General features: G+C 36.4%; 5 protein-coding genes across 5 annotated transcripts; 3 read left to right on the top strand and 2 right to left on the bottom strand.

Annotated features, from left to right (window-relative positions):
- Nucleotides 1-14,685: 14,685 nt before the first annotated feature.
- On the top strand, nucleotides 14,686-16,251 carry LOC111776384 (polygalacturonase). Its single transcript, XM_023655819.2, has 4 exons — nucleotides 14,686-15,142; nucleotides 15,234-15,523; nucleotides 15,648-15,876; nucleotides 15,961-16,251. The coding sequence occupies exons 1-4, from the start codon at nucleotides 14,699-14,701 to the stop codon at nucleotides 16,159-16,161; spliced, it is 1,164 nt and encodes a 387-aa protein (XP_023511587.2). The 5' UTR covers nucleotides 14,686-14,698; the 3' UTR covers nucleotides 16,162-16,251.
- Nucleotides 16,252-20,027: 3,776 nt separating this feature from the next.
- Nucleotides 20,028-26,078, top strand: LOC111811428 (uncharacterized). Its single transcript, XM_023698269.2, has 3 exons — nucleotides 20,028-20,340; nucleotides 20,663-20,727; nucleotides 24,985-26,078. The coding sequence occupies exon 3, from the start codon at nucleotides 24,998-25,000 to the stop codon at nucleotides 26,063-26,065; it is 1,068 nt and encodes a 355-aa protein (XP_023554037.2). The 5' UTR covers nucleotides 20,028-20,340; nucleotides 20,663-20,727; nucleotides 24,985-24,997; the 3' UTR covers nucleotides 26,066-26,078.
- Nucleotides 26,079-27,477: 1,399 nt separating this feature from the next.
- On the top strand, nucleotides 27,478-35,513 carry PYM (partner of Y14-MAGO). The gene is made up of 5 exons (XM_023698271.2): nucleotides 27,478-27,609; nucleotides 27,652-27,836; nucleotides 28,968-29,084; nucleotides 33,239-33,469; nucleotides 35,057-35,513. Exons 1-5 carry the CDS (start codon nucleotides 27,597-27,599, stop codon nucleotides 35,201-35,203), a joined length of 693 nt encoding a protein of 230 aa, XP_023554039.2. The 5' UTR covers nucleotides 27,478-27,596; the 3' UTR covers nucleotides 35,204-35,513.
- A 10,344-nt stretch (nucleotides 35,514-45,857) lies between these two features.
- On the bottom strand, nucleotides 45,858-47,506 carry LOC111776385 (polygalacturonase-like). Its single transcript, XM_023655820.2, has 4 exons — nucleotides 47,050-47,506; nucleotides 46,669-46,958; nucleotides 46,316-46,544; nucleotides 45,858-46,231 (listed from the first exon to the last, which is right to left on the bottom strand). The coding sequence occupies exons 1-4, from the start codon at nucleotides 47,491-47,493 to the stop codon at nucleotides 46,031-46,033; spliced, it is 1,164 nt and encodes a 387-aa protein (XP_023511588.2). The 5' UTR covers nucleotides 47,494-47,506; the 3' UTR covers nucleotides 45,858-46,030.
- A 4,259-nt stretch (nucleotides 47,507-51,765) lies between these two features.
- LOC111776283 (basic form of pathogenesis-related protein 1-like) lies at nucleotides 51,766-52,334 on the bottom strand. Its single transcript, XM_023655697.2, has one exon. It carries the CDS (start codon nucleotides 52,332-52,334, stop codon nucleotides 51,834-51,836), a length of 501 nt encoding a protein of 166 aa, XP_023511465.2. The 3' UTR covers nucleotides 51,766-51,833.
- Between the last annotated feature and the right edge of the window lie 2,280 nt (nucleotides 52,335-54,614).

Here is a 54,614-nt window from a genome sequence, read left to right on the forward strand (position 1 = left end):
TTTTACACCCTTTCTTGGTTTACCACCTATTCTTATCCAATGACCACCAAATTTCATATATAACCTTAACATGCTATAATATACTCAGCATTAAAATTTTATAAGCAGCAGAGTTCATTTAGTGGGTTATTTTAACATTACTTAAATCTCGAGCAATTTTGTCGGTTCAGGACCTTAACTAAAGAGTTTTTGAGTTTTTCTTTCATATATTTTTAATTAATACTGGTTTAGGGTTTATTTAACAATCCAAGCGATTACTACGAGTATTTCTTAAAAAAGGTCCAAGGTGGCTACTTACCACATCATTGATGTTCGGGACTTCCATTCTTGAGCTTACGGTATTCGAATTACTTCAAATTTCCTTCCACATACTCCTTATTGTCTAGTTTCTGGAACCATAATTTTTTTTTTTTAAGAACCGATCTAAAAGGGAGATAAAATTGAAAAAAATCGAGGGAAGGTAAAATTTGGGGTTGACTTGGTCGGTTCAATTGAACTGGCCATGTCATCGTCTTCTTCCTCTGGACAGAAAAAAGACACACGTTTTCGTCGTGCCGCCGTCTGAAACTCGAGCTCCACAACTCCAATCACGCCATTTCTTCCCTTGATTTCTTCAGGATACTTAAAGATGGTGTTACAAGGAAGAGCTAAGGATCAATTTCATACCTTCTCGTGGATCATAGCCTAAGATATTCGCCTCTAAAATTCGTCCAAAATCTGTTTTCTCGCCGGAGCTAAAACATAGGATTTCTTATGGGATAGCCAATTCTAGGGTTTTCAAGGCCCGATTTCTTCATGGAACCTCTTTCATATCCTTACCTCAAGCTAAAGAAATTGGTTTCAGTCTGCAACTCACCCGAATTACAAGATTTTCGTTTTCATGGGTAGCTTGTTCTACGACGTTTTATCTCTCGATTCCTTCATCAAAGTTACTTAAATTCTTCCTCTGAAGCTAAAGAAATCCTTAATTTGAAGGAAAAGGGACCGTAGATAGGAATACAACACTTACCCCCAATTTGAGCACGAAACTAAGTTTTTTCAATTGAGCACGTTCCTGAGGTTATTTCTTTTCGAGATCTTCTACGGAAAACATTCCTTGGAGGTGCAGAAACTAATTGGGATCGTTCTTGCTCGGCAAATTATCATGTATCCTCAGATTGGATTCTCAAGTTTTCCTTGAAACTCTTCAAAGGAGGATTGAATTGGGGTAATGGTTTTTGGGCACTTTCAGCACTCTACTCCTTCGTAGAACTTGTGGGTAATCTTGTTTATAAATTGTAGGAACAAGTTAGAAGAGAAATGATAGACAATTGCACTCAAATTTAGAAGAAACCAGAGAGTAGGAGACCCAAAATCTAAACGCTTATTACCTTCGATTAGGAGCTCGACCTTGCTCGATTCTTGTTCCATATTGTTGCCCCAACTTCAGACTTTATAAGAGGAGCTTAAATCGAAATTGAGAGCTCCAGAATCATCGTGATTTGAAGATTGAACTTCCTAGATAATTCGTTGAAAGTGTCAGCTTCGATTGGAGCCTTATCGACCATGATTTTGAATACTAGCCGTTGGATGTGATGATCTGTGCATGTTCTAGATCATATCCAATTGTGGAGGAGATCCAACAGCTGAGATTTGAGTTTTGAGAGATTTTTTTGCAGATGGTCACGAGATACTCTAATCCTGATCAGAGTGGCATTTCTGTAAGTATCCATTCTTCTAGGGGGTAATTTGCCACTTTCCAAATATTTTATTATTTTTTCTTGAAATATCCATAATTCTTTTAAAAATCCTTCATCCCTTAGTGGTTATTTTTTCTTCTTAATAATCTTGAAATTCCTTTAGACAAGGAATTAAAAATTATGAAAGTTCCTTAAAATTTTGAAAAATGATTTTTTCGTCCTTTTAGCTTACTTTTTCATTTCCAATCCTTTTCCAACTACCTTTAACTCCTTAAAATTTCTTGTTATGATATTGGAATTACTTACTTAAGACCCTTTTCCTTGCTTAATCTTTTAATTTCTTTCCTTGGGTTCTTTGGGTCGTACATGGGTGACTTGTTCTCATTGGAGCTAATTCCCTTCATTTTATGGGTGTTACATATAGGGTAGAGTTAGGGATTGATTTCCTACCTTCTCGTGGATTGTAGATTTTTCTTCAATGACCACTATGTGTTACGCTAGGGATTGATATCATACATGTGTGGTGTGTTAGATGATGCACCATCCTCCTTGGTCGTATCATGCACTCGTCTAGGCCCTCGCCTTACCTGATGGGTACCACTTCAGGGTTGCCGCTTCTCTTGTCGCAATGTGAGGGTCACAACCTACTCTCTTAATAGTTAGGTTGTGATATTCTCCCCCACTTAAACTAGTCATCGTCCTCAGTGGCATACTTCGGGGCACAAACACTCCATGGATTGTGCCACTCTTCCCCACTTAATCTTGGTATCGTTCTTGATGACGATCCAACTTTGGACTGGCTGTTGACAAACCTACTGGAAATACGTGATTTAGACTAAATATGAAAACTGCACACTAATTATAAGCGATCCAACTGACGGACCTTCCCTCTGTCTCTGAGAATCGCAAACATAAGCACGAAAAAACAACTGCACTATGGTTGTGGGCTATCCCTTTTTTGGGCCTCTCTCGCCCTTCTGCAGACTCGACTTAGGACTCACTAGATAAATTACGATAAACTAACTAGTCTTGGCATATTCTCACCTAGACTAGGGAGAGCGCACCCCAACTTTGGCCATTTTGGCCACCCTCGTCATATTCTCTGAATCACACACAATAGTGCACCCTTTGGGGTGAGGCTCGCAAGCCAACCACAGTATTTTCTCATCTTGGCACTAACCTTTATAGTAGCAATGTTTGAAAGCTTGTAACACAACCTCGTGTTGGAGCTACACTTCAGCCAACTATTAACTAGTCACCATCATGTGGCAACGTTGCCTTGACAATCCTCTAGTATTGCTTGCAACTTCACTTCTAGTTGATGCTCACTTCTCGAGCGGATACTTATCTTAACAACTCTTGTTAAACCACCACCTTTGGTACAAGACTGTGGCTCAACGAAGATGTGTGATCGCACCTTGGGGCACATTCACGGAGTGAGCAACCCGTTCGATCGAGCTCTCGTCCATTCAAATTTGGATGCCTTTCTATAGTAAGGTCATCCCCCCCATAAGGACTTGCATTGTGCTCAACTTGGCACTTGGCCACTGCATGTCTCAACTGACCCCCGACTTCTTTTCTTACAACCATTGGCATTATTCCTCTCACGCGAATGGTTCTTTGGAAGACACCCGACCTAGTGTGTCTTCTGTCTCATCTATTGCCAACATCGAAACCCCAAGCCCGTGGAAAATGAGTTTGGTTCTTGCTTTAATGGGTAGATCTCCCCACAATAAGGTGTCGACATGACACTAATGAATTTCGAATAGTCTTGACTTTAACCCACAACTGATTCTAATTTTGACCCGCAACTGTCCTACCTGCTCTGGCACTCTCACACACTTGCAAGGTCTTTAATCAACTCTTGGGTCCATTTCTCTGACTATCTTGTCCGACTAGACACACAAAGTGTGGCTTTGATACCAACTTTCACAGTCGTACTTTATCAACTGTGTGACGTTGTGATCTTGACACACTCATGACCAGCCTTAAGGAGAACTCAATCCCCATCTACATTTTCGCCTGACTTTGTGGCTTTATTGGACCTCAGCGAGGTTTGTCTTCGACATTCAAACATTGCTTGTGTAGAATCTAAGCTTGCTCGACTACACATCTCGCCTGCATGTGCATGTTCCATCGTCTTTGACACAACCGACTTGCCTCTACACTAGTCCAAATCATTAAGTTCGATCGGGCCTCTACTCAGGGTTAAGGTCTCTTAAAGCAACATTGCATCTCATCTATGTTGGAAATGACCTACGATCAAAATATGTTGAAACAAATAACTGAAGTGGAATAACAACTTGAGAGGAGAGAGCTTTTTTAATAGAGGAAACTGAAGCACTTATGCTTATTAATTCTTTTTATTGTTATGAAACTAGCATACATCTCATGAGTATTTATAGTGGAGAAAACACAACTAGTCTCGTAAACTTTCTCCTCCTCAAGTTAAGCAACTACTAACAATTCTTCCTAATTAAATACTAACAATTTCCCTAAACCTATTCAAACCAATTACTATTTTTTACCAAGTCAAGCTTATTGATTCACATTCTCCCCGGTAAGCTTGACTTTACTTGAGATTCTTCACTTCAAACAACTCCTGCATGTCTGTAAAGCTTAGCCCTTGCTAGGGCCTTGGTGAGAACATTTGAATGTTGCTATGTAGTATTAACGTTGTTGGGTCCCTGATCAAGTATGCATTCTTCACAAGAAGTTTTAATTCCACAACATGCATCTCTCTCAAGTGCATGGATTTCTTCATCGTGTAGGGCAATCCTTTGTCTTTCAACCTTCTTTTTAGACATGTCTCTGTTGGATTTCGATAATCGCCAGGGAAATCCTTTATTTTCGGTGAGAGGAAATTGTCGACAGGAGGTTGTTGGAAGAAAAATAAAATGCGTAAAATAACAGAGAGAAGGTCTGAAAGTTTGACTGCTCTTCAAAATCAGGTTATGAAATCTTCTGAACACATTTCCTAATTAAATATAACCTATCCTAAAAATGGGTGGAGAGTGGCCAACTGAATCTGTGCCACTTCCTATAAAATTGCCGTCTAAGAATTCGCTAATCCATTCGACGTGTTTGTCAAATGGTCAAACGGAGAATTAAATGTAAACGTGTGAATCTAAATAAGGAAAAACAAAGGTTTTATCTAACGGTCTCTAGCCTTCTTTGGTTGAGAGGATAAGTTTGATGACCCATTTTTCTTACACCCTAGTGGCCTTCCTCTAGGCCTATGTGGTTGAGATGACAAGTATGATGAAAATGCGATCTCGTAGGTTTCTCTTCATTGATTGTAGTAGCCTCTAGTTTCTTCTAAGCTATGTTTGTCGGTTTTTTTTTCTCTTGACCCATTAGTTTCTTCTTCACTTTATTGTTGTCAACATCAATGGATACTTTTGAAAGATGTTGATGGTCTTTCAATAGTATCTTATACCGGCGGTTTCACGACCGTTTTACCTTCATCAATAGGGCTCCATTTCTGTCATATGCCTTGAGGAATGGACTGATTATCTCTGTTTTGTGCGCCGAAAGCAGAACAAATGTACTCACAACACCAATGAGCAAAATTACACAAAGAGACACCAAGATATTTACGTGGTTCGGAGAGAAGAAGTTCCCCTACATCCACGGGTAGCAACCAATCACTAATAACCAAAGTGTTACAAGTGAATACCTCACTATCACACTACAAAGACTCTCACCAATATGTCACTTAATCTCTAGTGCTATTTTATTAATTCTAAGCATGGCATTATATAGCCTTTACAATCATGGTTGAACCTAAAAATCTCAGCAGAAAGAAACTTAAAGTCCCAAAGAATACGACTAATCAGTCCTAAAGAATACGACCTTATGACAATTTACAACAATCTCCACTTTGTCATAAGATCTCCAAGTTGATAACTGATTTGGTTGCTACCACGTCAACACACTACTCCTTTCTTCCAACGTTGATGAAATTCAAACAATCCCAGAACTTTTCACGAGCGATCACCTTTGTCAACATATCAGCAGGATTATCAGCCGTTCCAATTTTTGATAAACGAATGTCCCCTTCACTAATAATTTCTCAAATAAAGTGAAAACGAACATCAATATGTTTAGTACGAGCATGATGGACTTGATTTTTTTACAAACAAATAGCACTCTGACTATCACAAAACACATCTATATGTTCGTGCAAAATACCCAAGTCATTGATCAAACCATGCATCCAAATAGCTTCTTTAAAAGCTTCCGTTACTGCCATATACTCTGCTTCGGTGGTAGACAATACAACAGTAGACTGCAATGTTGAACGCCAACAAACAGGTCCACCAGCCATAGTAAATAAATAACCCGTAGTAGATCGTCGCTTATCCAAGTCACCAGCATAATCATAATCCACATAACCAACTACAAGGTTGTCAAGATTAAACATTTCTTGTTTTTGAAACTTGATACCAACATCAATAGTACCAAGAATGTACCTAAGAATCCATTTGATAGCCTGTCAATGCTCTTTACCAGGATTATGCATATAACGACCCACCATGCTTACTGCGTGTGAAAGATCAGGTTGAATACATACCATAGCATACATCAAAGCACCAACAACATTTTTGTAGTTGTTGGGAACTCCATCAATCAAAGGGAAAGCATATGCTATCGTATCATCAAACCTTGCAGGTTTTCAAATTTTCCTTCGTGGTCTATTCCTGGCGATGGACTCAAGTTCCTCCACTCCTTCATTTACAAGGCTTTGCTCCTCCTGTTCTAAGACATTAGAGTTATTATCTACCTGATTAATAGGTTCTTTAGTAGGAGCAACCATATCAGGAGAGAACACCACCTTCTCCACCTGCTTCAATACCTCGTCATTATTTTCAATCTTACTTGTTTCTGGACACCATAACATATAGCCATTTACGCCCTTGCTAAAGCCCATAAACTTGAATTTTTTGCTCTAGAATCCAGCTTTGAGTCTATCACATGATAATAAGCAGGACACCAAACGCATGCAATTTATCATAATCACTAATAGGAGTACCCGACCATACTTCAAGCGGAGTTTTCCCACCATTTCCAGAAACAGGTAAACGATTCACCAAGTGAACTGCATAACTGAGAGCCTCAGCCCAAAATTCCTTACTCAATCCTGCTTGAGACAATATGCATCGAACCTTCTCTATTAATGTCTGGTTCATTCTCTCAGCAACTCCATTTTCTTGTGGCATACCAGGAACAGTGAAGTGTTGAACGATCCCTTCATCTCGGCATACTTTAAGGAATGGATCATAAGTATATTCTCCACCGTTGTCTGATCTCAGCTTTTTGATTTTCCTGTCCGTCTGATTCTCTACCATTTTCTTCCACTCTAGGAAGATTGGAGAATCTAGTTTTTGTGCCTCATGGGATACATCCAAACTCTCCTGTAGTAGTCATCAATAAAGGTAACCACCTCTTTCCTCCCAATGAGACATTCTTCGTGGGACCCCATACATCAGTGTGAACATAATCCAAAATGCCCTTTGTTTGGTGGATAGCGGTACCAAACTTCACAGTTTTTTTATTTACCAAATATACAATGTTCACAGAAATCAATTTTACCAGTTGTGGCAACAGGACTCCTTGGTTCACCAATGTCTGAAGCGCCTTCTCACTAGCATGCCCAAGTCTCATGTGCCATAATTTCGATATGTCTTGTTCTTTCGAACTTGCCACAGCAGCATGCCTAATTATTGTGGTTCCGTTGAGGTAATATATGCTACCTCTTCTAGTTTCTTTAATTGCCACCAAAGCTCCACGAGCTACTTTCAACTTCCCTCCTTCCAAAATGTTGTGATAACCACTCGCATCCAAAACGAAATTTTCTTCAAGTCAGGGACATACCTCACATCATTGAGTTTTCGTATAACCCCATCAAACATCTTGATTTGTACTGAGCCGATTCTCATCATCTTGCAAGTACTATCATTGCCCATATAGACAACTCTACCATTGAACTCTTTGAAGTCTAAAAACATCTCTCTGTTGAGACACATATGGTAGGAGCACCCAGAATCAAGAATTCATTCACTGGTTTGGCTGACTGATAAAGAGATCGTCAAGGCATTATCTGTATCAGTGTCGTCATCTCTAACCACATTGGACTTCGACTCCTTCTCTTTTAAGATCGGGCAATCTTTCTTCCAGTGGCCTTTCTGTCGACAATATGCACACTCATTTTTATCAAGTTTTCTCCAATTATCAGATCTACCTCTCAACTTTGATCGGGAATTTCCATGTTCGCTCTTTTTCCAAGTACAAGTCCTTTCACAAGCAGTGAGAACATTTGTGCTAGAGTCTTGTTATGCCTCCTTTTCCTTCTTTCGCACCTCATAATTCATTAAGGCATTTGAAACATCTTCAAAAACAAGATCAGTGAGTCCATGTAGTAGGGTGGTTACTAAAAACTCGTAGGATTCCGGCAAAGAATTCAACAGCAACAACGCCTTGTCTTCGTCATTAATTGTAACATCTATATTGAGCAAATCAGTGATGATTTTGTTAAAATCATCTAAATGCTCAGCCATTGAGATACCTTTCTTGTAGTCAAAACAGAAAGTTTCTCCTTCAAATAGAGTTTATTTTCCACACCCTCTTCATATATTTCGCCTCAAGCTTGTCCCATAGTTCTTTCGCCATGGTAACCTTCATAAATGAATATTTCTGATCCTTGTCAAGACAGGATCGAATAATTCCACAAGCTTGTCGATTTAATTTCGTCCATTCGGCGTTCGGCGTCTGTCATGTCTTTGTTGGAAAATAAACTTATATGTTTTTTTTTAATTCACTCGACACGATTTAATGACGAGGGCATAATTATCTCAGGTAGGGAGAGTAAATAGGAGAGAAATTAGGGAAAGTAAATGGGTGAAAAAAATAGTAGGTAGTTAAAGCCAAATTTGGGCGAAATGCTATAGTAAGGCCTCGTGTAATCAATGTAATAGTGCAAGAAATAACAACAAGAGAGAGAAGAAAAACATTTACTGTCTGAGTTAGTGTGTAATAACATCTTGAGAACTTTTTTGTCTCCTTGTCTCTCTCTCCCCTTGTGACACCTCCTTTCATTTTTTAAAGTTTTGTGGGAGTTATCTAAACGAGTTAGATTCAGAGCGAGCGTTTAATTTCGAGGTTGGTATCGGAGCAACTTTAGTTTACTTCATCAAATTGGTATGAGAGCGATTTCAATTATGACAGTCTTCAGGCATCTCCTCTAGGAGAGAAGTATCAAGATCTTGCATGACTCAACAAATCGCTAACTTCGCCTCGCCAAACACCAAAATTATTGGTTCCATCAAATTTCTTTACTTCGAGATTCGAACTCAACAATCTCGATCCACGCCGTGATTTAATTCCAGATGATTCTGCCATTTGCAATAATTAATCTGGATGTAACTAAAAAACACAATTCTTGAATTACACAAAGAGACACCAAGCATGATTGTGAGCACATCTAGTGGTCGATGAGGCCAAAATTTTCACAATACCCAAATACCACAATCAGGCTCTGATACCACTTGTTGTGCGCCGAAAGCGGAACAAATATACTCACAACACCAATGAACGAAATTACACAAAGAGACACCAAGATATTTACGTGGTTTTGAGAGAAGTAGCAACCAATCACTAATAAACAAAGTGTTACACGTGAATACCTCACTATCACACTACAAAGACTCTCACCAATATGTCAATCAATCTCCAGTGCTATTTTATTAATTCTAAGCATGACATTATATAGCCTTTACAATCCTGGTTAACCTAAAAGTCTCAGCAGAAAGAAACTTAAAGTCCCAAAGAATGACATTATATAGCCTTTACAATCCTGGCTAACCTAAAAGTCTCAGCAGAAAGAAACTTAAAGTCCCAAAGAATAGGACTAATCAGTCTTGAAGAATAGAACCTTTGACAATTTACAACAATCTCCACTCTGCTACCTTCTTTTGTCATTTGACTAAGGCTAATAATATTGATTTTCAAACTCGGGATATAATACACCTTGGTCAATAGACATTGATCGTTGTTCTTACACTGGAACAAGATAGATCCTTTACCTTAGATTGGTACAATTGATTCGTCGCAAAGGTTGACGTTTCCAGTGAACTTTTCATAAAGGTCCTTAAACTTTTCTCGATCTCCAGTCATGTGGTTACTCGCTCCGTTGTCTAGGTACCACATGCTTGTCTCCACTTGGTCTTCTCCATCTATGAAGGGGTTCATCGTAACCTTCTCTTCATTGAGCATCATAACCTTCTCTTCATTGAGCATCATAACCTTCTCTTCATTGAGCATCATAACCTTCTCTTCATTGAGCATCATAACCTTCTCTTCATTGAGCATCATAACCTTCTCTTCATTGAGCATCATAACCTTCTCTTCATTGAGCATCATAACCTTCTCTTCATTGAGCATCATAACCTTCTCTTCATTGAGCATCATAACCTTCTCTTCATTGAGCATCATAACCTTCTCTTCATTGAGCATCATAACCTTCTCTTCATTGAGCATCATAACCTTCTCTTCATTGAGCATCATAACCTTCTCTTCATTGAGCATCATAACCTTCTCTTCATTGAGCATCATAACCTTCTTTTCATTGAGCATCAACATGTTGGGCATTTTCTCGGCCAACATTAATTTGGGCTCTTCATCATCCGAGAATATGAGGTTTGCCTCCTCATCGCCCTCCTTGTGGCACTCTGCCGCATAATTCCCATATTTTCTACAAGATACCTTCTTTTCATTGAGCATCAACATGTTGGGCATTTTCTCAGCCAACATTAATTTGGGCTCTTCATCATCCGAGAATATGAGGTTTGCCTCCTCATCGCCCTCCTTGTGGCACTCTGCCGCATAATTCCCATATTTTCTACAAGATTAACACTTGATCATACTCTTGTCCTCCCAAGGGTTGACACGTCTGCGGCCACATCTACGACCTCTTTTTTCTTTGTTATGGCTGTCACATCCGCTCATACCTGAAAAAGAAGAGTCATTTGCATCTTTCTTTTGCGTCCATGCGACCCACTCCTCATGTGTGAGTAAGAGGTATTTCTCCTCCTCTTTATCTTCGTAGCCACGAAGTCTTTCCTTATGGACCTTAAGACAAACCCTCAACCGACATGTTTTTGAGGTCGCTGAACTGCTCGATGGAGGTGACAATCTGCATGAATCTTGGGGTAATAGCTTGGAGGAACTTCTTGACGATGCAAATCTCCTCCACAATGTCGCCTAGTGAACAGATGCTACTGAAGATCGTCGTCAACTTCATGGCAAAGTCTTCTATTGACTCACCATCCTTCATGCGGATAGCCTCAAATTCACTCTTCAAGGTTTGCACCTTTGCTTCCTTGACACGTTCCACACCAACATGCATTGTTTGCAGCGTCTCACACGCTGCCTTTGCCGAGTCCTTCTCTGTTAACATGAGAAGGACGTCCTTTGGGACTGCTTGGTAGATGGTAGCAAGAGTCATCCTATCCTTACACTCCTCAACGTCACCATGCTCGACGACGTCCCACACGCCTTCTACCTATAAGTTAACACGCATCTTTATCGATCATGTTGTGTAGTTACTCTTCATGAGTAACGGGTACTTTGTGTTACACTCTCCTCCCTTCCACTCCTTATCGTTGTCACATCTCATCAAAAATTTTTAATGGTGACGACATTTGTTTTGGCATCATAGCTCTGATATCAAATGTTGGAAATGACCCATAATTGAAATATGTCAAAACAAATAAAAGTGGGAGAACAACCTGAGGGGAGAGAAATTTTTGAATAGAGGAAACTTAACCACTTATGCTTGTTAATTCTCTTTGTTGTTGTAGGAGTATTTATAGCTGAGAAAGCATAACTAGTCCCCTAACATTTATTCCTAATTAAAGGCTAACAATTTCCCTAAACCTATTCAAGCAAATAGCTATTTTTACCAAGTCAAGCTTAATCTTGTCATCTTGATTCTCAATTGACATGGCCCATATGTCTCAACCATCACAACTCACTCGTTCATGCCATCAAGAATGAGCCCATGCATCGCTCATCTCATCGAGACATCCTAAATATTCATCCATCCGATTTCTATTGAGGTATTAGCCCTCTTGTGCTCATGCCATATCATTTACGGATATCGTATTGAATAGCGAGTGTATAGTTCAACCACCGACACTTGGGTTGAGGCGCAATACTGGCATACCCATGTCACCCAGTAATGTCCTTGAAAACCCCATTTCAAAGGAATTCACCCTAACTGTGACACACGCATGTACCACAGGGAAGCTCGCTTAGAACATAAGGCCTAGGGGTGGTGGAGAGCTGACACCATGCCTCCCCCTATAGTACATTTTGACGCATTTCCAATACTTCTGTAGTAGAAGTGATTTTGGCAAACGGGCGTATGGTTTCGTGGAGCATTCGTCTGGTGTCCGATTGGCACAATTTGACGAGCATTCTTATTTCATATGGACAGATTTAACTCCAAAACTGCATGGCCAAATTCCTTCTAGAACATCGACTTTTGAGGTTAAGGTTTGGTGCCTTACCTGGCCCTTCAACAAGCCAATCTTTGCCACTATTTCCCACTCGTTCCCTCTATCTTGCTTATGCCTCAACTTCTCTTCAATGCTACTCTGTGTGGTGTGTTAGAAGATGCATCATCCTCTTAGGTTGCATTATGGCACTTGTCTAGGCCCTCGTATGGTCGATGGGAGCCACTTGAGGGTCGCCGCTATTCTTGTCGCAATGTGAGGGTCAGAACCTACTTTCTTCATAGTTAAGTTGTGACATTCTCCTGCACTTAAACTGATCATCGTCCTCGATGACTTACTTGGAGGCACAACCACTGTTAGGTTGTGACATAGGGCATCCTACTTGGAAGAGGAATCAAGAGCCTCGTAATGCACTACATAACGAGAGGTCATGGTCGCTTAGAGTGTAATAGCATAGTACCTAGAAATCTTAAGTATCATAACTTTAGGACATGAGAATAGGTAGGGTATGGCCTTGCATGGTCCTAGGTTAGTGCCACTGTTCATTAATAGTCCTAATTATATTTGAATCTTATCACATATTACCAAGTAAATGTAAGTATTTTCTCAATTATAATCATGTCATAAGTACTTTGAGTACAATATAAGGAAGTCTTATCGATAGCTTTTGGCCTCCATATCATCCTTCGCAGACCCATCTTTTGTCATATTCTGTACATACGATCTCACGCTCTCCAACACAATCGATTTCCCTTAACCAACATAGTCTCTATCATTTTCTTCCCAAACCGTCTTTCATCATTCACAGAAACCATAACCTCAAGATCCTCATCAGTGTTCTCATTAAAAATATACAGAATCTCGACAAGTCCATCGATCTTCTACAAAGATTTACCTTCAGAATTCGGGCGCCACACTGGCCTCTTCGCCAACCAAGTCGTCGTCGCCCTCCTTGCCAAAATTGGCTCCTTCTCCCACTGTGGCGACTCTTTCAGTTTTAACACCATCTTCGTCCATTGCTCTGGGGTCGTGGCTCCCTCTCCATCTATTAGAACTTCACCACGTGCTATGGTGTCGGTAACTTCTCCACTAACTGTGCCTACTGTTCCATCACCGGCCTCCACTCCTAGCAATGGTGGTGTTGTGAACAAGATCGTTTTCTATGGATCTATCATTGTAGCTTATCACTCACTCAAGATGGTCTCTTTATTAGTCAGTTAAAATATGCTCAAGATATTCTTACTCGTGCTCATTTGCTCGATAGCAAATCAGTCCACAAGGCAAAAATCTCACTCCATCTTCGCCCCTTTCTTTCTTGCTTCATCTAAAATACAATCCAGAGTCCGCACTCTCAGTTACTACCCTCTTCTTCCTCTATTGCTCTGAATGCCACCACGTCCACCCTTCATTCTTCATAACTACCATCGAACCCTCTCTCTTTGCCTCTTGCCCTTTCTCATAATAGAGTCATCGCCCTAATTTTGAAGCCTCTACCTTGAGTCTTTATCCCACAACCCATGGTTGTTTCTCAACACCTAACTGCTGATGGTTCTCCTTTCTCCGATTCAACTCTCTATCGACCTCTCTCTATATTTTTCAAATATTAACTTTGTAAGTTTTATCTTTACTTAAAAAAAAAAAAAAAAGAGAAATATAAAGTATTAAACATATTCAATAGTAATCTCTCAAACGGGATCAAATCGGTATTAACCCACCAAGCATGGACATGCAACATGTGATACCTAAAAAAAAATTGTGACAAACATCAACTCGTTCAATAATCGAAGTCGAGTTGAGCCTGTTATAGTGCCTCGTGATCATGATATTAAATGTTTTTATTTTAATTTTTTTGGAGAAGCTAATAAAACGAGTTTTAGAAAAGAAGAGAATATTTGTGTGAATTTAGTAAGGAAAGGGCGATGAAAGTGGAGGATGGAAATAGGTAAAAGCATTGAAATTGTGAAGTTGGGGGGAGAAGGTGTTGGCTATGAACCCGCCGTTTTCTTCTCCGTTTTCTTCTCCGTTTTCTTCTCCGTTATCTCCTCCGCTTCTTCTCTCCAAACTCTTTTCCCCTATTTTCCTCCATTTACCTTTTTATCCAACAATTATACCTAACCAATCCAATTTTTTCTTTTTTTTATTTTATTATTATTTCATTTTTCAAACATTATTTATTTATTCATTTAAAATATATATTTTTTTTAATTTTTTCTTTAAATAAATCTTCAAGAAATTATCATATCTATATTTTCGTAACAGTGTGATCTCAACATTTTGGTTGACTTCAAAAAATTTAATCCTTTTATCTTATGTCAATTATTAATTTATTAATATTTATGATGTCAATTTAATTTGTCGACTATTTAAAATGAGTGTGAATGAAAAGATGTTCCATGTTCGCCATGAAAAATAACGTTCATTTTTTGACCTAATTTCCAAACTTTCTTCTCCCTATATAAACCCCTCAAATTCATCCAAGTTGTAGAATACAACGCAATCACAATGGACCCTCGAACAACCTCGTTTCTTCTCTCACTACTACTCATCATCTTCTTCTTCAATTCACCCTTTGCTGCTTCCGAGACATTCAACGTGGTCAATTTCGGAGCCAAACCCGACGCCAAAACAGACTCGTCCAAGGCCTTCCAAGCAGCATGGGCGCGTGCTTGTACCTCTTCTACGTCCGCATCCATTTACGTCCCAAATGGAAGATTCTACCTCCGCCATGCAACTTTCAATGGGCCATGCAGAAACGACGCCATCGACATACACATCGATGGCACTCTCGTGGCTCCGTCCGACTTCCATGTTAATGCCAACTCTCCAAATTGGATCATTTTTCACCTTGTTAATGGAGTTTCCATCTTTGGTGGTACTCTTGATGGTCAAGGAGCTGGCTTGTGGGCTTGCAAACGTACTGCCAAAACCTGCCCTCGTGGAGCCACGGTATACTCATTCTTTAGAGCTGTAATTAAATTCCTTTATTTTTTTTAAAAAGGTTAATAAGTATCATATACTTTGTTTTGTGTATGTGCAGTCGTTGGAATTTACCAATTCCAAAAACATTATGATAAGTGGATTAACCTCATTAAATAGCCACATGTTTCACATAGTAGTCAATGAATGCCACGATGTGAAAATGGAAGGACTAAAGGTCTCCGCTTCTGGTAATAGTCCCAACACGGATGGTATTCACGTAGGGCTATCATCTCATGTCACCATTCTCAATTCAGATATCAGCACCGGCGACGATTGCATCTCAATAGGCCCCGGCACCTCCAACTTGTGGATTGAGAATGTTGCTTGTGGCCCCGGCCATGGAATTAGGTACTTGTTAAGTTTTTTTTTTACTTGAAAAACAAAACCAATTGACAAGGAGAAAAGTAGCCTATGTATCTAAAACAGATTGCGAGATCTCTTTTAACACTCACTATTTTATTGGTTGATGCAGCATTGGGAGTTTAGGAAAGGCGTTGAAGGAGGATGGAGTTCAAAACGTGACAGTAAAATCTTGTAGATTTATGAACACTCAAAATGGAGTGAGAATAAAAAGTTGGGGAAGGCCAAGCAGCGGGTTTGCAAGAAACATTCGTTTTCAACATCTCAAGATGACTAATGTCAAGAATCCCATCATAATCGATCAAAATTACTGTCCTCACAATAAAGATTGTCCGGGCCAGGTACATTTCAATATTTGTATGCATTAAAAGAAAAACATTATGTTTAAACATAAAATTTCATTTTTCGTTCTTCTAATTGAACAGGCTTCCGGAATTAAAGTTAGTGATGTGACATATCAAGACATTCGTGGGACAACAGCCACTAAATTTGCCATGACATTCGATTGTAGTCCAAAGTTTCCATGCGTAGGAATAAGGTTGGAAGATGTAAAGCTGAGTTACAAGAATGGAGCAGCCAAAGCTTTGTGTAGTCACGTTAGAGGAACCGTTACTGGTTGTGAGTGACAACAGAGAAATTTGGTAGAACTCTTGAGATAAGAGAACATTATTTTTCTACATCTTTCACCAAATTTCAACGCATGTATTTATAGGTAATTTGGGACATTCCCGACTACCATTTATGATTCAAAAACCATGCACCTAATTAAACACAATTCATGTATGTACTCAATACACGTACCTTAGAATGCATGTAATAAATTGTTATCAAGTAATGAACCTTCATGTACATGTATCTATTCCTACATGTACTTACATATGTATCTATACAAGTAATTCTTCAACACCCTCCCTTAAACTGAGTTTTGATGAAATCAACTTAGGACTTTACTTTGTCTTCTTGAACCACATATTGAATTATGTACGTCCCCATATTTCGTCTAAGTTTCTTGAACAATGGTTGTTTCAAAGGCTTTGTGAATAGGTCTGCGATTTGTTTATGACGTCGGCAAAAATTGAGCTCAATAGTATCTATTGTGATAATATGTCAAGTATAAAGTTGTCTAAAAACCTATCTTCTTGAACCACATCTTGGATTCGCAAATCGCATATTTTTCTAAGCTTCTCAAATAATGGTTGTTTCAAGGGCTTTGTGAATAGGTATGCGATTTGTTCATCATTTCGGTAAAAATTGGAATTAATAGTACCTTTTGTACACAAATCAAGCAAGAAATGAAACCGAATATCGATGTGCTTACTCTTTCCATGCAACACAAGTTTTTTACCCAACTTAAAGTATCTTTCTTAACCATATTGCTTGACATGATCATGCTACTGAGGCCACAAATTCTGCTTATGTTGATGAGAGTGTCACAATAGGGTACTTCTCTGAAGACCAACAAATAGCTCTTGAATTCATCGTAAAAATACTTCATGAAGTGCTTTTACGATAATTTATATCACTTGCATAGTCGCTATTTGTATAGCCAACCATCTTCCGATCACTTTTTTTTTTTTTTTGATTAATAAGAATACTCCCAAATAAAAAGTTCCTCTCACATATTGAAGTATCCTTCTTGCTGCATTGAGATGTTTCTCCGTTGGATGCAACTTATCATAATAACAACATACATGATGTCTAGTCTTGTTGAGGTTAAGTACATCAAACTTCCCACAATTTACTTAAGTATTTATTATCAACTTCTCGCCCTTCAATATAACTTCCTACAATTTGCTTGATGAGATGACCATCATGCTTGACATGATGCACGACTGTTGTTGTACCTTCGAACGTCCAGCTACAAACAACTAACCTGACCATACAGGCCTAGAGGGTGTGCAAGCCCCCTTGTGGGCCCATGTTTGTACGTGGGTCGTGTGTAGAGAAGTACTACACATCCAATTAGTTCGGAGTGGAGACCACCTAAGAGACTATTATTTTAAATGATAGGTTCTTATTCATGATTGCATAGTTTGCATTTTCTGACCCCAATAGTGGGGTCACTTTGGTTCTTATTCATGATTGCATGAGTTTGCATTTCCTGACCCCAATAGTGGGGTCGAGTATTTTTTATATTTCAGGTAAAGGTAAGACACCTACATATGGTTGACATCGACATTGTTGGGATTTATACCCTAAAGCCTCCTAACTGATTATTTAGTTTTTAATAATAACTTTCATTATTTTATTTATAATTTAATTGTTATCCATGGTATGAAAATCAAAGGTTATTAATGTAACCTTGAATAGTATGTGGTTGTCATACAAGAAGATCTTGTTCAAGTAATAACCTAAAGAGTCTATAGTATATGTATAAGTTTGGGTGCCTTATTCGGGTAACACTATTGATACAGCCCACTTTGTAATCGTTACAAATGATTTGATTCAAAACGTTCACGTGGAGACATGTAAGTGGCGGTATCCTATACAATGAGTTTGTATAAGACTGGACCAAGACATATTTAATCACTCTTTATAGATCCGTTAATTGAGAAGATTAGTATTTCACATGATGATCATATGCGACTCGATCTTAATCCCGAGTGAGTTATAAACTCCTGCTTGTGAGGGCTTGCCCTTTAATTTACATGGGTGAGAATGACTCTGTTAGCCGATTCAATATGCCTACCGAGGGGACTTCAAATAGGGAGTTGGGAACAAATATCAGGAGATGAAATTCACTCCTTTCTATATAAGGAAGGTAGATGAGTTGTTTTCTTCGGTACTGATTTCGGGACTTGAACAATGGGGCCCCACCCTCTCATTGGCTCGAGAGGGACTTGGGTTATAATTGGATCATAAACAAATTGTTCATTAAAAAATCAGTGGTACTTAGGGTGAAAGATGTAATTACAGAGGTAAAATGGACTTTTGACCTCGCTGTAATTATGAACAACTCGTGAAAGATCAACTTACTTGCAATGGACATAACTTGTCTTGCAGTGCATAAGAGTGCAACTCTACTTTCACAACTTACTTGCAATGGTTATATTAATGGACATAACTTGTCCTGCAGTGCATAAGAGTGCAACTCTAGGTTGGTAGTGGAATGACCTATAATTAATGAATGTAAATTGATTAATTAAAGAGTTTAATTAATTAATTTTATATAATTGAAATTTATATACGTTCATATGGGCCCTTACAGCAAGCTCATATAACCCTCCAATGTTTAATTTATTTGAAAGAAAATTTGAAGGGCATATTTATGAGAAAATAAATTTAATTTGAAAAGTTAAATTAATATTTAATATATTTAATATATTAAATAAATAAAGAGAATATATTTAATTTAGTAGTTCAAATTAATATTTAATATATTAAATAAGTTAAATATAAATTGAAAAAAAAATATTAATTTAAAGGGTTCAAATTAATATTTAATATATTATATATATTTTAAAAAATATATTTATTACATTTAATATAATTAAATATTAAATCAATTAATGTATTATGATATATTAAATTTTAATATACGTGAAATTAGATTCAAATGAGTTAAATATATATTAAGTTATTTGATCATATTTAAATAAATTAATTAATATTATATTAATTTATCTTATCATATTTAAATATGGTTTATATAAGATATTAAATATGCAAATATATTATTTGGTAAAGATTCTCGGAGAATTCTTATAAATAGGACTCTCAGTTGAACAAAAAATATATGAATCTCTCCTACTTCCTCTGAAATTACATCTTCAGAGAATTCTCGAAACTTTCCTTCTCCAATCTCTTTGGAATTTTCTTTGAAGATGTTTGCCGGGTTCATACAAGGTAGAGTTCTTGTTTTTGAATTTATTGCTTTGTTTTAATTCTTAATAAAAATCAAAACGGTTACCAATGCTACATGGATAAATGGTTCATTCCCTTTAGAAATCGCATCAAAGACCATGGTGTAGGGCATTGTTATTTTAATATTTTCCTTGATTTTTATTTTAATTTACTTTGAAATCTTTTCGTAAGCGCACAAGACCATAACATTGTTTTAAACTAATGTTTATATAATGCATGTAGTAACGACTCTAAATAAGTAAATAAGTTCATAATCGAACCACTTTTCCAACTCATATTTATTAATTAGGAAGGACACACTCATGTGCTCTCAACCATATTTAAATCTAATAAATACTCTTATTATATCATAAAATTATATTATCTAATTATTGAGAAAATGGATAAAGTATTGGGTATTGATATGTTGAGTGAGAATAAAATTTGGGCTTTATGGTTGCGTGTCACCTTAACAGCCGTCCAAGCAACCTCACCTCGTCCCTCAGATCAAATCTCCGATCCCATCCCTTCCGCCGTTGGATGAGAATCTGAGGGTTCACATGGGCGTGGAAAAGAGCCCACGTGATAGCTCTATGCCCACTCGCTACATGGCGAGTGGTATCACGCGCTTCACTTTTTCTTCTCCCATGATGTACGAACGTTGTAGAGAGGAGGAGAAAGTGGTGGCGTGGAAATGACTCTAACGATTCGCTTTCTTCTCTCTCTTGTTTGGTAATGGAATGAGGAGAGAGAGAGAGAGAGAGAGAGAGAGAGCTTGTTTCTTCCCTTGCTTCTCCGTTCTGCTCGTAACTCCTTCGATTTCTTCGCCTCCGTCTTCCATGTCCTCCTCCTAAACCCTAACTCTCTCCTCACTCCCCCATTGCTGCCCTCTCTCTTTTTCTTTCAATCCTGCTCTACCGTGTTCTCAGCGTCTGCTGTTCTGGTTTTCCTTTTCTCTCTCGGTAATTTTCCTTATCGGTTCAAATGCTGCATGTTTCATGTTTGTTCTAATTCTTCTTCTTCTTATTATTTTTTTTTGTTTTCTAGCTCTAGAGGGTTTTGTCTGCTTTATAATCTATGTTTCTTTTAATTTATTGTTTGTTTGTTTGATTCACATGGTTAAAGTCAAGGCCATGTGCGAGTTCAGTTGTTTAATCAATTTCGCATCCTTTTGATTCTTGCGGATTGCTTCGTTAACCATGTTCTTGTTCTTAGCTATCTGCTATTTTTACGAATCCTTAAATGATATTCTGTTTTTTTTTTTGTGTGTTAATGCTATTGCAGGCGAAGTTCGATCTCTCCCTTCTGACTTCTCGTTGATCTAGATTTCCTTGAACTTTTTGAAGCTGGTGAGTGTTGTGCTTCTGATTTTGATGTTTTTCTTTCGCAGTTGATGATCTCGTAGAATTTTTTGCTTCGTACTGCAGGCATGCCATTTCTTGTATGTTTTGACATTTAAACAGCGATTTATTTGTTTCCAGGAGTTTTTTAAGATGCTACTGTCTATCCTTGATTATCGGGTTCTTTACTTTCTTTGTGCAAAAGAAGTTAGTTAGTTTCCGTTGTTGAATGCTGGGTAGTGGATATTTGATCTGAATTCCATTCCCAATTGTCATTAATAATTGTTGATTTTGAAGAAATTTCTTGGCTAATTAGATTCATATCTTTGACCTTGCTTGTGAAACTGTTATCCAAAGCCATTTTGTGTTTTTGTTTTCATCTAAAAAACGTGTGTTAAATTATTGTGTACATTGAAATTAATTTTCAAAATTCGTGATTTGGAAAGAAAGAGTAACTTCATTTGTTCTGAAAAGAATAAATCACATGTGAGAGTAAAGTAAAGGAAAATAAGAAAAAGAGAATTTTATAGTACAGCTGTCCATTTACTAAATTTTTGTTCTAATGCACGTAAAGTTATTTTGAAAATAGTTCTTAAACAAACCTTCAATTTTTTTTTTTTTTTGGTTAATTATAAATTTAGTCTCTAATACTTGATTTTCTATTTAATGCCTTAACTTTTAGATTTTCAATTATGTTCCTATTTATTGAAATGTGGTTATATGAATAATATTGTGACATGCTTATTGGACAAATGGAAGGGACTAATCAACATGACAAAATAAGGTGGGATCGTTTGTAAAATGCATCCAATATGTCTCATAAAAAAGAGAGTATGTTTGCATGTAATACATACGTTAATGATTCTACCAGTGTTAGGTTTTTTGTTACCCGTGTTATTCTTTCATTCAATGTATCTATCAATGGTTCTCTAATATGATTTAAGACAAATCTTTGCCAGTTATTGAAAATTGCTTTATAGCAAAACAAAATCCTAGAATGCAATTTTTAAGCGGTTAATTGTATTACTTCATGTAGGTTTGGAAGCATGATTGTTTTTTTTCAAAAAAAATAAAAATAATAAAATAAGAAACAATATAAATTGATGTATGAAATTTTCAGAAGGGATGGATAGTCCATGATGATTACAAAGACATTTCCTGTCATACAAAGGATGAATCAAGTTTAGAAGCATCCCTTTTGTTTTATGGAGTTTATCAACCTTAAGAACAATTGGAAACATTTTTGGAGCTTCTTTGATTACGCTGATTGTAACTTCGCTCTTATTGGTTGTATGGAGGTCGCAATTAAAGTGAATGATAGCTATTGTAGCTTTATTCCCTTTGAGGTTAAATGGATGGAGAATGATTTCTTCTTTATTGTCCTCGTAAGTTACTAGAAGAGATCCTTAAGCAGGTGCGCGAGGAGGAATCGGGGGAAGTTTTGCCCTTCTCTAAGAATTTGGCTAGGGCCCTAAAAAATGGAAGTTGTGCTTCAGGTCAATTCCCTTCAAAAGGGAATTCTTCTGAAGTCAGTGTTGTGGCAAAGGAAAAAAATTCAAAATCAAAAGAACTTGTTAGCTTATTAAGATCTTGGGAAAATGAAGTGCTGGAAGTCCCCATGGACAACAATAGTGAAGTTTTCCTTTGGGCTTTGGTATTGAAGGGTTTTATTTATTTATTTTTTATTTTCAATTGCCCATTAAGTCTTATTTGACAGGACTGGAGACCTTTTCTTTGATGGCTTCCTTTTTGTGTGCTTGTTTTTTGGATGCCGGTGTCTTCTTTCTTTCTTTCTTTTTTTTTTTCTTAAGGAAAGATGTTTATTCATAGAAAAAGGGAAAAAAAAAAAAAGGTGAAGAGACAAAGCAGATTAGGAGTAAGCAGAGCCATGATGTTTCCCCATGAAGCTTCTATCTTGGAATTTTTTAGGCCTTGGAGCTCCCAATAATAGAGTTCTGGTCAAGGATACGATTAGCAAAATGAACCCTGATGTGGTTGCCCTCCTAGAAATAAAGTTCAATTCTTTGAATAGAAGATTAATCAAGTCTAGCTGATGCTCAAGAAAAGTTGACTCATAATCAACGTGTTATATTATGTTGGAGGTGTTCATCCATTTCTTAGGATAGGGATAGTTATTTGGCAAACCACTTCTTGACTTCTTTGTGGAACATTCTCCTTTAAAAGAATAGGAGAGTTCTTTAAAGAAGTTAGAGGGTGGAAGGGCTCTAGAGGCTCATCTTCACAAAAGAATTTCCTTGCCTATCTATGGAACCACCAATTAAGAGCCTCAAGCATCCAGTCGACGACTGATCTAGGCAAAAAGCTGGACATTCCAACTTTATTCCATAGTGAGCTCCAACCCTGGAAGCATATGGGTAATGGAGAAAGGACTTTCTTCATCCCTTAAACAGAGACAGCAAACTGAACGGGATAATTCCAATTGCTGAACATTTTTTTAATTCTTTTCGGGTGTATTGATGCTTCTCTATGTGGCACTCCAATGGAAACCTTAACTTTATGACCGCATCAATTTTTCCAGCCACTACAAGTGAGAATAGTACTAGTAAATGAAAGGACAGTTTAACAGCTGTGAACAAAATAAGGCAAAATAATTATCACTTTTTAACAACACTGTCGATAATGCAATGAGGAGGTTCCAAATCCATGATATGCCTGGTAGGTCGCTTAATATTCCCTAATGATAACACAAGAGTGGAAGCTTGGTAAAGGAAAAATAGTAAGAGGGTATCTTACAGAGGATTAAATTGATAGTAAGAGTTAATTTACCTCTGGAGATTAAGGTCTTCTATTTCTGTTTTCTGGAACCTTCATTATTGGAAGGAGAATTTCATCGAATCTCCTCCCAGTGGCATTCCTACATACTTTATAGGTCACTCCCCCATTTTATTTAGCATCTGTAAAGAACTGCTTCGGTATAACAGGGTCTCAATCTGTATTAATACTACACATAAGTGTCTTCTTGATGGTGACTTTTGACCCCAAAGCAGTTCCAAACAATTTAAGGATCTTAAAGACACCACTCATCTTTTTTTTTTTTTTTCCTCGTCTTCACTTAAGATTAGGATATCATCCACAAACATAAGATGATGAATAGAGATTCATATCCCATTAATAATGGCACCAGATCAGAATTATTTGCTCCGAGTGGTATCCAACTTAGGACGTTGGTCAATAGGAGAAAAGGAAGGAGGGGGAAGGGGCCAGACCGCCTCTCAAGCCCCTTTAAGCTGGGAATTTACTTCTTGGTCTTCCATTAAAGAAAAAAAAGAAAAAAAAAAAAAAGAGAGGTTTTCTACTAACAATATTGACTCTTAGCTTGTTCATAGTATTATAAAATATGCTACTTTGTATTGTTTTTTTTTTTTTTTAAAGTTAATTTTTTTTTTTTCATTGAAATAATTAAAAGAGATGCTCTCAAAAGTACAAGAAAACCCTAGTGGGTAGAGAGAGAGAAAAAAAAAAGGCATAAAAGCATAAAAGCAATACAAAAGAAATTATAAGGGAAATATAAAAGTGTGCCAAGTAATATATACATCTTAAATAGAATAATTTGCAAAGAGTTCGGAAAGAGGACACCATGTTGAGGCTTTGAGGTGAGTTGAACCAAATCGGTCAATCCATGGAAGAGACGTGTAAAATTTGTTGATTCCTTTTGAACCAAATTTCAGATAGGAGACCTTTCACTGCATTAGACCATAGCACCTGAGATTTTTGTGCTAAAGGAGGATCAACCAACAAGTGAAGAACGTTCTCCAATGTACATAAAAGATCTAAAATAATTTCCACTAACATTGACTTGAGTAAGGGAAATTGAAAATTTTGTTGTCAAACATCTCTTTCTGATATACAAAACTAATAGATTGACAGGGAGATGCAGTGCCGAGGAAGCCTACTTTGTAGAACCTCATAACATTTAAAAATGTTGGTCTCTCGATGGTTGGTTGTTGGATTATATTGTATGACCTCCTTCGAGAGGTAGGAAGATTTTATCAATACATGCGGGAATTAGTTTATGCTTTTTGTGAACTTGAATTGAATCCCTTACGAAATATTATTATTATTTGTTCATCTAATTAAGTGGATGAGGTGCATTATTTGAATGAAGACTTAGTCGTTTGTTGTAGGAGCATAAATAATTTGCAGTGTGAGGTTCATTATTTATGTCTTACAAGCCACTTAGTCTTGCTGATAAAATGGCATGCTGATTTCATATTACTTACAATTGTTTGGTTATATGCTCTACAGGTTGAAACTTGAAATGGCCAAAGGGAGCAAGGGACGACGCAGGTTGGCTTCTCGTCAATTCAGGTCAAACCCATATCCACTCCCTTCTAAGAGGGGTTTCCCAGAGGATTTGTGCCCAAAGGATTGTGTCAGCGCTCTGGATAAGAAGTACTGGGAAGATGCAACATGCTCCATATGCATGGAGTACCCACACAATGCTGTTCTTTTACTTTGTTCATCTCATGATAAGGGTTGCCGTCCCTATATGTGTGGTACGAGCCTACGTTATTCGAACTGCCTTGATCAGTACAAAAAGGCTTACACCAAAGTAATTTCATCCAACAATGCACGACCAGTAAGCGCCTCAATTGATAACCCAGCTGGTGTACAGGACCCAAGTTTGCTAGGTGAAAAACATGAAGTGACCGAGCTTGCATGCCCCCTCTGTCGTGTACAGGTGAAAGGATGGACTGTGGTTGAGCCTGCCCGAGAATATCTGAATACTAAAAAGAGGACCTGCATGCAGGATAGCTGCACGTTTGTTGGAAATTACAAGGAACTAAGGAAACACGTGAGATCAGAGCACCCATCTGCAAGGCCTTGGGAGGTGGATCCTGTACTCGAACAAAAATGGAGAAGACTGGAGCGGGAACGCGAGAGGAACGATGTGATGAGCACAATCAGGTCGACAACACCTGGAGCTGTGGTGTATGGGGATTATGTGATAGAAAGAAATAGTATTGGATTTGAATCTGAAGAAGAGGAAGAAGGGGGGTTGAATGCAAATGCTGCAGAGAGGGATGATGGGGGCTTCGGAGTGGGTTTTGATAGCAATTTGGTGAATATGTTTCTTCTGTTACATGCTTTTGGTCCATCAAGTGGCGACGACCTCAACAGACGGCTTAGACATCCGGAGAGGATTTTCTCTCCCAGATCAAATGAAGGAGCTACTACTACTACAGGTATTATTCCCAACACCACTCCGCTTAGTAGCTTTGACTCCATTAACGAAGGCAGTGATAATGGAGGAAGTGATGAGAACAACAATGGGGGGACAATACAGTTGGGGGGGCGTTCGGGTAGGAGACGTAGGCATAGATGATCAAATTGGGGGGGGGGGGGGGGGGGGGGGGGCGGGGCACGGAAACAGGAAGGAGGAAGGAGGAGGGAGGAGGGAGGAGGGGGTAGGAATAGGAATAGGCATAGGAATAGGATTAGGAAGCATTTCTCAGGTACATACATAGCTTAAGAAAAAGGAGGAGAAAGTAGAAGAAATTTGAAATAAAGGAACGCAAGTTGTTGTGGTGGAGTTGTTTTGGTTGCCCCCATTGGAAAGGGGAGATGGAAAAGTGGGCAGGTTAGACTGTCCTCCATGTATAATTTATATTGTGAATTGTATAATTCTCGGATTGCCTTTATCCTCCTCCTCATCTCTCTTCATCATTAACCTCATTTGGTGGTTGAAATTTACTTGTAATCATATCTCAAAATTAATGTATCTTCTAGACATTGGTTCTTTACAAAGTCATTATTAGACAAACGAAATGACACACCAATTTGTTTAGACATGGTTTATGTTACATTTTTCTTAGCTTCCAAACATTGTCTTGCATTGCTTTTTTCTCTTGAATTTAAAGCTCAGATTGACTCATTTTTCTCACCATTGTAACCTCAGCACTCTAATATTTGGAAACAGATGTCACAGTTGATCCTATTAAGAGTTGTTGGGTTGAAGGTGTTTGTTTAAGATGTCTGGAAATAAGATGTTTATAAACATGATGTCTCTGAATATGATACTTGTGACTAATATTTTTGTTTGATTATGCGGTTAATTCCAATAATTTTATTACGTTAGTTAATTTAGATAATTAATGGGTGGTTAGTTAATTTATTTTATTAATAAAATTATTAAAATAAATTTAACCCACTAACATTCTATTTAATTTTTTATTCATTTTAAGTTTTTGAGTCGATTTTAGTCTTCAACTAAATTAATTTAATAAAACTATATAATTTTTTTTCTCATGATTAGTATAATAATTAAATGGAAGAATTAATTATAAATATTATGTTTAAAAAATTAAATACAATTAATTTATCTCACTTCTAACCTAGAATACATAAATTAAATACAATTAATTATACCTATTTTTTTTTTTTTTTTAGTTTTTTCTCATACTCCCGTTATAAATTATTTGAAAATAATTGATAATAAAAAAAAAAAAATTATCAAGAAAAAAATGAAATAAAAAATAAATGACGAAAAAGAGTTATAAATAGCAATAATATTAAACAAATAATTCAAATATTAAATATTAGCTTCACAATTAAAATTTTATAGAACTCAAATATTAAGGTAGAATTAGATTAGATTTTAATTTAAATTTCAAGAACAAAAATATATATCCTACAAATCAATTTTAATTTTTTAAAAATTCAACCAACTTTGAGTGATACAAGTATGTTTATATGAACATCAATGGTAATTTGAAAAAATAAAGAACGAGGAAAACAAAAAGAATTGGGTGGGACACGACTTGGTCCGGTTTCGAATAATTGACATCGAAAGGCAGAAGAAATTTGTTTGAATCCGAAGCTGAGTTCTGGCATCGTAATTAATTGCCTTTTACACGATGGAGAGCAGTGGTGGTGGTGGTGGTGGAGGAGGAGGAGGAGGAGGAGGAGGAGGTGGAGGAGGTGGAGGAGAAGATCAGCTGAAGCAAATGGCGGAGCTGAGCAAAACCCTAAAAGAAGGAGAAAGGATTCTGGCGCCAACAAGGCGTCCCGATGGTACTCTTCGAAAACCCCTTCGGATTAGGGCTGGCTATGTTCCGCAGGATGAAGTCGCCATTTACCAATCCAAAGGGGCTCTGGTATGTATGCCTCATCGCTATTATCCTTTTTCCATCCTTCTCTTTTTTCCCATTCTCCATTTCTATTGAGTTTTAGTTTGCTTGCTCTGTTCTTCGTTTGCCTCGCTCCTCAAACTCTTGCTAGGGAAATGAAATCATCCTTTGAGCAGCTGCCAGTTAGTGATGTGGCTGCTATCTAAATCACTGTATTATGGACGAAGCTCAGTGAAATACGCGATCATTTCATTTGATGAAGAACACAATATGAACATAGAATATGTATTGTAAAAACAATGAGATAATCGAAATTAAAGGCCCTTTTCGAGGATTTGAACCTATGATTGGATTAGAGGGAGTAGAGATTGACCGGCTTAACTGTTGAGCTTTGTATATACACGTGCCTTTTTCAAGTAATTGATGGAGGATATAAGCATTTATGTAATAAATTTCTTATATCTTTGATGGAAAGGAAATATAAAGACTGTACATGCCTCTTGTTGATTCAATATTGCTCACATCTACAATCATGTTTCTTGAGCTGCCTCTTGTTTATCAGGACCCTCGATAGGATCATCCAGGACTCACTTAAATCCTTGCATCATCCACAGTTCGACACACAATCAGTGTGTTGAAGTGAGGTGAGGCACCCTCATTGGGCTTAGTGCCTAGGTTGCTCCATAAATCATTAATTTTCTTTACTTAAAATTAGTGTCGGGTTTCTGCTCTTTTGTGGGGTCTTTGAGGGAGAGGAACAACAGGATTTTTAGAGGATTTGAGAGGGTCTCTAACGTCGTAACGTCCCTCATTAGGTTCAATATTTGATTCTTTTTGTAATTACTTGTTATGTCTCATTCTTCTTGATTCAGCCCCTTTCTCTAGTTGGACTACCTTTTGTGGGCTTATTTTTTTGGATGCTCTTGTTTTCTTTCATTTTTACTCGATGGAAGTTAGTTTTCTCATTAAAGGAACAAAAGAGTACATTCCAGACAAATGAAATGAAAGAAGTTTTTACAAGTTCTGGAAAATTGTATGACTTAGAGTGTAAGGCAATGACTGTTTTCTATTTTATTTCTGCTATAAGTTTAATTCCCATATTAGTGTACCCTAGAAGTCATGTTCGTGGCATTCATGGGGATTGTTTTGTCTCTGCAGTGGAAAAAGGAGATGGCATCCCATGATGAACCTCCTGGTTATGATCCTCCATCAGTTGTAAAGTCAAAGACCAAGTCAGCTAAGCGTAATGAGAGAAAGAAGGAGAAGCGGCTGCAGGTTTGTTTACCTACCCCTTTGGGAATGGATTCTGATGACTGTTTAAATATTGTGAGAATTTATTTGAAGAGGTTTTGTGTGAGTTCATTTTCGGTTTTTTTCCCTGGGTAATATACCATGATCAACTGATATGCTGCCTGTTATTGAAACAAATTTATTTGTGATTCCCAAATGCTGAGGAAAATAACTCAAATTTATGATGCCAATTTTATGCTTATTTTAATTGTACAGAGAGCAGAAAAGATTTTTCATCTCACTTTCTTTTCTTTTCCCCCATCCCATGAAGTATGAGTCCGGTAGATGATGTTTTCAACTTTATGCTAAGATTTAGCATGTAAGCCCAAGCCATAGGTCTTTTTGCAAATAGCTTACACTAGTCTGTACTAACATTAATTGAATATCAGGTTTCTTTTTGCCTATAGCCCAGGCCATAGTCTTTTTTCCGACTCTTAGAATATCAATGAAAAGAAAAGAGCACATATTATGTAATGGTGTGTGCATTCGTTTATAACATATTGGGTAGCAACCTGTGTTTGTGACATACAACATGCATGAGGTTTCATAATCATGATACATGATCATGATTATAAATTGGGAAGGTCTTTTGTAAACATCATGGATTATACATCCCTCTTGTAAATTTCACTCATCAATGAAATTGTCTCTTATAAAAAAAAAAAAAAAAAAAAAAAATCATGATACATGGTCATGATGCACATGATACTTCAGTACATTTCATGACATAATTTCCTTATGAGACATGCATACATGTACATGACATATCATTCATACTTATTATACATGGTTCCTCAAATGTCTCATAATGCATAACGTGATCATAGTATCTTAACATCAATGAATCATAGACTATAATTACATGCATCACAAACCGTTCATAAGCATATTATATCACCAGTAGTAACACGTAAATAAGCCATAAGTTACGTGTTAATCATACATAGCATACAATTCGTCCAACCTAACTCAAAGGCTTTCAATTTTTATGCTCACTTACATGTTGACCTAAGCCAAAAATCACTGAATTTCCTGAGTCAATGTTAGTTTGATCCTGTTTGTCAAGGTCTAGTTCTGAAGCTGAGGTTTGGGTTTGAAGTTGAGGTTTGTTAAGAGGTTCGATTTCAAAACTAACTCCAAACTTGCTTTCTCTCTTTTCTTTCTTTCTTTCTTTCTTTCTTCTTTTTTCTTCATTTCTTTCTTCTTCTTATTCTCCAAATTGGTGTTGGCTAGAGATAAAAAAAAAGGATGGTCTGCAGATGGAGAAATAAGGAGAGAGATGAGTTGGGATGATGGAAATGGTAGGTTTGGGAGGTTATTTATAGGAGAAAAGAGAAGAGAAAGTGGACGAAATGGAGGGAAGTGGAGGAAAAAGGGAAAGTAGAGAAAATGGGGGGAAGTGAAGGAAATAGTGGAATACAAAAGGGGAAGAGAAAGTGAGGTGTGTGCATTTATATATTTACTATAACAGTATACACATCTAAAAAAAAAAGTTCGTCCTTGAAAGTGCCTTAAATGAGGAATAACTCGAGGTATTTTCCATCATTTTGTCCTTTTGTTTCTATGTTGCCTATGTTGGTGGTTTTGCTGAAGTACCTTGAGAATATTATCTCTCTAGTGCGCAGGTCTTTACGTATCAGGCTAAAATAGTGTCATATCAATAGTTGTTTGATAACTATGGTTATAAGCAATTTCCATAAGTTGTAACTTGGAATTCAAACCGTTTATAATCTGAGGGGAATTCAAACCGTTTATAATCTGAGGCCTTACTACTAGCAAGAGTAAATTTATGAGTGAAGCCACCCACTACTCAAATGACAGTGTAACCTTTCACTATCTTAGGTAAACCTAAAAGGAATTCTATGACACAACCTCCCATTCTCAACCAAGACTGCTTAAGGATTGTAATAAACCAACAAGCCATTGTCACATAACTTTCACTCGTTGATATCAAGTACTTACTAACCTACTGCAATATTTGTTCTTCCATTTTGTAATATGCCTCTGACCCTCGGAATGTTGAACCTCTCGGTACCATTTGGATTCACTAAATAGTGGTTTGGACATATCCTTTAACAACTCTTACTTGAGGAATAACCCTCTGGGTGCACAGTTCCCTTTAGGGTGAAACATCAACTACCCATTAGCAAGAATGAAAATCCATTTGACCTGCCACTCTTAAGAACTTGGCCAATCCAGAATTTACAAATTGTGCATAAATAACTAAGTGCAAGTTTCCTTTGCGAATATAAGGTAGAACACTACCTTTTCATGTTTCCTTAGTATTCTAGCTAGTTATTTCCCCATAGCATCATTAAAATTTACTAACCTTCTTATATCCTCTAGCATATCTTAATACTAGGGCCGAGGTTAATCAATTCTTTAACTTTAGAAAGCTCTACTCGCAGTTTTCATTTTCCTTTTAAATCATCTCGCCAAATCTATGAAACCTATGAATTTCTGTCACCATACGTGTCTAGGCCAACTACAAACTGTTTTTACTTTAACAAAGTTCATATGCTACATTCCTTAATATTTGATGTTTGAGAGAAATGACTTTGTCTAACCAAGAATCATACTTGGAAGGTTTGGTATTAAACATATGTAAGGCCCTTAAAACTAGTTTAAGGGCTCATCTTGTTGTTCTTTTTGTCTTTGATTAGCTCCTATTGATATGAACACTACTAAAAAACAAGTCTAGAAACCTCCTTGAAGATCTGGTTCATGAGAATTACATAAGTTATGAAGCATTAATGAGTCCAAGTAGTAACTCATAACTATCATGCTCAAACTTGAAAGAAATCTTTGAAATATTGTCCTCCTTGACTCTTATACTTGAGAAAAACATTTGTTACAAAAAAAGAACACTTGTTCTTCCTCACTATTTTAATAGTTTTTTTATAATCAATATGCCACTGCATGGGACAATTCTTGCATCCTAATGAATAAAACTAATGTGTTCTTTGGAAAACACCCAGGTCAGGGAAGCCCAAACCTAATCTTATGTGTCCGTAACTTGAGCTGCCTCAACTCTGCTAAACTATTCTATCTAGAGTCTTAAGAATTGGAAGCGGGTTCATGACTTAGGCTCTTTATTGAAATCAACCTCTCGTGTTGATACTAATGTTGGAAAATCTCAAATACTTCATTCAACCTTAATTCCAACGTTCCCACTTTCTTCAAGATAGACTTGCTTTATTTTTTCAACTAGATCAATCATTTAATTAATTCCATGTTACTTTGACTTCCAAGTCACATCCACTAAATCTTGCTAAAGCGTTCAATCATTGACTTTTTGTCCATACAAGCTCAAAACTTCATTTGAATAATTTTTCTTATAATCCTAGCGAATAATCATCCCAAACAAGAGGGCTATTTCCTCCAATTTCTTTGCAACACTTGCGAGGAGAGTTAACAATACTTTCCTTCACAACTAGTACTTCGTAAATATGGCAAGTAGTTTTACATGAAGTCTCGAAATACTTGAAAAATCATTTTTGGATGGGGAAGTGGAGGAAATGGTGGAGTATGAAAGGGAAAAGAAGAGGTGGGGGGTGCATATCTATAATTTATTTTTTACTATGACATATCTGTTTCTTATATATTTTCAATCATGGTTGTGAATATATTCACCCAATATCATTTGGGGGGCTAAGGTCACTTTTATCAAAATCTGCATGCTTTACCTTCAGAGTAGTTCATGTAGCTCGTGTAGCCTCAGTGACTAAAAGAGAGTTTTCTTCAAGAAATCTATCTCAAATCTTTATTATGAATCAAGGTGGTAATGAAACAAAGTATTAAAAGGCTAAAAAGATACTAAAAGGAATTAACCAAGCATATATCTAATTAACCATTAACCAAGCGTATATCTAATTAACCATTAACCAAGCGTTAATCCTACTACATGAATAATTAATTAGAAGTATTATATCTTTGGATTGAACCATATGCAACTAAACCTTGTTATTTTCAGAAAGACATCTTATAACTAGAAAATTTCGTGGGTTGAGTTTATATTTTTTATATTCTTTTCTATTGTACCAGTTTAGGACTTGACCATGCTTTAGAGTTTACCGATAACCATTTATTTAATTTCTAACGAACAACCATGTCTTTTCTTCACTGTCCTTTTTCTGCAGGCAGCTGATGAAAAGGATAAAGTTTTGGAACAAGTGGTTATTGGAGAGATCACTGAAGCAAAGGAATCATACGTAGATAATGGGTTGGAACCTGTCCAGTCATTAAGTTCCCAGATGAATGAACTTTCTGTTTCTACAAATCCGAAAATTGAAAACCCTTCTGAGCCAATTGATAATCTACAGTTTCCTTCCAATGACATCGATAAGAGAATTAGAGCAATTAAAAAAAAGGTGAAGACACATTTCCGTTGGTAGAATATTACAAATCATCTTTGCTTCAAAGTCTCATGAAAATTTGTCAATTCATTCCATGCATATATATGTTGACTTGAATTATATTAATTTTTTTTAATATCTTGATTTCCTTATAAAGTGTGGTGTTAGGTTTAATAGTATGCATCTAAAGAATAGTTTTCATCACACTGCTAATTCTAGAACTAAAGGCATCTTGTTAGTATGGTTATCTAAACTTTGAACTACATTTTCCCCATGGGTACTCCTTGCTGGTCTTGCATATTGTCTGGAGTAGATGTACATGATCATAGTAAAGTTATGATATTAACTTTGAACAACATTTTTCCCATGGATACTCCTTGCTGGTCTTGCATATTGCCGGAGTAGATGTACATGATCTAGTTAATTAAGTTTTGATGTTAAAAAATTTGAGTTATATCAGATTTATGGTTTAAGTCCTAACTAGTTGTTTGTAAACTACATTAGCTAAGAATCTCATGTGCAGTCATCCACAATTGCCTTGATTTTGATTTCTTCACCTTGCTTAGGAAGGCCAAAATCTCGTTGGTTAGGTCTTTTGCTTGGTTTGTTATTTTGGGGAGGATAAACATTAGACTTTATCTAAAGATCTTCTACAGTTTCGATAAGAAGATGTGAATCACGTGCTTTGGAGCTATCACTTTGACATGAAACTTTGGAATAAATTTTTGGATATATTTATCGTCAGTTTGGCTGTCTTGAGGATGCATGCATATGGTGTAGGAGGAGCTCATTAGTTGTTCTTTTTGCAATAGGGTTGGTATCTTTGACAGACGGTTTTCTTCATTAGGTCTTCCTTACCTCATAACTGAAGCCGACAAAAACTATCTTTGACACATCTTGATTTAGTCCAAACGCCCTTCTACTCCCTTGTACTCTAGATTCTCGCACCATCTCTCATCTCTATCTAGCTATATTAGCTCCTAGCATTACAGAGAGAACAGTACAGTAAATATATAACAGCCTAACTAATTACAGCCCGACTATGGACGCGTTTGGATTGAGGATAACTTTTCAGATGGTTCTTGTAGATGATTCTGGTGGTGGTTTGTTGTTTCTGGAGATGCTGAAATTAAGCTTTTGCTAAGCCGTTAAATGAAAAACTCTGATTCCTTTAAAAGAAAAGTGCTTCCTCTAAAAGCACGTTGTGTTTAGATTTACACATGTACTTTTGTTTATGTAATCAAATGCCATGAAGAATCTGCAAAGTTCTTTTAAACCTTAAGGACACTCCCAGTCCCAGCGTAGGTAAGCATCTAGTGGAAGGATTCAAAAGCCTATAATGTCTGTCTTGTTCACTTCTTCATAAACTATGTTATCTGGGAGTGGGGAGTGAGTGGGGAGTATTCTTACTTTATGCAAGTATAAGTTCAAGCAATTCATCTGTTCTTGCGAAATTAGTACTCATCTTGTAATGAATTATTGGTTGCACTTGACAGCTGAAGATTTGAGTTTCTTTTTCTTAAGATCTCTAAGTTTTGTTTAGTTTGTCTATGTGATACAACTCTTTGATCATTTTCTTTGCTCTCTTGTTTTGGTTTGCAGATTCGAATTGCAGAAGCTCAATTGCAGAAAACACCACTGCAAGATATGAAGCCAGAGCAGATGAACAAGTTATCGAAACTCGAAAATTGGCACTCCGAACTAATGCTTCTAGAAGAACAAAGGCCAAAACTAAATTCGTTTTCGTGAATTCGTGCAATCAGAATTATTGTTCACTTCATTTATGCTTTATGATGAAGAGACCCAGAATTACTGAACCAAAAGCGTTTCGATTTGCACTTCTGAAAATCTAATCACCTGTAAAACTCCACCTTCTTTTAATGTGTTGTGTAATTGCTTTCCATTCAACTAGTTTTAGGAAGGGCTTGAACTGTAGATAGTTTTGAAGATATTGATTTTCTTTCGCCTCAACATGATTTTTTGTGTGATCTCAAATCAAAATGACTAACGAACACCTCAGCTTCTCAAAGATTATATATATGAATTTTATTTTGAACCATTTTTACTAAGAGATGGTCTTGTACTTGAGGCTACGGCTATGTGTTTTCACTTGAGTTTTTGGAGTCTTTTTTTAGGAAGTGACCCTATGTGCCAACTACTAAGTCTACTTGTGTTGTCTTGTGTATTGCTTCAATCGGGTTTATGAAGTAGAGGTCTTGTTTGGAGACTCCTAACCATTCACACACAATATGACCATGAACATGAAACAACCTCGATAGACTATTCTATTTGACCAGATTGACTAAAGTTAGACGGAATCTTTTGAACCTATTGCATGGTGTCAAGGTCATACTTTTTCAACCGTGTGATGTTGTGATCTTGACACACTCATGACCAGCTTTAAGGGAAATTCATGTCCCATATTCACTTTTTTGTTGGGCTTTGTGGTTTTGTTGAACCTCAGGTGAGGTTTGTCTTTGCCAACCGAACATCATTTGTGTAGAATCTAAGTTTGTTTGCCCACACATGCTGCCTGCGCGTGCATGTTTAATCATCTGCGACACACCGACTTGCCTTTACACTAGGCCAAGTCATTCGACTCGATTTTGCCCCTACTCGGGGCTAAAGTCTTTCATTGCAATGTTGCATCCAACATTATTTTGGTTCCCAATCAACATGACCCATATGTTTTGATGTCATCTCGAGCCATAGGATGTCGTTGGCCCTCGCAACTCACTCGGTCATGCCATCAAGAACGAGTCCACGTGTTGTTCATAATCTTGGGACATTCCAAACATTCATCCATCTGGGTTCAATCGAGGCATTGACCCTCCCGTGCCCATACCATGTCATTTATGGATAGCATATCAGATAGTGGGTGCAAAATATAACCTCCGACACTCGGGCTAGGGATCAATACCGGCACACCCGTGCAGCCAGGTACTGTCTTTGAAAGATAAATTTCAAAGGGAGTCGCTCGAGACACTCGTCTCGGAACGCTTTTCCTTATTGTGACACATGCAGTTGCCACATGGTAGCTTGCTTAGGCCGCAGGACTCAGTTGTGGTGGAGAGCTGACACCATGCCTCCCCCTATAGTAAATTTTGAGGCATTTCTAAACTAGCGGGTCTAGACATGATTTTGGTGAACGGACATACGGTGTCGTTGAGCGTCCATTTAGTGTCTGATTGACATCAAATTTGGTGAGCTTTCATATTTCATATGGACAGACTTGACTCCAGAACTGAATGCACAAATTTCCTTCGAAATCCCAACTTTCGAGGTTAAGGCCCGAGGCTTACTTGTCCCTTCAACAAGCTTATCGGTGACGTTCATGTCTACTCATTGTCTGTATCTTGCTTATGTCTCGTTTTATCCTCAATGCACGCATTATATGTTGTGTTGGATGATGCATCTGTTGGGATTTATGTCATAAAGCCTAGTAATTAATTATTTAATTTTAATAATAATTTTTATTATTTTATTTACCATTTAATATTATCAATGCTATGAAAATACAAGGTTATTAATGTAATCTTGAAGATGATGTGGTTGACATACAAGGTAATCGTGTTCGAGTAATAACCTAAAGGGTTTATATTATATGGATAAAGTTGGGTGCTTATCATAGTAACACTATTGATACGTCTCACTTTGTAATCGTTACAAATGATTTGATCTAAATCGTTCATGTGGAGACATGTGAGTGGGGTATCGTATATAATGAGTTTATATAAGACTTGACCAAATAATATTTAATCTCTCTTTATAAATCCGTTAATTGATAAGATTAATATTTCACATGATTACATATGCGACTCCATCTTAATTCTGAGTGAGTTATGAACTCCTGCGTGAGAGGGCTTATCCTTTAATTTGCATGGGTGAAAATAACTCTGGAAGCTGATTCAATATGCTTACCATTTTGAGGACTTGACCAAATAGGGAGTTGGAAACATAATATCATGAGATGAAATTCAATATTTCTTTTCATATAAGAAAAGTAGATAAGTTGTTCTCTTGAGAAGTGATTTCAAGGTTTGAACAATGGGGCTCCACCCTCTCATTGGCCCGAGAGAGACTTAGTTTATGATTGTATTATAAACAAATTGTTCATTAGAAAATTAGTAGTACTCAAGGTGAAAGTTGTAATTACAGGGGTAAGACGAACTTTTGACCCACCTGTAATTATGAACGACTTGTGAAGGATCAACTTGCTTATAATGATTACATCAATGGACATAACTTGTCGTATAGTGCATAAGACCTATAGTTAATGAATGAAAATTGATTAATTAATGAGTTTAATTATTTAATTTTGTATTGTTAGAGTTTATACTTGTTAACTAATAGTAACCCTAAAAGATTCCATTTCCATTTAATTGAAAGAAAAAATTGAAGTATTTAATATGTTAGAAATATTAAATGTAAAGGAGTAAATAGATTTACTGAAATGTTTAAATTAATATTTAATATATTAGATATATTAAAAAAATAAATAAAATATATTTAATTTGAAGGTTTGAAATTAATATTTAATATATTAGATATGTTAAATATAAATAGAAAATATATATATTAATTCGAAGGTTCAAATTAATATTTAATATATTAGATATATCAAAAGAGAAAAATATATTTATTATATTTGATACATTAAAACTTTAATATATAAATACATAAAATAAAAATATATTTAAATTTTGAATGAAATTCAAATTAGTTAAATATATTATGATATTTTATAACATTTAAATACGATAAAAATAAGATATTATATCATAATATATTTAAATATATTATTTGACAAAAATTCTTCAAAAGTCACTGTAAATAAGACCGTAGGTTAAGGTAAGAGGACACTAATCTCTCACACTTTCTCTATGGAATAAAACTCTCCGTCTTTGAAATTCTCTTAAAACTCTCGTTATTCAATATTTTTGAGATTTTCTTTTAAGAGGCTTCCACAAACCTTGATCTTGTGTTCGAGTCATAGTAAGGAAGATCTTGCAAAATGTGGAATAACTTCTATGTTGGAATACTTGAAAGAGTCTTGCAAAATGGTTCCCAATGCTTCCATTATATGGATAAAGAGTTCATTCCCTTTAGCACCATCTCCCTCAGTTGCATCAGGAAATTTTGTTTATTATTGGCTCTCGCGTGGTCAGATGAGCACCTCTTGAGGGAAAGGAAAATCTAGCGGGATGTGGAAGAACTTCTACGTTGGAATACTTCTATTAGTCCTGCAAGCTAAGTTTTTTAAAAATTCGACTTCTTACTCTCATATTTATTGTTTATTTTAATTCTTAATAAAGTTAAAATGGTTCCTAATGCTCCTGTTATATGAGTAAAGAGTTCTTTCCCTTCAGCACCATCTTCCTCGGTCGCATCAGGGCATTCTTTTATATTGGCCCTCGCGTGGCTGTATAGGTGCCTCTCCAGGGTAAGGAAGATCTTGTGAAATGTGGAAGAACTTCTACCTTATAATACTTCAAAGAGTCTTGCAAGCAAAGGTTTTTACAAAGGTAGACTTTTTACTCTCATATTTATTGTTTTCTTTTAATTCATAATAAAATCAAAACGGTTCCTAATACTTTTGTTATATGGATAAAGAGTTCATTCCCTTCAGCACCGTCTTCCTCAATCGCATCAAGGCATTATTCTATATTGACTCGAGTTGCTAGATGGGCTCCTCTTGAGGGTAAGAAAGATCTTGCGAAATGTGAAAGATCTTGCGAAATGTGGAAGAACTTCTATGTTTGGATACTCAAAAAGTCTGGCAAGCTAAGGTTTGTACAAAGGTAGACTTCTTGCACACATATTTATTGTTTTTTTTTTAATTTCTTAATAAAAACAAAATAGTTTCCAATACTTCCGTTATATGGATAAAGAGTTCATTCCCTTCGGCACCGTCTTCCTCGGTCGCATCAGGATATTCTTCTATATTGGCTCTCTCGTGGCAGGATGAGTGCCTCTTGACGGTCGTTGCTTTGCTTGACTCGACGTGAGGGTCACACTCTTACTTTCTTCATAGTATGGGTGTGACCCCACTTAAATTAGTCATCATCCTTGATGACTTTTTCGGGGGCACAATTACATCGCAGATTGTGACATTCTCTCTGGCTTAATCTCAGAATCTTCCCGATTACGATCCAAACTCTAGACTACTAATGACTTGACTAGCTGGAACTGATTGTGTTTCAGACAAGTATAAATTCACTAAGCACCTGACTTCTCTTTTGTCATAATGCTTATCTTACTGATGCCTCTCTTTCAGCTTGAGAAAAAGTTCAAGTGATGCTTTTGACTTCTCTTTTGTCACGTGGCACTACTCTATGACTCTTTTCTTGGTCAGTATTTGGGTGAACTTGCCTCAACTTAACTTCGACACTTATCTTGGCCAATCTACATACTCTTTGAGTGACACATAACGGTACACTCATAGGGTGTGGCTCACAAGCCAACCACGAGATTCCTCTTCGTGGTACCAACTCTTGTGGAAGCGGAGTCTAGACGACTTGCTAATTGACTTGTTGGAAAATAAACGTGCTTCAGACGAATACAAAAAACTCATGCACACTATCTATGGGCTATCTCACTTTCATACCTATTTCTGTTGTTCGTTCATCTTGGACCGGCCACCGAGACTTGCAACGTAGACATGACAATTTAATATTGTCATAACTGTGGGTGAGGCTGACACTTCAGCTCGACAGGAGCTCACTGTACAACTATAGACTTTTTAAGGAGGCACGTTTAGAGATTTCACTTTGTTATTATGGTAAGTCATATCTCAACTCTCCTTTTCCTTTATCCAATCATTTAAATTTCAGTTAGCATTTTCCATGTTACAAGAAATCACTTAGAAGCCGATCTCTTTTTCTTTTATCCAATTATTTAGAATCATATCTCTTTTTCCTTTATCCAATTATGGAGAAGAAATCACATTAGAATCAATAAGATATTAGTTAAACTGCTAACACATGGACTAAGAATATTTGTCAACAAAATTAAAGTGCTAACACAATTAAAATTAAGAAAAAAAGAGGGAAGGAAATACAGAGTTTTGGCAATAAGAAAAAAGGAAAAATTTAATGGAATAAATAGAAAGAGTAAAAGGAAAGATTTGGTGAACAATAATAGAGAAGTCAGAATTAAAAGATAAAACATAGTAAATACATGGAAAAAAAGGGAAAATTTAACCTGGTAGATACGCAGAATTAAAAGATAAAACATAGTAAATATACCGAGGAAAAGGGAAAATTTAACCAGGTAGATACATAGAGAAAGAGAAGATTTGGTGAACATAATTAAAAGATAAAACAGAGGAAATATGAGAGCAAAAAACTCTATCAAATTCGTTCATATAATAGTAATAATATCTTCCATAAAACAATAATAATAGAAAATGAGAACTTTAATGAAAATAGAATTATATATATATAACATTCCAACACTTACTTATACAAAGTCTCTAATGCTCGCATGAAATCTAACACATGGACCATTGTAAAATTTAGAGAATTAAACTTCAAATTGATCCTGGGTTTATATAGGTTGACTTGGATACAAAAAAAATAAAATGGAATTTTTGTTAAGAATAAATTGGTGACACCAACCTAAGCTAATCAGATAAGTGACCTTACTATCAGTATGATTATATTTGATGATGACGTGTGCCCCGTAGTTCTACACGTGTCATGTATATTTGATTTGTGTGAATTGTTTATGAATCGTTATGACTATGACATAATAGGTATATATTATGATATATGAATAGTATGATAATTGTTATGACATCATGTGTTAAATGATATGTTTGATATAAGATACGAGAAGGATACGATAAATGTAATGTAACGATACGATAAGGTTATGTATAGAAAACGTTACGTTACGATAGGTTGATAAAACGACATGATAAGGTTAGGTATAGAAAATGTTAGGGTTATGATAGATTGATAAAACAATACGATAAGGTTATGTACAGAAAAAGTTATGGTTATGATAGGTTGATAAAATGATACAATAAGGATGCATATAGGAAACGCTATGGTTATGATAGATTGATAAAATGGTACGATAATGTTACATATAAAAAATATTATGGTTATCATAGGCTGATAAAAAGATACGAAGGTTATGTATAAAACATGTTATGGTTATGATAGATTGATAAGACGATACGATAAAGTTATATATAAGAAATGATGATATGGTTATGATAGATTGTTGGGAAGCGATATGACTAACGTATGTTCATGAAATGATACCACCAAGATATGCGTATGGAATGATAAGACTACGAAATGTGTACGAAATGGTTAGGATATGGGGACGATGTATATAGTTATATATATTATACTATAATATGAGGATGATATGATATATATTATGGTAAAATATGTTTGATGAATTGATATAGCTATGATATGATATGTTGAAGGCACGCCTGGAATATACTATGTGATTGTTATGATATATGATATGATATGATATGTGTATAATGTGAATTTTTATGTATGAAAATATGGAAACGTTTTGATATGATATATGTGATATGAAATGATATGATTGACATGCAAGACGACGAACTAACATGAAATTCAACCCTGACATACGCATGAAAGCTGTGATAAATAATATGATAAACGATATGAGAAATGATATGACAAAATGATATGATATAAAGTAAGATGCTAGTGGGGTTGTATTAAATAATAATAAAAATGGAAAAATTTTGAGACCTCATGCATTATTGTGTATTCATGCATTGGAGAATACCCCTATTCCTTCGTGATAGTATAGACGCGTACACTACTAAGACTTGGGAGAGAATCTATGGATATTAAGAAGCGGTAAATAAGAAGAAATGGAGAGAATCCATGGATAATGAAATGCTTGAGAGCTCGCTGATTTTCCTAAAGGGCAAGAAATAAATTGGAGTAAAATGAGTCTTCAAAATCAAGTTGAATGAACATGGTAAAGTATATAAGTACAAGACACACCAGTTGCAAAAGGATACAAGCAGAAGTATAGGGGTGATTATAAGGAGGTATTTAAGGAGGTATTTGCACCCGTTGTACGTCGAGATACTATAAGGCTTATAATTCCAAGTGCAGCACATAAATTGTAGCTGATTTATCAACATGATGTGAAGTCCTTACAACGTAAGCTTCAAAAAGAGGTATATGTGGAGCAACTAGATAATTTTATATAAAAAAGGGATAAAGTGTATGAGTTGAAGAAAGCTCTATATGGTTTGAAGCAAACTTTGAAAGCATGGTACAGTCGCATTGATTCTCATTTCGAAAAGATGAGATTCATTGACCGTTATCTATTGTGTGATAATATGTCATCTATCAAGTTGTTTGAAAATCCTGTGTTGCAAGGAAGGAGAGTAAGCACATCGATGTTCAGTTTCATTTCTTGCATGATTTGTGTAAAGAAGGTATTGAGCTCAATTTTATGACGAAGTGATGAATAAATCGCAGACCTATTCACAAAGCCCTTAAAACAACCATTGTTCGAGAAGCTTAGAAGAAATATGGGGACGTACATAATTCAATATATGGTTCAAGAAGACAAAGTAAAGTCCTAAGTTGATTTCATCAAAACTCAGGAATAGCTACATGTATATGTAGGAATAGCTACATGTATATGAAGGTTCATTCTCATGGCTTCGCCCCTGGACCATCACTGATTAACCAGATTTGACTCCTCTTTTTTCTTATAAATTCTATCCATATACGTTCTGATCGTCAACTCATACTAGATCTCGTTGCATGTATCTCTTTATTCTTCTGTGATATTGACCACATTTCTTATCCCTATTTGCATTTTAGTGGGTTGGTCTGGTATGAGAAGTTATGGGAAAGAGTATATTACACCATCTCTAATTCAGTTCAATATGGGAAGGTCAGGTCATATCGGTGAATGAGATTCTTTTACTCAATAGTAAAGAAGAAAGATTCCTTCTCCTGCCTGAACCTATTGATTGATTCTTTCTCCTATTGATTCTTGATTGAACAGTAAACATATGGTCTCATTGCTTCGCTCCTCTCCCTCTTGATCGAGTTGCTTCGCTCCGAATCTATCAGTCTGTTTGCTCCTTCCCCGATATTCCCGGAAGAAGCAGACGGTCAATCTCAAACTTTGGGCATCAAGGTTGTTGAAATCCTGGGGAACCAGAATATACAACTTTTGCATCTGATCAAGCAGGAGTTGAACTAGCCTTTAGAGTTGATGAGCTACTTCACCGGAGAGTCCATGAATTAGCTACTGACCCTGCTCCGATATGACCCGATTACTTCTGAATTAGAGAGAGCCATTGGGCTTGGGATAAACGCAGACCCTACTTATTTGCTTTTGGAAAAGAATACCTGTAATGGGTGCGAGGGGGGTGGTGATCCCTTACACTCAGCTATGCTATACTCGACGTGGCTACATACGGTAGAAAAAAGAGAGTTGCGGGATAAAGGAAACCTTGAAGGAGGTAAAGCCGGTAATGAATTGACTCTCGTTCAAGAAAGTGTTGAAAGGAAAGACGGGAGACAAGACAAAGACTCCTTCTCCTCCTGATTGAACTCCGTAACCTTATACTCTATTCCTTTCGTTACCCCTCGATTCTTTCTTTTCTATTTCTTCTCAAGATGAAAATTCAGTCAATTCCTTGAGAGCTGCTTTACTAAGTGAAAGGAAAAGAGATTCTTTCTTTTTCTATTGATTTGAATCGGAATTGATCGAGATGAACGACTTTCCCATTTACAGGAGCAAATCCTTGTTCAATTAGGGTCAGGTCAGCTAATATCTATCGGTCAAGGGAATCTTAGCTCTGGCTCTTTCTTCTCTTTCTCCTTAATTCGAGTTCCCTCCGTAACCTATTTATTCTATTACCTGAACTATTCTTGAAGTAGGTAAAGCTCATTCACCTATTTATTCTTTTCCTTCTTTCACTGTAAACTGGGAATCTTAGCTGTTCGGGAGGTAATCAAAGCCTATTCAATCACCAGGCGTGAAGGAGTTTACAGTTCAGTCAGGGAGAAAGAGTAAATGAACAAGATAAGGTCATATTAGTTCACAATCACTTCTAATAGATTTTATCTTTTATTGGGTCAATCTTCTTTCTCTTGGAAATTTTACCGCTTGTTTCCATATGGCCTCCTCGTTTTGAGACATTATCACTTTGGAGTGGTTTATTCGGGAAAGAAGAATGAATGAATAGTCCAGGGGTTCGCTTTCGTCTTGACTACTTCCTAACAACCTGACGAAGAAGAAATAGATAGGTAGGTTCCAGATTGAATGAATAAGGTAAGTAGCTGAAAGGGGGATTCAGCCCTGTAGGAACCATACCATATAAACCATAACCATATCATAGATGAATAAATATCAGACAAGATGAATGAGACTGAATAGTGTTTGATTGAAGAAGAGAATGAAAGAAGAAGAAGAAGATATTCCTTGACCCGAGAGTAAATGAATGAAATCCAGTAAACGAAGAGAAAGAAAGAGGTGAGGGTTCAATAGCTAATTCATTTACTCGACTGTAAAGTTCAGGCAAGGTCATATCGGTTCGTTCAGTCTCTTTCCTCTCATTCATCTTGTCTTCGTCTTCTTTAGCTTCTGGTTCAATAGCGAAGGGAAGAAAAAAATAGGAGGAGGAGTCCAGGGGAAGGCAATGGAATTGATTTACCTCCTTCCGGTCATATCGGTTCAGTAGCTAATTCATTTACTCTTTCTTTCACTGTAAAGTCTCATTAATCTTGTGGGCTGGTTGAACTATCTCTTTACTTTCCTCTTCCCGATTTTCGGGAAGGGGGATTGATTGATTGGTTGGATGCGCATAAATGTGAACTAGTCAGAGTTCGTGAGAAGCCATTCCTTGTATGGATTTGCATTCTAAGGGTCTCCTCCTTATTAACTTATTAATGTGTTCGAAGCCTGGACTCTGAGTGACTTTCTTTCGTACACAAAGGAAAGGTCGGTGTAAAAAGCTGACTAAGTCCTCAAGCAGTAAACTCCTCTTTCGAAGCAGATGCGTCCAAGACTACTACTTCTGACTCCCCTATGACGGATTTCCTGCTTCGCTTGATTGAACTCGGTCTCTTCTCTTTTCTTTCCCTTCTCCTATTTCTGGAGGTAAAGCTACTAATTTATTGACTCCCCCTTGGTACTATTTGAATTTGACAGCTAGCAAAGGTTTAGGATTCTCTGAGACTTTTTCTTTTGTATTGTAATGTCTCGTACAAGACTAATTTCTCCTTAGGCTTTCCTAGTTTTGTAGGATCAGATGTATGGCATACGGGATATATGAAATGAAAGGCTGGAAACAAAGCTGGAGATGAGCGCTAGCCAATGGTTAATACTGAACTGAAGAAAGCACCTTAGCAATTACCTTGATAACATTTATTACATGCATTCTTAGTTACGTGTATTGGGTACATACATGAATTGTGTTTAATTAGGTGTATGGTTTTTAAATCTAGATACATATTTTGACATTTGGTGGAAGAGGTAGAAAAACAATTTAGTTTCATTTTCTAATAATACAAAGAGTTCTACCAAATTTCTCTGTTGTCACTCACAACCAGTAACGGTTCCTCTAACGTGACTACACAAAGCTTTGGCTGCTCCATTCTTGTAACTCAGCTTTACATCTTCCAACCTTATTCCTACGCATGGAAACTTTGGACTACAATCGAATGTCATGGCAAATTTAGTGGCTGTTGTCCCACGAATGTCTTGATATGTCACATCACTAACTTTAATTCCGGAAGCCTGTTCAATTAGAAGAACGAAAAATGAAATTTTATGTTTAAACATAATGTTTTTCTTTTAATGCATACAAATATTGAAATGTACCTGGCCCGGACAATCTTTATTGTGAGGACAGTAATTTTGATCGATTATGATGGGATTCTTGACATTAGTCATCTTGAGATGTTGAAAACGAATGTTTCTTGCAAACCCGCTGCTTGGCCTTCCCCAACTTTTTATTCTCACTCCATTTTGAGTGTTCATAAATCTACAAGATTTTACTGTCACGTTTTGAACTCCATCCTCCTTCAACGCCTTTCCTAAACTCCCAATGCTGCATCAACCAATAAAATAGTGAGTGTTAAAAGAGATCTCGCAATCTGTTTTAGATACATAGGCTACTTTTCTCCTTGTCAATTGGTTTTGTTTTTCAAGTAAAAAAAAAACTTAACAAGTACCTAATTCCATGGCCGGGGCCACAAGCAACATTCTCAATCCACAAGTTGGAGGTGCCGGGGCCTATTGAGATGCAATCGTCGCCGGTGCTGATATCTGAATTGAGAATGGTGACATGAGATGATAGCCCTACGTGAATACCATCCGTGTTGGGACTATTACCAGAAGCGGAGACCTTTAGTCCTTCCATTTTCACATCGTGGCATTCATTGACTACTATGTGAAACATGTGGCTATTTAATGAGGTTAATCCACTTATCATAATGTTTTTGGAATTGGTAAATTCCAACGACTGCACATACACAAAACAAAGTATATGATACTTATTAACCTTTTTAAAAAAAATAAAGGAATTTAATTACAGCTCTAAAGAATGAGTATACCGTGGCTCCACGAGGGCAGGTTTTGGCAGTACGTTTGCAAGCCCACAAGCCAGCTCCTTGACCATCAAGAGTACCACCAAAGATGGAAACTCCATTAACAAGGTGAAAAATGATCCAATTTGGAGAGTTGGCATTAACATGGAAGTCGGATGGAGCCACGAGAGTGCCATCGATGTGTATGTCGATGGCGTCGTTTCTGCATGGCCCATTGAAAGTTGCATGGCGGAGGTAGAATCTTCCATTTGGGACGTAAATGGATGCGGACGTAGAAGAGGTACAAGCACGCGCCCATGCTGCTTGGAAGGCCTTGGACGAGTCTGTTTTGGCGTCGGGTTTGGCTCCGAAATTGACCACGTTGAATGTCTCGGAAGCAGCAAAGGGTGAATTGAAGAAGAAGATGATGAGTAGTAGTGAGAGAAGAAACGAGGTTGTTCGAGGGTCCATTGTGATTGCGTTGTATTCTACAACTTGGATGAATTTGAGGGGTTTATATAGGGAGAAGAAAGTTTGGAAATTAGGTCAAAAAATGAACGTTATTTTTCATGGCGAACATGGAACATCTTTTCATTCACACTCATTTTAAATAGTCGACAAATTAAATTGACATCATAAATATTAATAAATTAATAATTGGCATAAGATAAAAGGATTAAATTTTTTGAAGTCAACCAAAATGTTGAGATCACACTGTTACGAAAATATAGATATGATAATTTCTTGAAGATTTATTTAAAGAAAAAATTAAAAAAAATATATATTTTAAATGAATAAATAAATAATGTTTGAAAAATGAAATAATAATAAAATAAAAAAAAGAAAAAATTGGATTGGTTAGGTATAATTGTTGGATAAAAAGGTAAATGGAGGAAAATAGGGGAAAAGAGTTTGGAGAGAAGAAGCGGAGGAGATAACGGAGAAGAAAACGGAGAAGAAAACGGAGAAGAAAACGGAGAAGAAAACGGCGGGTTCATAGCCAACACCTTCTCCCCCCAACTTCACAATTTCAATGCTTTTACCTATTTCCATCCTCCACTTTCATCGCCCTTTCCTTACTAAATTCACACAAATATTCTCTTCTTTTCTAAAACTCGTTTTATTAGCTTCTCCAAAAAAATTAAAATAAAAACATTTAATATCATGATCACGAGGCACTATAACAGGCTCAACTCGACTTCGATTATTGAACGAGTTGATGTTTGTCACAATTTTTTTTTAGGTATCACATGTTGCATGTCCATGCTTGGTGGGTTAATACCGATTTGATCCCGTTTGAGAGATTACTATTGAATATGTTTAATACTTTATATTTCTCTTTTTTTTTTTTTTTTAAGTAAAGATAAAACTTACAAAGTTAATATTTGAAAAATATAGAGAGAGGTCGATAGAGAGTTGAATCGGAGAAAGGAGAACCATCAGCAGTTAGGTGTTGAGAAACAACCATGGGTTGTGGGATAAAGACTCAAGGTAGAGGCTTCAAAATTAGGGCGATGACTCTATTATGAGAAAGGGCAAGAGGCAAAGAGAGAGGGTTCGATGGTAGTTATGAAGAATGAAGGGTGGACGTGGTGGCATTCAGAGCAATAGAGGAAGAAGAGGGTAGTAACTGAGAGTGCGGACTCTGGATTGTATTTTAGATGAAGCAAGAAAGAAAGGGGCGAAGATGGAGTGAGATTTTTGCCTTGTGGACTGATTTGCTATCGAGCAAATGAGCACGAGTAAGAATATCTTGAGCATATTTTAACTGACTAATAAAGAGACCATCTTGAGTGAGTGATAAGCTACAATGATAGATCCATAGAAAACGATCTTGTTCACAACACCACCATTGCTAGGAGTGGAGGCCGGTGATGGAACAGTAGGCACAGTTAGTGGAGAAGTTACCGACACCATAGCACGTGGTGAAGTTCTAATAGATGGAGAGGGAGCCACGACCCCAGAGCAACGGACGAAGATGGTGTTAAAACTGAAAGAGTCGCCACAGTAGGCGAAGGAGCCAATTTTGGCAAGGAGGAGTGACTTAAGGAACGAGAACAAAACAAAAACTAAAAATAAGACGAAGGTCCAGAACAAGAATAAGAATTAGAACACAGACAAAGATCCATGTTTCCAAGATTAAGAACCGAAAACCTTATGAGTAAGGTCTTTAGATAAAAACCAAGGTTCAACCCTCAGATCCAAGGACCATGGTCCTTGGGCTAGATCATGAAAAGAACCTAGAACTCAAGAAAATAACCTAAGAACTTAAGTTCGAAGGACAAGAACAAGAACATGACATGAAAAAGTATGGTACCCTAGCAAAACCTAAGGATTCGATTAAGAGCCTACAAGTAGATTACTTACTGAGTTTTTGTACTCATTCAAGTTTTCTCTTGTTTTTAAAGGAGAAGATCAAGCAAGTCGAGGATCAACGTGGTTTTGGAGCAGGTGTCATATAGACCCATAGCGTGTTTTAACTACTTTATTATTTGAAGTTGTTTTTATCAGGTCCAAGGTATTCAAACTTTAATGTTTATTTGGAAAGAACGTCTTTAAGCATGTCGTCTTGATTTTTAGAATTGTTCCTTGATTTGCAACTTACCCATGTTGTGTTGTTTTCTTAGGCAGCCTAATCTAGGACGTATAGTTCTCAATTTCTTCGTAAAAATACTTGTCTTAATTCTTTTAAGCTAAAGAAAGGATCAATTTTAAAGAAAATGGATTGTTAGTAAGAATTTGATCATTTCCCCAAATCTTGCCTGAAAACGATTTTCTTTACTTAGGCACGCTCCAAGACTTGTTAAACTTTGTGGTCTTCATTGGAAATTTTCCTTGGAGGTGTAGAAATCGAATGAGATAGGTTTCTCTTGACGAATTTACGTGTGGACTAGAATTGGATTTTCATGTTTCAACCTCTAACCTTTAATGGTGGTCTGAATTTGAGCTCGGTGTTTGAGGTTCATTCAACACTCAATTTCTTTATCAAACTTGTGGGTAATTTTATTTAGAAAGTGTAAGAATAAGTTTGAAAGGAAATAATGGACTATGACACTCGAATTGGAAAGAAATCTAAGAGTAAGAAACCAAAAATCTTAGAGGCTATAACTCGTGATTGAAGGCTTGACTAAGTTCGATTCTTGCTCCAAATGAAATCCTGAACTTTAGACTCTTTAGACCTTATGTGGGCGACTTAAACTTACTTGAGTTAATTTGACCTTACTTTCGGTATTACAAGAACTGTGAGTTACGAACATGAACGAGCAATTCACTTCAGAATTAAGTAGCATAAAAATAATCCACTAAATGAACTCCACTACTCACGAAATTTTAATGCCAAGTATGTTATAACATATTAAGGTTATATATGAAATTTGGTGGTAATCGGATAAGGTTAAGTAGGTAAACCAAGTAAAGGTGTAAAATGACCATAATACCCCTAAGGTATACTATCTAGGGTTCACGACCTTAATAACCTTGAATGACATGAAATTTTATAGATGAACCTAAATCCTGACTTTCAATGGACTAGTAAACTTCATGACCATTGGACCATGCTTGGGGCTCGAACCATTGTTTAGTGAAAAAGTAGTATATTCCCCGTAAGACGAAGAATTTTAAGAATTTAAGTACTCCCTATGGTCATGCTATCGATAAGACTTCCTTATATTGTACTCCTAGTACTTATGACATGATTATATTTAAGAAAATACTTACATTTACTTTAGGGTCACATGGGAATTGGCGCACCTAGTTTTGCATAAATAATTTAAACTTACTTCAAAAATTTAAACTAGCTAAAAAATAGTCGTACTAACCTTAAATGCTTTTAAAGAATTGAAACTAGTAGTAAAGGGTCTGAGGGTATCAGACCCAAGTCGAATCAACCAAAATGTTGGTCTTGAGCCTTTAGAAAGTGTGCCCTCTGACTGGCTCAAACCGTTCAATTGAAATGATAAAATGAAGTGGACGACCTCCCTCCTATAGTGGAGGTAAACCCCACCCCCCCCCCCCCCCCCCCCCCGGCTTTAGCAATGTGGGACAAAGTTTCCCTTCTTTTTTATCTAACTTTTTTAGGGTTATTACATGACAATATTTGCTAGTGGTGGACTTGAGTTGTTACACTATTAGAGAAAATTTGAAATAATTCGGATATCGAAATCTTGAGAACAGAGGTCTCAAACATCGACGACGAGGTAAGTAGCTAGCTTAGATTTTTCTTAAGAAATATTTGTAGGAATCGTTTGTATTTTAATATGAACATTAAGCTCAATATGAATTAAGAAAATATGAGAAAAAAAAAAAAAAACACACACACACAAAATAAAATAACCAAAAGTTAAATAAGGTTAAAATAACCAAATAAACGAACTCGGTCTAGGTTTGAGTTTTAGATTTATTAAATACTTTGTTGTTGTAGGTTTCCTAAGAATGAATTTAAAAACATAAAATAAAATTTAAATTACATATGAAATCGTGTCCCTAAGATAAATCTTATTTCTTATCTCTTTATTATGTTTTTAGCATATTCACTTTTTCATATTATAAAATTATTTTAGGTATCTTTTCTTCTATATTGTTATCAATAAAATCCTTAACTCATTTAAAATTTAAAACTGACCACAGTATTGAAACTATATTGTATAATTAATATTTTATTAAGAATAATAGGTTACATAATAAACTTTGATAAAGCAAGATCGATCAAACAATCCTGCATTATTTTTATTTATGAATACGTGAACATGATGTCATAAACATAATATAAAACTTGCACGCTTTATAGTTTATTCTTTAAATTGAAGGGTTGTTTAATATGGCCACTCCCCAATGACATTGCCAGGTGGGTCATAGTTGCAGGTAATGAATGTACCGCCATTGTTGCACCTCACTTTTGCACATCCAACTTTTGTCGTGTTTTGCCACACCACTTGAGTGTAGTGACCGCACATTTTTCCTTCGGTGCAGGTGTTGGAGGCATAATCGTAGAATTGTTGCTCATCCACCCACATTTGAACTGCTCCAATGCCTGTCATTTCACTAGAATGCATTGCAAGATTCTCGCCATAAGGCCCATTAGAGTGCAACAGTTGACAGTCGTTGCTACGTTCATTGGCATATTGGGTAGCGTAGTTTGCAAGTTCTTCATCCCACTGGATGGGTTTGATGCCAACTTGGACAGCAATCACTTGAGAACGAGCAATATTGTGAGCATCAACATAGTCTTGAGGGGAGTTTTGAGCGAGAGATGAAGGAAGGATAGTGATACAGAAGACACAAAAGAGAGACAAGGAAATCTTTACGAGACCCATTTGGATTGGTTCGTCTAGTTGAAAAATATAAGGAAATGGGTGTGGAGAGAAATGGGATGGGCATGGTTTGTATTTATAAGCATCAAATTTTGAATATACTTTAATATAATTCAAGTTGGAAACTTATTGGGTGATGGAGAAGTTACCCAAGTTGGATGGCTATTTACAATTTGGCCCCACATATTTAAATAAATACGAAAACAACCCCTTTTCAAATATTTATAATAAAATAAAAAATGAAAAAAGAAAAAGAATAATACATTAGAGGCTGCTGAGTAAAGGATTTATGATCAAATTTGCACAAATAAATATTTTATGTTTAGAATTACTCATATGTTGTTTTAAAACACCACAAAACACGACATCCTTTGAGTAATCCCTATTTAATTTCATTTCAAACCTTCATGTCTGCATGCCCAAATTATAAACCTTTTCTAATTACATCCCTTAGTTTTTTTGTTATGAAATTTTAAAATATACCCAATTAAATAGTCTATTTTACTTTTAATTATCAGTAATTCATCCCATGAAATCTTTAGGTGTCTTGTAGTATGTTCGCTTACCTTAAGAAGCTTAATCTAACAATTTTATGCTCCTTTTAACTAAAGGTTCAATCCAAATGGATCGTCCAACCTTTCAAGAATACGAGAATAGATTTTAAAATTCATTTTTTGTACTAAAAAAACACTTTAATAGTTCTTGAATTGACCCGAAACATCAAGAAAAACTCTTAAGCTAGTTAAATTAATGGAAAAACTATTGATTCCATACAATCTAAAATTTTGAGCCCAAAAACAATCGAGAGAAAGTTGAGAGCTATCGGCAGCGAAACATTCTCACAACCTGTTGTAGTGGTCAACTTACAAGACCTAATTCGTGACCTGACTTCTGAGCATACTCAAAGCATGAATGATAACCGAAGTTATAATACCCGATAGTTTTAAGGTATCACATAAGATTTATATAAAATAGTTAAAATGATCCTTATAAGCCAAAATATTAATGCTAAAAGGGGAAAATAGTCCTTCCAATTTTTATAGAATTTATAGAATTTTTAATTACTTAGAGATTAGAGAGATTAGAGAGAAGAAATTTGTAGATACTAAATAAAAAATGAAAAAGAAAAAAAAAGTAATAGATAAATTTAAGAATTTTTTTTGTATTTTCCATAAAAAAAATAATAAAATATTTAAAAATAGCAAATTTGTAACGTTTGTACCAAATAGAATAGGTCATATCTATCTAATAAGAGAATCTAATCTATTTAGTAAGAGAATTTAATCTATCTAGTAAGAGAATCTAATGATTTCGTGGTTTGTCAGCTTGGATTGAGAAAATCTACTGATTTACTTGTTTCTTACCATGAATCAAGGCCCGCCATGTCATTCAACCTAACATAGTATCGAGACAAGGTTTATTCATTAACAATGTCTATCATATCTTCTTACTCCTCCCCATCCACCATCTCCAACATGATCTCATCTACTATGGCATTGACCTTTGGCCCAATCCCTCTCCACCACGTTGTCACAATCCATCTCACCAAAAACAACTTCATCATATGGCACGCTCAGCTCCTCCCCTACCTACGGAGTACGAAGCTTATGGGCTACCTCAATGGCACCATTGCGCACCTGCCAAGCTGGTCCCTTCCTCAACCGCTGTTGTTGCCGACCTGGTCTCTAATCCGACTTATAATCGGTGGTATGATCAGTTTTAACAGGTCGTTAGAGGCCTTCTCTCCTCCATGTCTGAGGAGCCTTCATGATGTGGTTGTCGTTGTTGGATCGGTATGGCAACCCTAGAGGGGGGGTGAATAGGGTTTTAACGATAAAAGTGTTTAAACGTGATTAATTTTTCTAATGATGAAACTTTTTACAAATAAGTAAAAGATGATAATTACTATAACAAAGTAATTCAGGTCAAAACAATAATCAAGTAGAACATGCAATAAATCACAATAATAATTTTGAAATTAAATAGAAAAGAGTCAGAGAAAATGACACCGTAGTTTTATAGTGGTTCGGTCAAACTCGACCTACTCCACTCCCCAAGCGCCTCTTGGGAATTTGAATAAAGAACTTTCTCGACTCTTTCCACGGATCTGAGCCAAACCGCTACACCGCTCTTTTTACGAGTTCAAGAGCAAACTCAATCCTTTCCACGGCGCAGGATCAAACCGATACAAGTATTTGAGTTTGATAATAACACACCACAACTCTCTCAAAGAGTAGATTTACAATTTGGGATACTCACAACTATTTCCTCACAATACAAAAA

The sequence above is a fragment of the Cucurbita pepo genome, chromosome 15, assembly GCF_057944985.1.
Source record: "Cucurbita pepo subsp. pepo isolate OVF chromosome 15, ASM5794498v1, whole genome shotgun sequence".
Lineage (NCBI taxonomy): Eukaryota > Viridiplantae > Streptophyta > Magnoliopsida > Cucurbitales > Cucurbitaceae > Cucurbita > Cucurbita pepo.

Coding starts and splice junctions, on each gene's coding strand:
- LOC111776384 (XM_023655819.2), top strand. CDS start 14,699: ATGGACCCTCGAACAACCTCGTTTCTTCTCTCACTACTACTCATCATC. Junction 15,143..15,233: donor CCTGCCCTCGTGGAGCCACG/GTATACTCATTC, acceptor GTGTATGTGCAG/TCGTTGGAATTTACCAATTC. Junction 15,524..15,647: donor GGCCCCGGCCATGGAATTAG/GTACTTGTTAAG, acceptor TGGTTGATGCAG/CATTGGGAGTTTAGGAAAGG.
- LOC111811428 (XM_023698269.2), top strand. CDS start 24,998: ATGGCCAAAGGGAGCAAGGGACGACGCAGGTTGGCTTCTCGTCAATTC.
- PYM (XM_023698271.2), top strand. Junction 27,837..28,967: donor ACCAATCCAAAGGGGCTCTG/GTATGTATGCCT, acceptor TTGTCTCTGCAG/TGGAAAAAGGAGATGGCATC. Junction 33,470..35,056: donor TTAGAGCAATTAAAAAAAAG/GTGAAGACACAT, acceptor TTTGGTTTGCAG/ATTCGAATTGCAGAAGCTCA.
- LOC111776385 (XM_023655820.2), bottom strand. CDS start 47,493: ATGGACCCTCGAACAACCTCGTTTCTTCTCTCACTACTACTCATCATC. Junction 46,959..47,049: donor CCTGCCCTCGTGGAGCCACG/GTATACTCATTC, acceptor GTGTATGTGCAG/TCGTTGGAATTTACCAATTC. Junction 46,545..46,668: donor GGCCCCGGCCATGGAATTAG/GTACTTGTTAAG, acceptor TGGTTGATGCAG/CATTGGGAGTTTAGGAAAGG.
- LOC111776283 (XM_023655697.2), bottom strand. CDS start 52,334: ATGGGTCTCGTAAAGATTTCCTTGTCTCTCTTTTGTGTCTTCTGTATC.